Raw genomic sequence first — 72,089 nt, 5'->3', positions numbered from 1 at the left:
AAGAGGAAAGATTCTACATTTACATTATTGATTTGTTTGGTAGAACAACACGCATACATCCTCATGAGGCTGTAAATGACGGCCATGCTGTAAATGCCTTTGACCCTGCCCAACCCACACCAGCATCCTCAGTCATCAGACAGCAAAACTTTAGCCAGCTCACATATGCCCTGGACCAAAGGCAGAGTGAACTGCTGCCTTATGTGCTGGGTAAAGCCTCAGATATAGACAGAAGCCTACTAGACCCTGATGTGCAGCTCAGAGGAGTTGGAAGAGCAGTTAGTGCCCCCGGGGCAACTCTTTACAACTAATAAACACTCTGACTTCCCAGCCTTCCTGTGGGAAATTTCTGTGGGTGGACGATTCTGTATGCTTCTTGGGATGTCCAGCAGGACTGAGCCTCCAATTTCATGGCAGCAGCCTTCATGCAACATTCTTAAATTAGGTTTTCCTTCTCCTGTTCATTACTTTCTCCCATCCCTCATTTCTGCAACTTGTAATCACCTCCCAAATAAAATACCTGTATAAGTGCCCCTGTTTCAGGCTCTGCTTTCAGGAAAACTGAGTCTTTTCAGAGCTGCCTATACAGAAGGAGACACGCTTTGGACCAACCATGGCAAAACTACTACCTGGTCCACTTATACCAGGATAGAGCTGTCTGATGTCTGGGAGTAGTGACGAAGATTGGACAGGGACTGAAAGAGCTGACCTTCCCAAGACCTGCTTACATAGGCTCATTCTTCATAGCTTGTTGCTCCTGAGCAGTGTAGCTGCTTCTCATGGGAGAAACTAATCTGTTTCAACATTTATGAGGAGACCTAGTCTTTGACCCCCTTACCTGCCTTCCTTTTGGTCTGTCTAGGATATCCAGCAGCCAGGGGCTATGAAAAAAAGTCATAAAAATGATAACAGACAGTGACATCAGCAAAATAAATGGCAGACTAGGATGTTTCAAGCCCTTAATTTTTCATAGAGACAAAAAAAAAATTGAGCAAAATAGCCTTGGATGAGCTATGGAAAAATGGTCAAAAATCTACAGCAGCCACTCAAACGCTCATGAAGCAAATGCCATACTCAAAACCACAGGAAATGTGGAATTTTTGCCTGCCCTTTCCCACCCTCTCCCCATTGTGGCATGGTCTTGGTCTGGATGATGCAGCAGTTCATAGTTCCCTCCCTGGGACTAGAGGGAGCAGAGCAGACCTGATCTGCAATATTTTAATCTATCTGGAAGCTGCTTAGGATTGGTCTCTGTTTCACCTATTATAGATCTGAGTCAGAGAGAAACAGTGGGTGCTGCCCAGGAAGGCTGCGGTGAAACTACAGACCTGCAGATGTCTGGGGTAAGAGATTACAGGTGAAGATACACAATGTATATCTAAGTCCCAAAGAGAAATTGAGGTGAGACTCTTTGTGCAATTAAGATATTTATAAGCAGCTATGTATATGGGGTAATTGAAAAGCCACACAAAGACCCAGGCAAGACACACACTCTGAAAAGACCTGAGAAGACCTTAACTTTTCTCCTTGGGCCAATCCAAAGGCTCAGAACATGCCTAGCTAATGACTTAAGGACATTGCCAGCAGAGAGCCAGTCTGCAAAGAGTGGAAAAGGTGTTTGTTGTTTTCAGATGCTCAATTTTCAGCAAAACACAAAAGAAAGAAAACACAAGCATGCAAAGAAACAGTAAAACATAGCCCAATTAAAGGAAGTAAACAAAATGCAAAATCATCCTGAGGAAACACAATTATTAGATACAAGACAAAGACTTTAAAACAACTTTTTTTTTCTCTTGCTAAGTTGACCACGGAGAAAAATTACTGGTTACTACTTACCAGAGAGATATGTAAATGAGGTCTGTGTGTCTATGAGGAATTTCTTTGATCCTTAAATATTGCAAGCAGTATTGTTTATGTATAAAAAGAATATTAGTTGTCACTTTATTCATGTTTTCACCCATTTACTCATTCCTGCCAGTTGTTGACTTGGACACCTAGGTTACTAGATAAAGGACTGAGTAGGCAGGGTTTAACTTTCATGCCCCTGGGAGTATGTGTTAATTTTCTGCTGTCTCAGCAGAAAAATTTGTAAAGCATTGTCACCTGATTCATGAATTCCCTCCAGAACAAGGATGCTGACTTCAAGTTATTCCTTAAAGGAAGTGAATGGTTGGGGGAGAAAAATTCAGTTGCAATAGCCCATCCTTATTTGGGATAATTAAAGTGGAAGAAAGTTTCTATCGGTGAAAAGCCTGATTTACAATATAACTTTTAGAGAAATATATTTTTTTCATGTGTATGCAATATGTTAACCATTAAAAGAATATGGGTAGATACATATCCTACAATATCTGTGGATGAATTAAAACTATTTTATTAAGATAATTTTATCATTATAAAAATAATATATGTACTGTGTAGAAAGTACTGAAAATACAGAAAAGTTTAAAGAAACAAAGTATAGGATTCCATTACTCAGAGACATATGTGTATGTTGCAAAATGATGTCACAATAACTCTAGTTAACATCTGTCATGACACACAGTTATGTTTTTTCTTGTGATGAGAACTTTTAAGATCTACTCTTTTAGCAACTTTAAAATATACAATATAGTATTATTAACTAATGTCACCAGGCTGTACATTAAATTCCCAGGACTTATGTATTTTTGTAACTGGAGACTCATACTTTTGATCACCTTCACCCATTTCACCCATTTCTCACTTCCTGCCTCTGGTAACCACCAATCTAGTCTTTGTATCTTTGATAAAACAATTACTCAAATATTCTCAAAGAGCTAAAGGAAAACATGAACAAAGAACTAAGGGAAATCAAGAAAAAACAATATATGAACAAAATAAGAATATCAACAGAGAGAAATTATATAAACAGAATCATTGTAATAGTTTAAATCAAAACTATCCAAACAGAAATTCTGGAACTGAAAAATACAATAACTGAATTGAAAAAAAATTAAATAGAGGGGTTCAACAACAGACTTAACAAGAAGAAGAAAGAATTAATGAATCTGAAGATAGGATATTTGTGATCTGAGGAGCAGAAAGAAAAAAGAATAAAGAAAAATGAACAGTCTGAGGGACTTATGAAATACCCTTAAGCAGACCAATATAAACATTATTGAAATCCAAAAATTAGAAGAGAGAAAGGGCCAGAAAGCTTGTTTGAAAAATAATGGCTGAAAACTCAATTTTAAAAAAAGACCTGAATCTACAAATTCAAGAAACTCAGTGAATTCCAACTAGGATAGAGCCAAAAAGAATAACACTGAGACATGTAATAATCAAACTGTTGAAAGACAAAGAAAAAGACAAAGAGAGAACCTTGAAAACAGCAAGAGAAAAGTAACACATCATGTACAAGGGATCCTCAGTAAGATTATCAGCCAATTTCTCATCAGAAACTTTGGTGGTCAGAAGGCAATGGGATGATATATTTAAAGAGCTGAAAGAAAAAAATCAAGCAATAATTCTATATCCAGAAACACTATCCTTCAAAAATGAGGGAGGAATGAAGACACTCCCAGATAAGCAAAAACCAAGGGAATTCATTACCACTGGCTGTGCCCTATAAGAAATGATAAAGGAAGTTCTTCAGGTTGAAATGCAAGGTTGCTATAAAGTAACCCAAAGCCCAGTGAAGATACAGATCTCTGGTAAAGCTAAATGCATAGACAAATATAAAAGTCAGTATTATTGTAATTTTGTTTTGTAACTCCACTTTTTACTTTCAGCAGTATTTAAAAGACAAGGTACAAAAATAATTATAAAGGTATGTTAACAAGTATACAATATATAAGGATTTAATTTGTGACCTCAATAACATAAAGTTGAAGGGATGGAGTTGTAAAGGAGTATAGTTTTTGTATGTGACAGAAGTTTAGTGGGTATTAATTCAGAATAGATTGTTATAACTTCGGGGATGTTATATGCAACCCCCATAGCAACTACAGAGAAAATATCTATAGAATATGCATAAAAGGAAATGATAAGGGAACCATTACAAGTCTCTACAAAAGAATCAAGTGAACACAAAGGAAGACAGTGATAGAAGAAATGAGGGACAAAAAACTACAAGACATACAAAAACAAAAACAAAACAACCAAATGGCATAAATGGAAATGGTTTTAATTTCCCAATCAAAAGGCATAAATTGAAAAATGGGTAAAAAAAGTGTGACATACTTTATGCTACCTATAAGAGACTCACTTTAGATTTAAGGAAAAGGATGAAAAAAGATATTCCATGCAAATAGTAATCAAAAAAGGGCTGAGGTAGCTATACTCAGACCAAATATACTTTAAGTCAACAACTATTATAAGAGATAAAGAAAGACATCATAAATTGATAAAGGGACCAGTTCACCATGAAGATATAATAAGTATAAACACATATGTACCAAGAATCAAAGTACATAAAGCAAACATTGACAGAATTGAAGAGGAAAATAGACAGCTCTCAATAATAGTAGAAGACTTAATACCCTCACTCTCAATAGTTAATAATATAACCAGAGAGAAGATCAATAAGGAAACAGAGGACTTGAACAAACCTAGAAATCAACTGGACCTACCAGACGTACACAGAACACCTCATCACTTCACCCAACAACACCATACACATTTTTATCAACTGCACATGGAACAGTCTCCAGGATAGACCATACATTAAGTCACAAAACAAGTCTTAACAAACTTTAAGATTGAAATCATACAGAGCATCTTTTCCAAACACAATGGAATGAAATTGGAAATCAACAGCAGATGGAAAACTGGAAAATCCATAAATACATGAAAATTAAACAATATAACCCTAAACTACCAATGGGTCAAAGAATAAATCACAAGGGAAATTGGAAATAATGAGACAAATGAAAATAAAAACACAACAAACCAAAACTTATGGACTGCAGCCAAAACAGAGCTAAGAGGGAAACTCATAGCTATAAATGCTTATGTTTAAAAAGGAGAAAAATCTCAAATCAACAGCCTAACCTTATACCTTAAGTATCTAGAAAAAGAAAAATGACAATGGCTGACAGTTTATGTTCCTCAAAGAGACCACACTTTCCCTGGTGGTATAACACTGGCTTCAACAATCCCCTCAATGTTTCAATATCTGTAGCTCCAAACTTCCTCCAGCCTATACTTCCAACATTTTGCAGTACATTTTCACATAAGCATTATGTTCCACATGTCCAAAAATCAACTCTTCACCCTGTCCACAAAACTTGCTTTGCCTCTTACAGTTCAATCCTATCTTTTCTGGTTTCTCTCTCCCCCTCACGACCCCCACCCTAGATCAGACTGAGGACAGTGGCTCCACTGAATCACTCCCATCTGTCTCCTTTCTTACAAAGCCAAGTATAGTTAAACAGATTCATTCTGAATGCAAAAATGGGCAGCATGGTGTCCCTATCTCTGTCTTTATCCCCTTAATTTCAAACTACTGTTGAGTACCTCCTATACATAAGACTCTGTCCTGGGCTTTGGAAATATCAAGATAAATATCACTTGACTGCCTTCAAGGAGTTGTCTGTTTCATAAAGGGAAGTCAGGTTATATAAACAAGCAGCTCACAAGATGAGTCTGATAATAGATCCATGTACGAGATGTTGCAAGGACACAGAGGAAAAACCAATGTCCCTTTCTTTAGAGGGTCAAGGCTGCTGGGTAGAGAAGGTATTAGAATAAGTGATATTTGAACTGAGTTTTGAAGTATTAATTGGAGTGAAGTGGATCAGAGGGATGGAAGGGATGGTGCAATGCATGTGTTTGGCACTATTTAAAGCAACTTCCGTTAATTCTCTAACTCATTTTATAACAGCATCAAATACATCTTTAGGACAACAGCCCTGTGAGGTAAAGAGTATTATCATCCCCATTTTACAGATGAAGGATTTGAAGAAAAGAGATTGAGTAATTTCCCCAAGATCACACTGCCAGCACTCACTGAGTTTCCAACCTGGGAGGAGGGCTGTGGATATCTGCTCCCAATCCCATGCTCAGAGCAAAAAGAGAAATCTTTTGACACTTAAACCAAACAGCTCTGCTGAAACATTGCATTTCCTCTTGTGAACCAAAACAAAAGTCAGACCTGCAGTTATGTTTCTACCCCCACTGCCCCCTACCCCCGTGCCTCAACAAGACATGGTATCTTGTTTCTAAGGGCAAAAGAAACACTTATAAACAAGACTGCAAAGGCAACAAATTTAAGGCAAAGAATCACTCACAGAAAAGGGAACATTCTGATGAGTTAAGTGTAAATGAATCAGAAACATATGGACTCAATCTACTTTAAAAGGCCCAGTGGAGTTCTGAGTGAAGGGCAAAACCTTTGGAGAAGATTATATTTGGGGATATTTCCAAACGCAGGGCCATTACTCTGGTCCCAGAGCTAGGCTGGTATATGGATCTCAAAGTAAACCAGCAGGATGAGAAACCTCAGAAAGGTGTGAGGATCACTTTATCCCAACTCCTCAAGCCCAGACTTAGAAATTCTCAAAGCAGCATGCCTCCTAGAAACACCTTTCTGGAATATCTCATTCTGGCCAAATGCTGAACACCAAGTCCGGCCAACGATTTCTCCTTAGAAATGCAACTTCTATAACTCTGAAAGGGTATAGAGGAACCCCCTCATCTTTACCAAAGACTCTCCCATTGGATTGGACCCTTTGACTTGAATAATGTCCAGGCCATGGCCTTGGAAGATGAAATAACAACCCTAGTCCTCCTTGGCAGGATCAGATGGGAAATGAATATGCACAGAAATATTGAACACATTCAACTAAACAGGAAACAACATAAGAAAAGGAGAAAGATCCAGACTCATCAGTCTGGTTGGCTTTACATCAGCCATGAAAATAAACACGGGCCAGCAGGCCTAGAGCCCAAGAGATCAGGCTGGTTTGATGGAAACCAGGCAGTGAGCAGGTGTGTTTCCCTGGGTGTAATCACTGGTGCTCCCCTGTGCCCATGCTTTTTCCTGGGTCCCAGATGGGATGAAAGGTCAACCACCAGGGAATCTGGAGGGCTGAGAGCCTGCTCAGATTTTGCTCAGCGTTTCCCTTTCTTTGTCTACCTAGTGCCTGCCCTCTTCCAGCTGAAACTCCCTCCTGTTTGGTGTTGCCGATTTTTTGCTCTCACAGTGGTTTTGCTGTGGAAACAGGCCTTTCTCCTCCACAACTGATTGAATCAAGTTTGGGGATGGGGGAACTAAGAAAAATGAGCAAGTGGAACGTTATTCTCCCCAAATTCTGCCTTAAATTGAAATCATCTGTTCTCCCTACCCAGCTTCCCCATCGCCAGGCCACACCCGGGCAGCTGTGAAGGTGGGCGGGGCAGCCCTCCCTTGCCCACCGGGTGGAATGGCTGCAGTAAGGTGATACGCTGAGAAGAAACTCGCTTTGGGCTGCTTTTGTTCAGCTTTCCCTCCCCCACAGCCTTGTCGTGGTCTTCCACACCCGCAGGGAAACCTCTGAGTCACTTCCCCACAGTGCCATGAAGGTAACATGGGAAGCTCTGGGTGGGGCTAGTTGGGGAGCTGGGTCTCACAGGCATTTTCTATGCCCCTGGAAGTCCCTATTGTCACCCCTTCCCCAAGACAGGCCCTCTTATTCCTTGTTGATGCCTAAAATAAATCATTCTAGAGATTTATTTCTTTAGCTTAAGACTGTGACGCTTAAGACAAATAACCAAAGTGGAACCAAATAATAGGCATCTTAACATGAAGAAGGGATGGAGGAGGAGTGGGAATGTGGTGGTAGTGGGTTGGCAGGGCAGTGGGGTGACACTATGGAGTTAGGACAGGAGGGATGGTAGGAAGGAAACTGGGAACCTTAGAGATACACAGCATTGCTTCCCAAGTCCCCACCCCCCACCCCCCACCCCCAGGCCATTCTGGAACTGAAGGAGAAAGGGGTTTAGAGCCTAAGTACTTCCACTGCTCCTGCCCACAGTGCCAGCAGAGATGCGCCCTCTCAGTCCCTGGCAAGGTGTATTTGCTGAGAGGCTGCTGTGAGTCAGGCACGGCTGTAACCACGGTAGAAAAATCCAGGGCTGGGGGGTGACAGACACTCTGCAGAAGAATTCAGCAGCAGTATGCAGCACGGAAACCAGAAGAGGCCAAAGGTGCCCCTATTTTCCTCCCCCTGGCTCCCCAGCTGGCGTGCAGAGCCCAAAGGCCTCTCCCTCTCTAGAGCCTTCTTCAGCAGGTCCTGCCTTTGCAGGGAGGGCCCAAGCTGTTTGAGGAATTGCTTCAGATGCAGTGCTGAGCTCATTGAACTGCAGAGCCTGAGGGACTGCCTAGGCTGGTGGGCCAGGCTACTCGCAGCCTGCCTTAGCCCTGCCTCAGTTTCCACATCTGTTACCACAGTGCCAAAAGTCTGCTGCACAGACTAGGGAGGACAGCCCAGGAAAGCATGCTGTTTGGCAGTTGTTATTCTTTGCACAGATGGCCGGGACTTTGGCTGAATCTGGCCCAGCTTCCCAGGGGAGAGATGCTTTGGAATCCAGTTACCCCTTCCCCAGCAACCCAGAACCTCCAAATCTGCGTGATCAAATGGCTGCCTTTGGAACCAGTGCGTTGTTGTCTGATGTTCTCAGCTGGGCTGTGTGGGTGGGTAAAAACGGTGAGGGGGGAAGGAATAAAGGGAATGAAGAACAATGAGCAGAGAGTGCAGAGGAGGGGACAGGATTTGGAGGTGGGCTTCTTGCCCAGCTGAATTGTTTTCATCCTCAAAATGATTCCTAACAGCTGGCTAGTGATCATCCTGCTTGCGCTCCCCGGGCGGCTCAGGGCTAAGGGCAGGAAAGGGACTTGGCAGAGGAGCCATGCGGCCAGCACCTGTGCACTGTGAGCTCAGTGCAGGGGGAGCGGAAGGGAGCTGGGCGCCCTCTGCTCTGTTATGTTTTTGTTGGTGGGTGCGATGAGGAGGGAGGGTGAGGCAGCCCAGGCTGAGGACCACCCTCTGCCAGGACATCCTCCCCTCCACATGACGCACAGGGCAGTCACTCTCAGGCCTGCCCTGACACCTGACCTGTGATAGAGCCTAAGATGTCCTGTCATCTTTGGCCAGCTTTTACAGGTGGCAGGAGCACTGGGTCAGGGAGGCCAAGGACTGACTGACTATAAGTTCCCAAGGAGGGAAATGAGCTGCAGTCTGGGCTGTGGCCCCAGGTGGCTGCTCTGGCGATGCTAAACTGTCTGACCAATGCCCTTCCCTGGTTACAAGAGGAGCCAAGCAGAGTAACCCAGCACCCCCAGGGCACCTGCAGTCTGTCATCTGCAGGGAACTGCACATCTCAGCTCCAGTGTGGCACTCTAGAAAGAACATGACTGGTCCCAGATAACTGCCTCAAGGTGGAAGGGTTCTCAGTGCATGCAATAGTTCCTTCTGCACTGTCTTAGTTACATGATTTCAATAATTTAAAAGCTCCTCAACATGTAAAATAGTCAACAAATACCAGGGTAAAGTTAAGCACTAGAGATAAGCGTCCCAAAATTAAGAACTTAGCCATCCTACCTTACACTTCTATTTGACTTTCAGCCATTCATTTAACCAATTCCTATTGTGTGCCAAATAATAATAACAAATGTGCCAAACACTGTTGTAATTACTTATCTCACTTAATCCTCACAATATTATCATCTCCATTTAACAGATAAGCATACTGAGACACAGAGAGCAATCAACTTGCCCAAGTCACATGGCTAAATAGCAGAGCAGGGATTCCAACACAGGCAGCCTGATGCCAGGCTGCACCCTCTGGACCATCAAGCTAGTCTGTCTACTACAGCAAAGTCACATGCTAGGTTACATGAGGGAATTCAAATAAATATATGATGTGGTCACTGCCCTTGGGGGAATTTACTATGGCCAAGACTTAAGCACTCTTTCCAGACTGGCCTGGACAAATCTCCTGCCTGAGCTAAATTCTTCAACCTCTGCATGTATCTTAGTCTCTGAACTTGAACACTATAGTTAGACCATCATCTTTCCCTGTATATCAAACCCCCTCAGCTACTGAAATCCTATCTTATAAGCCTTAACCTATTCTTCCAGACAGAGAGCCTTCCTTCTCTGACCACTACTCTGAAATAACAGAAAGAATTAAGCTGTTCCTTGCCAAGCTTCATGACAAAGCTGTTGTGTGGAGGCCAGAGGACACAGCTGAGTCGGGCCTGCTGCCTGGGCTGCAGCCCCAGCCAAATGTGAACCAGGTCAAACATCAGAGTAACAGGACACGCCGCACCATCTGAGCCTGCTCGGCCCAGCCCCACCAGCAAGGTCAGCCCCGGCCACCCACTGCAGAAGGGCATTTGGCATTTTGGAGACTTCCTAACTATGCTCACCTGCGGGTTTGGGCCAGAACCCAGTCCACCTGGGACCCAGCAGCTATGGTCATGTGTTATAAGTTAGCAAAAGTCAACGGGAGGATTTCATTAAGAGTTTGAGTGTTCATCAAGGCTGAGCCAAACAGGGTTGGAAAAATCCTGATGCCAGGGTGTCAGATACACAGGGGCCAATGAAGCACAGGATTTCTTCAGGAGTGTAGGGCCTGCTAATACAGCCCTTTGAGGCCAGCACAGGATGTTGACCAAGAACCAGACCTCTTTCCTGGAGACCATTGAGAAACAGCAAGCTGGGGAAGGTATTCTGTCAGTCTCACTGTTCACTTCTCTGGAGTCACTGAGTCTTTCTACAGGACCAGTGTCTCCTCTTCCCCGGGGGCATGTCCCTCCCAGGGATCCCAGGGCACGGAGGGTGCGTATAAGGGCCCTTAGGAGTGGCTCCTAGCAGCTCCTTGGCTCTGGCCCCAGGAAATGCTGATGGAAAAAATGCAGTGGGTTTAGCGACCTAGGGCGTAAGGTGCATGAGAAAGAGGGGCGTGATGAATCCAAGGTGACAGTAAGGACACTCCCCCTTTCCTTTCCTGCAATGTGGCTTGGTTTTATAAAGCCCCAAGGGGCTTCAAGCCTATTCCAGGAAGGAAGCCAGCCTGCACCAAGGCAAGCCTGTGCTGTCATGAACCCCAAGGCCACCCCGAGCTAGAACGCCATCCAGCATTGGGCTCCAGAGTAAAAAGCACTAACATCCAGCTACTGCCCCCAGGCCTTCTTTGCAGAGCCCATTACTGCCCTCATAAGTAAAGGCCTAGGATCCTGGGAGCTGTTCAGGTTCTAGCAAGTTCCAGGAGGTGGCAGCTGTGAGTAGGATCTGGCCCATCCCCAGCACACAGGCCTGGGGACAAGCACCTCACCAAAGGCTGATCAGAAGAGTTGATTCATGGGCCACGGCAAACCCCAGAGAACATGCCCACGGTGCGTGCAGAGTGCCTTCTTCTGAGGGGTCGAGAGGCTGTGTTCTGGAGTGGCCACAAACCAACGCAGCTGACCTCCAGAAGAGCAGGCAGGAAGCAGGGGCTCCAGGGTCAGCCCACTGGCATTAGTGCTGCCATCTCAGGTCTGACCTGGCTTTGCTCCTAGAGACCCAAAAGGGCAGCCCCAAATTACAGAGCAATTTCAGCTTCCCTTCTGACCCAGGCATCTTTCCCAGAGGGAAGGTTATACCGTTTTTTTCTGTAATTCACCCACTGGCATTTAATCCCTGCCTCTTCAAACTGGGAAAGGGAAATACGAATTAAAGAAGACATCAGCGTACCTTCTTAAAATGAACAATAAACCGGGACAAGGAAAATATGTGCTTTCCAAGATCTCAGAAGCATGTACGATTTCCATATGTTTATAAACCACTGGGCCCTGTTTGCTCAGAGTTACTCGAGTGAAAAGTGCCCCGAGATGGTTTTTCAGAGGCAGCAAAGAAGGGAAAGGCCTTGGAAGCTTGTTTTTCCTCCCACTTCACACAAAATCATAAGAGAAAGAACCCCCAGATTAAAACTAAGTGGTTGTGGTTTTAAAAATAAAGTTGGTCAGCGTTTCGCAGAATCTTAAAGCCGTAAAGTTAGAAGGGACACAGGAAGTCACTACGTGCACTTTCAGCCCAGTAGAGCCTTCAGTTCTGCAGCATGACTAGCAAGGTGGTGCAGATGCTGCTTGCCCACCTCCAGGGACGGGAACTCATACCCTCACGGGGCAGCTCATGCATTTCTTGACAGCAATACATTTTAGATATTTTCTCACATTAAGCCAAAATTGATTTTCCTATTGCTCCCAGCCAGCATTGCAAACTGTGTTCTCTGGAGTCACTGTAAATACCTTCCCCCCTTTCCCCTATGACATCCTTCAGATCTTTGAAGGTAGCTCCAGTGCGCCATGCCCACCCATGCCTTCTCCAGACTAGATTCATTGGTTCGTCAAACAGTCTAACTTTATAACACTAGCTGCCTAGATCTTTTCCATTTACGGGCAGTTTTTGGCAGGATCATAGTTACTGTTGCTCTGCCTTCTCTGGCAGCATCCATGCCCGCCTTCCACTGTGCCCCATGGCAGTTGTGTATATGGACAAGAACCCTTTCCCACTAGGAACTTGGCTCAGACTCCATCAGACCACAGGGTGGAGTTAGATACCAGAAGCAGAAGGGCCCACCTCAGGCCGCCTTTTCTCAAAGAGGCAGAGAAGATCCCGAGCTCCATGAGAAGAATACACTGTGCTTCCAGTAAGCGGCACATGGCAGACGCTCAGGCTTTCTGCTGCACGAATGCAGGAAGGAATGAAGAAAAGCAACTGGGGATCAGATGTACAGACAAACACTTCCACAGAAGGAAACTCTTTACCACAAATGTCCTGAGTTTCCTGCTTGTACCCCCAACCCCTCCCGATCCAGCACACCAAGCTCTGAGGCTGAGTCCCTCCCGTGGCTGTGCACACCACCTCACTTTGATCCTCCATCACACCATGAAATTACCATCACCTCCTCCTCACACCCTACCAACCTCTCCCCATTTCCTCTTCCTCATCTCCCCACTGAACCCAAGGTCACAATCCACAAGCTTTATGTATAAAAGTCCAGGAAGTTCCTCTGAGATATAAATTCCAAACAAAGCCGAGCAAGATGAAGAAGAAATGGCAAAGACTTTGTCCTGCTTTGAGGGCACCTGTGGTATCCTTTGGCTCTGGACTGACTCAGGAAGGCTCCCAAATAAGTGTTCACTGACTCAGTTACACAGGCCCAAATCCCTGCCAGGGAGCTCCCTGGGCTGTGTTTAACCTCTCAGGATCTTCAGTCATGAGGCCTGGCTCAAAGGCGTCCTCAGGTACATGTTGTTGAACAGCTTAAGGTGCCATTGATCTGTAAGTGGGCAGTTTCATTTTTTATTTCTCCTCTCTGGAGTGAAAAGAAAAAGGAACTCCAGACACTGGTGATGTATCAACTCTGCAAGTCACAGGAGGGAGTCTATCTACACATGGAAAATCTCTCCCCAGGCCTCCTTTTTCCACCCCCACCTCCAGAGATAAACAGAATATTAACAACCGGCTCAACCCTCCTGACAGATAAGGGATGACTTTCTCTAAAAGACCTTTGTGCTCTGTTGCTGCCAAAGCCACTTAAACTGCTACGGTTAGTGCCTTCTCTGCCTGCAGCACAGGCCACAGTGGCTTCCTCTGGGAGAGGCTCCTCCAGCTGCAAGCTCCGGGCGGGGAACAGCTATCTGAAACTGGCGTGTAGGAGTGCGAGGGAGACCCTGCCCTCTCCCTGAGCCCAGTGGGAACGGAAGGGAACGAGGGGCTGGCTTTGGGCCTCCCGGGTGCCCTGCTGGGCTGCGTCTGACAGCACAGGGGGCTGGGAAGCAGATGGGATCTATGCTTCCCTTTCCCCCAAACAGCCTTAGGGGAGGTTGCTCACGTGCGCTCATTAGAGGAGGCAGAAGCCTGTTTGCAGAGAGGGAGGGAGCCGAACTGGGGCCTGGCATATTTTGAAGCCCTTGGGGAGAGGGGCTGGGAAAGGGAGGGAATGTTCAGGGACGGCTGAGTTCTTCTCTGTTCCCTTTCAAGTCTTTCAGATTGCAGGAAGCACTTGGGATGGTGAATCCTAAAAAGTGGGGAGCTTGTGGAAGGCTGTGTGAATAGGATGGGGAGAAACAAGGAGGGAGAGAGGACAAGGCAGAGAAAGAGGAGGAGGGAGAGAAAGGAGGGAGGGAGAGAGAAGAGACAGAGAATGGAGAAGAGGGGAGAAAGCCTGCACCCAGGAATGTGAAGGAGAAAGGCACTGATTTCTTTCTTTTTAAAGGCTGAATAATATTCCATTATATGTATACACCAAATTTTCTTTAGCCATTCATCTGTTGATGGACATTGGGTACCATCTGCAACAACATGGATGAGCCTACATTATGCTAAGTGAGATAAGCTCTTCCCAGGACAGATACAGCATGATCCCACTTGTATGAAGTACCTAAAAGAGTCATAGAAGAAGAGTAGTGGAACAGTAGTTTCCCAGGGCCCAGGGCAGGGGGAATGAGAGATGGTCCATTGATATAATGTTTCAGGTGTTCAAGGTAAATTAGTTCTAGAGATCTGTGGTGTAGCATAAGGCCTGTTGTCAATAATGCTGTATTATACACTGAAACATTCATTAAGAGTAGATCTCATGCTAAATGTTCTTACTACACACAAAACAATTTAAAAAACAAGGACAGTTTTTTGAGGTGATGAATAGGTCCATTACCCTTGGTATTGTGGTGATGGTGTCCTAGGTATACGCATATGTCCAAACTCATCAAACTGTCCACATCAAATATGTGCAGCTATTGTATAACAATTATACACAGTGAAGCTGTGTTTAAAAAGGAGAAAGTGGCTCTGGTTAGGGAAGGAAGACTGAGTCTTCTGAGAGAAAGTTTAAAACTTGGCAGCTCTTCCTGAACCTATGAAACTTAGACATATTCCTGGATTTAATTTTTCCAAATCAGATAACTTTCCCTTTCTTTTTTTGGTCTTAGTTGCCAGAGAGTTTAAAAGTCAAATTTATGGTCTAAGGTTTGTGATCTGTTCTCATCAGGTGGCTGAAACATCTACATCTGCTTCGTGGGGAGAGCCCTGTAAAGCTTACCCTCGGACACCTGGCCTGCCTGGCCTGTAAGCTCTCAGCCAGCACCAGTCTGCTGGGAAGTGGGTGGAGCCCACATCTTGACTAAAACACAAAACATACACAAAAGAACCAGGGAGGTAAGTTCTCTCAACCTATCTTGTCTCAGGAAGAAAATAACCCCTATCCTATGAGAGCAGGACATAGCTTGACAACACAGCACTCAGAAAAGAGAAGACCTAGGAAAGGCGAGGATCTCGATGGAGCAGGCTTCCAGACATTCAGTAACCAGAAAGGTCAGTCAACCAGTTATGGTTTTTGCAGCTGACTTATTACTTTGATTTATTTTTAATTACTTGGTGTATACTTAGCTGGTAATGTGAGAATATGGTACAAATTTCCAAAGATTCCAAAGGTGTACATTGGGAAGTAAGTCATCGTTCTCCAACTATAGTCCCCTTTGTCCCACTCCAGGCAAATTCTGACTCCAATTTCTTGTCTCTAAAGGGAGATGGTATGGTTCTCTAAGAGGCTTGACACAGGATGATCCATCCTAGAGATAAGGTTAGAAAGATTCCTCTGTGGAAGTGATAGTTGATTTGAGTGATGAATGACAAATAGGGGTTTGCTAGTGTAAGAAGGAATTGCATATGCAAAGGTCCTGTGGTTCATGTAGGCTCAGCACTTTGATGAAATGAAGCTGGTAGAATGGCCCAATTACACAGAGTGAAGTGACAGGAGGAGAGTGAACAGTCAGGGGCCATGGGCAGACCTGGGCAAAGGCTATAATATTAGGATTGAGATCTTTATCCACAGAAGTGTTTTAAGCCCTAATGGTTGGGAGTGTTATTGTGACAGATCCCTCTCACATTTTGAGAACACAATGGCCATAGCCCCTGTGTAGAGAAAGGAGCCAACATTGATGAGGATAATTCACCTTCCCTATCCTGCACCTGTTCAGCATCTCCTTTGAATTCAGCCATGGTTATAATGGCCACTCCTACATGGGCTTCACCTCCCCTCACCTGAAAGCCCCCACTTCAAGTACATGTTTCCCCAGGGCTTCTCCAAGGGCTCCAATGCCAGAGGAGACTGTGGGTGCATGTGCAGAAATGATCTGTGAGTTCACTGGGTTCAGGGGGTTCATGCTTCTGGAAGCTGCCCTCAGCCATTGGAGAACAGAAGTTCATGGTAAATGCTCATCCTGGGCAACCTGCAGGACTCATTCCCCAGATGGTTTGGGTGGGTCCTAGGTGCCCACAGCAGCACCCTCACTCTTACACTGTTACACTGGATTTCCTTCTTCCCTTCCTCTGCCTGTCCTTCACTTCTGATTCCAGGGTTACCTCCTAAGTAAACAACCAGCATAGAAGTCCTTGCAGGCTCTGCTTTCTGAGTGTATCCCAAGGTAAGACAGAGGCAACTGTACTTGTCTAGGAAAGAAATGATAGGAGCTTGGACCAGGGTGATAGCTGGAGGGATGAACAGATTTGAAGACATTTGGAAGGTTAAATCAAGCATTGGATGCAGCCATGTTCTCTCACTCCACTCTCTTTTATATTCCCTTTGACACTCAGGGCAGCCAGTCCAGGCTCACAGCTGTGCTGAATCCAGGATGGAGGCACTGTGGTGGTGTGCTGCAGCCCTGTTTTATGGCTATGCAAATGGCCACCATATATGGAGGCAGAACTCAGCCATCATTGCAAAACTAAGGTTACAGGAGCTGAAGACTGTAATTCCAGCCAGTCCTCAATTTAGCTGCATTCAGAATGAGGCCTTTGGCAGATATCCCTGCATAAGTGTCTCTTTTAGCCAAGACCCCCCTAGCCAGCACAATTTCAGTAGAAATACAAGTAGCAGTAATGGGAGCAATGAAGGCTGTTGTTCAGTGAGCCAGGCACACTACGCACACACCCATCCTGTGAGGTAGACGGCATTGCCCTTATATTGCAGATAAAGAAATGGAAACTCAGAGAGGTATAATAATTGTCCCAGAGTCACACAAGTAGTAAGTGATAGAACAAGGAATCACACCATGGTCCAGATGTCCCGAAAGGCTTTCAACAACTATCTCCTTTTAAATTTCCATCTTCTCCAAAGTTGGGAGAGAGGCAAGTCCCTGGAGCAGCCTCAGATTTTGGTGACTTTCCCACCCATGTGTAGGCCTCACAAGTAATTATTTTCTCTTCAGCCTTTGAATGGTTCTGTCCCTGCATCAAACGATGGGTGGTTCTCTTCCTTGCATCCCTGGCTAGAACATGGGTTGGAGCAGAACTGTGGAAAGAAGCAAGGCAACCAGGCATGGAAGTATGTCTTGGTCAGGCTGCAAAGTGAGGTTGGAAAAGGAGTGGGTATTCAGGAATGGAGTTGTACCTAAAATGAGTTATTGTTTCTCTACCTCTCCTAGGAGCTAGACATGCCGTAAAGGGAAAACTGAAGCCATCATGTTTTCAGACAAGTGGTGTGATCAGGTGATGTCTTGAAAACTTAAAGAATGTTAGTTCAAGGTGTGTTGATTTTTTCTTATTTTTATACTCTTTATTTATTATTTATTTAAAATATTTTATCGATTCTCATTCTAATTGTTAAATAAACCAGAAGCCATTCCATTTTGCATCATTTCTTTTGGAAACATTTACCAAGTACATCTCAACAGTGGCACAGGAAAATCCATTTCCCAGGAAACCAGAAGTCACACAATAGTCCCAGCCCTCCAGAGCCCCAGGGAGCAGAAAAATCCCCATTATAATTAAAATCTGGTTATTCTGCTTTTATGTCACCTCCCTTGCTGTAAATGAGGGCCAGCCCACCTGCTAGAGCACAGAATGACATAGATACAATGTGATGTGTCAACCACTCATGTTTCTCTTTTATGAGATCAGCTTTTATAACTTTGCAGTCAGCCCACTGACAGACTATAAACGTTGACTTATTGAAAACAGATACATCAACCAGGAGACATCACTTGTCATAGACTGATCTAGCCTCTTCTGGACATGAGTCCATTCTTAGAGAGTAAGCCATTGGGAATGGGAACCTGAGTCTTGACTAAAAACATATGGGCGTCTGTCCTGGGTCACCTTAGATATTGCTCCTTGTGAAAAACACCCATGTTGAATCCTCTCCTAATTTGCCTGATATTTATGGGTTAGGCACCACAGCCTGACTGCTTATGGATCTTATTCCAGTAGAATTCAGAATCCACTAATCCAGCCAACTATTACTCTCAAAAACATTTCTAGTCTATTTGTGGCAACAGAAATGTCTCCCCTTTGGGGAACCCAGAATGCTGGCTTCAGGGACCAGCTTCCCCTCAAAGGATTCAAAGCAGATGGCTCTTTGGACTTGAGCAGCAGTGGGAAGAGTCTCACGTGCCCAGTTTTCATGCATATTCAGCTCTCCCCCTACTCTTTCTTACCTTCACTGCATGCTCAGAAACCACTTCAGTCCCCAGATTGGTCTCCTTATACACACATGGGACTTGGAGATCCATAGGCAGAAAGGGCTTGGGGCCTCTCCCTGTTGCCTATGGCCTGTTCTCTTTGGGGGTGTGTCTTGGTTTTTGTGCCTGACCCTCTTGCCCCAAGATCCAGGCTTTCAGGGGCAGATGAGAAGCAACTCAGTGAAGTTTCCTGAGGCAGGCATCATTGGAAGACATGTTTCCATGACAACCCAGAGTTACTTCACCCAACAGCAGTCAGATGTTACTGACCACAGAAGCATTCTTTTTTTTTTTTAATGTAGAGGAAGCATCAGTTATGTCTGTGTGGCCAAGAGACTTTTTTGGTTTGTTTTTGATGTTATATCCCTCTGCTTTGAGTTGCTGGGATGACATCGTATGTTTGGGGAGCAGTTTATGTGTGGACATCTTTTTCCCCTATGCCTCTGCCCCAGCACATGAGACTTCTTTCCTACAAAACATAAGAGGGGTCCTTCTAGGGAGGCCAGTGTCATTATTCATCTCTGCTCCAGTAACCGCCTGTTGCCAAAGAAATGTTTTAATGTTTGGAATCCAGAATTTGTATTTTCTCACAGCCTCAGCAGGATGCAGCCCACTCAACACTGGATCGGGGTGGTTCATGGGAAACCCAGGTGCTTGGGGTAGGAGTGGGGGTGACTGCTGTCATGGTGACCTTCTCCCTTCCAGCCTGGAATCATTAACTCAGGCACCCACGTGGTTAGAACTTCCCACCCACTTTAGCCTGGTGGTGATTCAAATGATTGGGAATGACGTCCTCTGTCATTCTGCAGCTCCCCAGAGAGCTAACTGAATCGTTGAGAAACATTAGAGGAAAAAGATGTCATTCCGCCACATCAGAGGTTCTCAACATGGGGGCTGGGAGGGGCTTGGGCAATGTCTAGGAACCTTTTTGATGATGACTGGGAGAGAAGTGCTAGTGCTACCTCATGGATGGAGGCAAGGATGCTGCTAAACACCCTGTGATACATCGGTCAGCCACCCCTGCAGCCCTAAGCGATCCAGCTCAAAACGTCACTCACTAGTGCTGAGGCTGAGAAACTGCTCTACATCATCAAACTGGAAATCCAGCCAGGTGTGGATTCATAGCAGTTAAGATCTCTATTATTGTCAATGAGAGGGCAAGCAATGGGTTATTTGCTAGCTGTATGAATAAATGCCTCTAAGTGTGTTCACTGGAGAACTCTAGGACACAGAGGTACTTTCTTGGGACTGGGAGAGTTTTCAGTGTATGCTAATCCCTTCTGGAAAGACTTTTCTTCTGTGAATCATGATCTCAGTCCACATCGTCTCAAATGGCCTCTCTATTGTTAAAATTCCTTTCTGCACAATTCATATGAACATAAATCCTTTCTTTAAGGTTTAACCGATTACTCTTAAAGATTCTTCATTTAAAAGTAATGTACTTACTTCCCCTCACACACTATGTCTCTCTGGAAATCTTAGGACAGGTGGAAACAGGAAAATGCATGGAGTTACCTTCAGGAGTCCATCTCATGGCCACATTTATAATCTGTTCATGCTTACTTGGCATTTCTTTATCACTAGTCTCCTAGTCATACATCCTAGAATTATTACCTAAAATGTGATGCATATGCTGTATAGATACGGCCAAAATTTTTATGTTTTCCTCACTGATGGAAGTAGAAAGAAGCATGAGAAAAGGTTAGCTCCTGGGATCCACCAGCATAGAAGCCAGCAGCAGAGATCACACCAGACAAGTTCTCAGAGTAAATCACTCCAATTTGCATCACTGGCTTTTGCACCAGGACTACTTTTCTTCCAAAGCACGTGTGGCTAAGTCATATCAAGACAAATTCAGGTCAAGATTACAAATACGTAGGTCCTCTGCATGTCACACCCACTTGCTCACGGCCATGGGGAAGGATGATATAAGGTGAAGGAAAGAAACTTGCTTAGAGGGCTCTCACTCACGACGGAGTGGGCTGGGCCGAGCCTCTACTGGTTTACGGTTCCCCATTGCAAGATGGCAGCTCTTGAAAAGCACCACTGACTACAGGGTGTGTGATCTTGAGTGTACACAGAGCTTCTGCTCCAGTTCCTCAGAGCTGATGCATTTAAGAAAATGCTTAAGGTGTTGAAGCAAAGAGTGTTTTAGAAGCTGGTACATTAACAAATTAGGCACATATACAGAGGAAGGTGACCTCAACAAGCTATAGGAGCTGAATACCACCTCAAGGAAAATTTTTTTAAAAGATCGTATTAGTGGACTTTAAATTACAAGGATGTATCATGCTCAGATTACCTTTGAGGAAGGGGGTTATTGTGAAAATACAAAATAGGAAGCTTATGGTATACAATTCTAGGATTCAGCCTGCCACGCCTAGATGAGCCTTTATGGGGAGTTGGAAGCGAGGCACAGCTGACCAATAGATGTTTCAGACAAAGTCTGGACCTGACAGACCCACCCTGTCTGGGTGCACATTCTCATTTCCCAAGACAGAATTTGACGGGTTTATTTCATCACCTTGGCAGTTTGTTTCCTGACCCCACTGTGACCCCAGCAGTAGGGCCGGTCTCACTCAGCTCCCCTGCCCCATGGCCACTTCCAGAAGATGGAATCTCTTGACCCTTTGCAGGGAACCGAGAGTAGGGAAGACCCTTCACAGACTCCTCCCCAGGAGAGGGGCCAGCTCCCCTCTCCTAACCTGAACTGCTGTTACCCCATCGGCTACTCTTCAGCTGATGTCTAGAAGAACAGAGCCCATTTTTAATAGAGGGAGAACCTTCTTGCATTCCCAAGCAGAGCCTGCCAGCAACTTCACTGCACAAGGCCCTGGAGGAGCGGAGCTGGCCCTTCTCTTAGTAAAGCCAGCGAATCCATACACATGTTTTCCTGAGAGTTGTTCTGACCAGGGCTCAGAGATTTAGCCCTGCCTGGTATCACATAGCAGGGGGAGGAGCGGGGTTCCCCTTGGGGAACAGGAAGTATATTACATGAAATCAAAATGTAAGTGTGTTCTTTTTGGATTAGGCAATGTTTTCCCCTTCTATTTTTCTTTGCATAACCTTATCACTTAGCTCCTTTTTTCTCCTCCCCCTTTCTTGGCTCCCAAGCCCACTCTGGTTCTACAGGATAGACTGCTCACTGGGTGGCTCTAAATGGCAAGGTTTCTAGCCATTCTCCCCTCCAACGTCATCTGAGTCTCACCGGACCTTTCTGACCTCATTATCTTATCTGACGCAGAAATCCTACTCCATCTAGATTTCCAGATCTTAAGAGATCTCTGACTTGCAACCTAAGGGCAGAGAGAGTCAGGTGGGCAGCTCACCAGCGCCAGCTGGCAGGGTTTTCCTGCCTGACTCCCACTCCGGAGGCTGTGATGGTCAGAATCACCGGATGGACGGTAAGTCTCACCCTCTCCACAGCTCTAATTCCTCACTCGCTCCTGGGTGGTCTCCTGGGCTGGGCTGGGCTGGGCTGAGGTTGCTTGTCATGTGTGAGCACAGGCTCTGGGGGGCAGAGGCGGGCTCTCCCCCTTTCTGCCTCTCTGCCCATCCTTTGGTTTCAGACAAAGTGACTCCCCAGAAACTGAGCAATGAGCGTATGTCCCAGAAGACAAGGGTTTTGCTTTTTCATTCACAAAGAAATAATGAAAGGATCAGATGTAGACAGAAAACAAAGCAAAGAAGGGGCAAGCCCAGGATGGAGGAAATAAAAGGCAGAGTGGGAAACGGCTGAGACTCCGCACAGGTGCACTATTCTGAAGAGACTGAAAAATGACTCTGTATCTCCGTGCCGTTCCCAGGGCTGTGCATCAACTCCTGAATGCCTCCTGCTCTGTGTCACAGGGGCCAACACTGCAGGCTGTGCGTCTGAAAGTCCTGTGGCAGCTGCTTCTGCTGGGTTCAGCCATGCTGGCAGGGGACAGTGGGGCAGGAGGAGAGGAGAAGCTGGTGTGTCTGTCCTCCCTTCTGCCTTATTCGATTTGCATGTTGGAATTTTTTGATGTTGGCACCAAAAAAATAGACTCCACAGGGAACTCAGAGACTTTTAGGACTGGAATCTTAGGGGAGGGATAGAGAGACATCTGGAGAGAGAGAATGATTGCTTTGCTCTCATTCTCTTGAAACACAACTGGAAAGGAGGCTCTGCCCAGTTGTCTCTTACTTGCCTCCTTTTCAGGGGCCAGTGGGTCAGCACCCTCCTCGTATGGGCAGGTGAGGGAGGGCCCCAGAACTGGACCTGGCGAGATCAACCCTCAACCTTGCCTCAAACAAGTCACACAAGTGTGCCACTAGAGTCCCAAGGCAAACTCCAGGAGCGCCACCTCTTGCTTTAGAGGATTTAACATTCTGATCCCTTTGCTTCTGAGGCCACTTCTAGACCTTGTGTATGTAACCTAGACCCAGGTTCCGGGCCACACCGTCCTGCTTTTCCATTTGTATTCGCTGGATTGTACTCGTCAACCCACTCATAACAAAGGGGTCATTTTATTACTCCATAAAGAGTCATGATTTCCAAGTCTGCTGCACTGTTAAATGCTATTCAGAAACTCAGCAACTGAGTGGCTCTCATTATGTGGTTAGTTAGTTCCCAGGGGCCTGGACACCAGCTTGGATGTTGTAAGAAATGTGGTAAGGAATTTGGGAAACGAATCTCAATTCTGAACTTCCCCACCCTAAACTCTCAATCCAATCTTTTATTTCAATTGTATTTTATTTTCAAATATTGAAGCAATACTCTAAAGAACTGACTCACTGCATGCTATGTTAAGGAAAATTTTTCAGAGCAGGGGTTCTGGGGTGGAAAGAAGAGGAAGTATGAGAAAGCAGAGCATCATCCCATCCTCTCCTCCACCTTGTATGTCTTTCTCGCATCTCTGGTCACATTTTTGTTGGTAATTGTCCAAGGGCCAGATTGCAATTTAAGGCATCAGATTTGGGGAAATTCACAATGTCACTCCAACCTTCCAGTTGCCTCTTCCAGGGTTAACTTTTTTCTGAAAATTAGGGGGTGGTCGGTGAGATAAAAAGAAAAGGAGAAGAGTGGGTTGGCTCAAGGATCTTTCAAGGAGGGCCATTTCTTAAAAAATGAAACTATTCTTGGAAGAGCTTTTCTTTCTAGTGACCTCTGTCCCTCCCATTCCCACCAAGTTCCCTGACAGAGCAGTCAGCCCTCGCTTGCCCAGCCCTCCCCAGCCCTCACTTTTGGACTCCCACCCACCTACCAGGGGTGCTCTGTCAAAGGCTCCCGCTTTCCGGAAGTTACATTTGAAAGACATGTCAGTTTTCATCTTCCAGTGCAAGTGCAGGATTTCATGATGTCAGTGTTGTAGGTCTGTCCTGCCTCTCTGCACTTTGTCACTCTCTTCATCCAGTTGGGGGCCAAACACTGTCAGTCCTTGACAAATGTCTCTCCTCCTTCCTTATTCCTTTGGCTCTATGGAGAACAAGGCATTAGGAAATTTGAGCTGAATTGCTGCATTTGCCTTTCACTGTTTCCCATTTAGAGTTTTGTTTCTGTTTGCACCACCTGAGACACCTGTGCCATATGAGAATTCATAAGTTATAACTGTGATAATGACACTGCCCTGCTCAAAAATGTTCAGTTAACTCTTGTGCTCGGAGAGTACAATTAAAACATTCAGAATGTTTTGGGTTCAGGCACACAGGTGCTTCTCAACTCAGCTTTGCAGCCATGTTCCTTCATATACCTAATTCCTGGCTTACTCACCACATCCTAACAAGGTCCTGACCATTCTCATGTCCCACACTCAGCCATGCTCTTCCTGCTACCTTCTCTACCTTAAAGTGCTACTGAAAATCCAGCCCCCTACAGAAAGCCAAGTCTGAATCCCTTCAACTGAATGAGATCACTTCCTTTTTAAAAATCCATAGAAAATTTTCCCCTTAAAATGTTCCATTATATGTCTAAATCCTCAATGTAAAATGAAAATTTTTAAAAAGAAGGAATATCTTACCCCATCCCAGCCCCCTTCTCATGCATTGTGTACCTATATGTGAATCTTGCCACTTATGCAAAAATGTGGAATTGCTCCTACATGGTATCTACTTCACCTTTAAATACTGCTGCAGAGATATGACCATGGCATATGTGAGGAGAATTCACATCCTTTTAACTTGAGCCTGTCCCTTTGGGATACTATCTATCTCTCCATGGGTCTGCTGGAATGTCCTTCAGTGAACTTGCCTGGCTGACCTGTAGCCAGTCACCAGATGTTGGCCTCAGGACCTGCTCCTGCTGGCTGCCCCCTTTGCTGCTGGCACCATCTTTATTTAGAGACCTCTCAAGAATGTTAAGGGCTCTTGCTTCTCATTTTAATTTGCTCCTATCTACAAACTGTCTTTTAGGGATTCCTAATAATTTCTAGTTAACTGAATTCATCTCTTTAATTTGCAGTTCTGTTAGGAATTTTTATAGCTGGTAATATTACATCCTTTCTGTCAATTCTAGGACAGGAGAGAAAAGTAGCCACATGGACTCAGTTTACCATCTTGACACAGTCTTCCCACCCTTGTTTTAGGCCTCCTTTTGTGACACATTTTGTCTCAAAATATTTGCCTTGCACCATCTCCTCCACCTAGAGGACTTCTGGGGTTCCTATGATACCTAGCAAAAATATCCAGCAGGAGCTCAATAAATATACACTGTTTCATTAAATTGATAGAAACATTTTTCTCTTACCCACGTGATTTATTACTAAAAGCATAAGGCTAGGAAGCTCTGTTTGCTGTCAAGGACTCATTTAAACAAAAAATGTATTTTTAAAAGGTCCCTGACTTTCTAGAATTTACTGAAAATATTTTGCCCCAGTTAAAGATAGGGAAATTTTGGCTGGGGGAGGAGGATTACATTATAAAATGAAAATAATCATTTTAGGAATTACAATTTTCTGAACATGATTCACAGTAAAAATTAAAATCCATCATAAAACAGAAATGTAAAGTACATGAGGTTTTACACTTGAAACTAATCTGGAAGTCTAAAGGAAAAATCAATACATACCTGTACAAAACAGGATGGAAAGCACTGTTTTTTTACCAAAACCACATAATTGTACAGCAACCTAAGTTGAGGCCCTGATTGCAAACCTTATTTTTTTTAATTGTAGGGAAGCCAATAAGTCACTGCCTTTTAAATATCAGTATATTGCTTGACAGTGACTCAATATGGCAAATAAAGAGTTATGGTAGAAGCAATGGCAGAATATAAACACAAATGGAAAATTAGGAAGAGGATTTATTGTAAAACAGAGGAAATTAATATAAAATACTATATAACTTTTGAAGATTGTACTTTGCTGGGTTTTATTTGCACTATCTCATTGAATTCTCTCAAAAATTCTATAAAGTAGGCATTATTATTTTCTCTGTTTTGCCCATGAGAAAAACTGACTTAGAACAGAATTAGGCTAAAACTGTCCGCATTGATAAAAAATCATAACAAACCACAAAATAAGAAAAACAAACATGGAAAAATGTATTTGTAGCTTAACAACACAAGGAAGCCCCCCTCTTGCACACACCCTGCTCCTTTGATGCCACACCATTGGCAATCCCACCTTCCACTTGGTGCTCTCATCCACAGAAGCCTTGGTCCCTGCCCCTCAGTCTTTAAACCTAGCTCACTGTCTCTCCCGCTTTCCTCCTGCACTCATTCTGTGATCCAAACATCCCTCTGGGCTATAGATCCAACACTCTGATATCCAGGTCTCAGTGATTCTTCCTGGTCTTCTATCTACTGTTCTTCCATTTCACTTTGACCGCACACAGCAGTCACAATGCAGACCTTGCTGTGACCAGAACTACCACTTTCAAAACCATTAATACAAATATCCTGCTCTGGGAAACCATCTTCCATGTTTAACTCTCTTGATCACATACCCTCAGTGGTAAATATCCTTTGACCTCAATGAAACCTCTAATCAATTGACCTTCTACTCTCTGGTCTTCCCTTTCCAACTCCTGTCTGCATTTCTCCCCCATCCAATTTAGATGCACCCTAAGGGCAATCATTCTGATTTGCTGTTTTCAGTATGGTCCTAGAGTTGCAGAACATCCATGCTGTCAATACCAACCTCCTCTTAGCATTTCTCCCCATGTAATTAACCTGTATTTACACATTCCATCTATCTTGAGATACTTTACATTAGATTTTTATGACACTTCAGTATTTCCTCTCCAATTTATTATCACTTCTTCTATGGATTCCTTTTGGGATTCTCTCTTCCTCTACCCAAGATTTAAATCTGACAGTCCTCAGGTCTCAGACCTAGGCTTTCTTCTCTTCTCTACACTCTTTTCCTAGGTGATTCCACCCATCTTCAAAGCTTCAAATATCTTCTGTATGTTTGTGATGTGAAAGTTTATATCTACAACCCAGAGTTTCCTGTGCTCCTATGCATGCAACTCTCCCCTCGACATTGCCATTACTTCTCAGTTATTGCAAACATAACATATCTGAAACTGAACTCTAGATTCCATATCCCCCATTACTCTCAGACTTATGCATCTTAATGCAAGACACTGACCTCCATCCAGTTGCTCAAGCCAGAAATCTGAGAGTTATCTTTGTCCTTTCCTTCTCTCTCATGTACAACCCCCACATTAAAGCCATCATTAATTCTTAACGATTCTACTTCCAAACATCTTAGATTTGTTGACTTCTCTCTATTTCCATGCCAATTCTCTAGTTGAAGCCATAATTATTACTCATCTGGACTATTTCAAAAGCCTCCTAATTGTTCTCCTTATATGCACTCTTGCCTCCTTATAATCCATTCTCTTTCCAGAAGTCTGGATTATAAAGATTACTGTGAAATAATAAGATATATATATATATGTAATTTATATAAAATGTGTATAAATTATATGTAGATATTAATATATTGGTCTCTGCCCCTAGTTCCTGACCCAGAGCTCCTAAAACCCTTATAATCTTCTGAGTGATGAGGGTGTTAGAAGTATTTTTATTCTAATACTTGTTCTTTGACACAAGTTCCTGACATAGAGTGTCTAAAACCCTTGTAGTTTCCTAGGTGATATGAGCAACTTTTTTTCTAATGTGGCAAATTTTGGTGAGTTCCTGGTTGGGGGCTGATCACCAGAAAGTCCAAACCTGAGTGGACGCTTGGAAATTTCAGTCTCACACATCCTCTGGGTAGGAGAGAAGGGCTAGAGATTGAGTTAATAATTGATTATGACTACATGAGGAAGCCTCCATGAAAATCCCAAAAACACAGGTTCAGAGAGCTTCTGGATTAATGAATACAAGGAGGTGTTGGGAGGGGAGCATGCCCAGAGAGGGCATGGAAACCCCTTGCCTCTTCCCCATGCCTCACCCTAGATATCTCCTTATCTGCATCTTTTATCATATTCTTTATAATAAACAGTAACCATGAGTGCTTCCCTGAGTTCTGTGGGTCCCTACTGTGTATTATCAAGGAAAGGGTTGTTGGAACATCCAGTTTTGTAGCCAGATCAGACATAAGTATGTGGACGCCGAGGATTCATTCCTCTTGATTGGCATCTAAAGTGGAGGTAGTCTTATGGGACTGTGCCCTTAACTTCTGGGGTCTGTGCTAACTCCAGGTAGTGTCTGAGTTAAATTTTAAGACACCTAGTTAGTGTCTGGAAAGTTGGAGAATCAGTTGGTGTGGTAACTCCCCACACACACCACTGCATCTGGTGTCGGTAGTGTGTGAGTAAAGTGGAAAAGAAAAATAGAATCAGATATGTCACTCATCTGCTTAAAATCTTACCATAGCCCCTAAGGTCCTGAAGGATTAAGCTCCAACTCATGTTTCATTTTGTCCCAGGCCAGGCTCTCTGTTAATTACTGTGTTCGACTATGCTGGCTTTTCTCCTGTTCCTTAAATGTTCTGTGCTCCTTTCTGGCACAGGGCCTTTGCACATGCTGCTCCCTCCTCTTTATTGCCTCATCCCTCATTTCTCAAATGCAGCTTTATCAGAGAAGCCTTCTTGGATTCTCCAAACTGGATCTGCCTAGTTGTAAATAATCTCATATCAGCATGCAGAATTAATGGCAATTGTATGATAAACCACTTAATGGGAAGAACTCTGTTTCTTATTCTCCCTTGTGTTACCACTTAGCACTCAATAATTTATTGAACAAGTCACTTCATAATTAGATATGTACTTGTTTACTTATTTAATGTCTGTCTTATCTCATGAGACCATGAGTATTTTATTTACTGCTGTGTGCCGTGGAAATTACCACAATATCTGGACCCTAACAGAATCTCCATATTTATTAAATGAGTGAGTGGGTGAATATCCACAATCATAAAAGAACTCTTAAAAAATATATGAGAAGGACAGAAACCCAATAGAAATATAAGCAAAGTACTGGAAATTCATAGAAAAAAGTACAAATAAATAAATACTACAACATATGAAAAGATATTTTCATAATAATAAAAGAAATAGGAATTTAAAAATATTCCACTTTTTGTGTGTCATAGTAACAAAATTACGAGGTTGAAAACAGTCCACACTGCCAATAAGTGAGGAAACAGGAATTCAGTGAGAATGTGAACTGGCACAACATTTGTGTAGAATATTTTGTGTATACATTAAAATTTAAAGGTACATACTTGTTAACCCAACAATGCCATTTTCTCCATGGAATAGCTAATGTGCAATGAGGAAGTGAAAATATATTTAGTGCAAAATTGTGGGTAATATAAATATTCAATAGGAATGAATTAGATATAGAATTATGGTATTAGCACAATAGAATACTGTGCAACTATTAATTAAATAAGGTAGACCTATTGGCTTTGATATGAAGATGCCTAAAATATATCATTCAGTTTTAAAAATCCATGTTGCAGAACAGACTGAATTATAAATATAAATATAAATATAAATATAAATATAAATATAAATATAAATATAAATATAAATATAAATATATGCCCAACTGCAGGTGATTTCTAGCAGTAGGATTATAAGAATATGATTTTGGAGAAACTTCAACCTTTAAATTATCTATTTTTGTATTGGTTATGTATACGAGCATATATCACCTTTACAGTCAGAAAAATATAAATAACTTTTAAAAGACAATGTAAGACCTCCTCCACTAAAATACAAATCAAGGGAAACTTTAAATAAATGCCCTAATACTAAGGGTTCAGGTAGAAGCTAATACATGAGTTCCATTATTTACAAACTCTCTAGTGATGAATTATCCTTCATAACAAGACAAATGTATTGGTACACACTGCCTTTGGTTAACCTTCAACTCAGAGTGCTTTTTTTTCCATGGGATTCAAAATACAACTTGCTCCCCAGGAAAAATCCCTGGGGAGGATCCAGTCACTTAATACCAACTGCAATGATAATGATCACAAAGGTGTGACTGTTGCTGAGGAAACATGATGTAATGAATCCTGATAACAATTAGTTTCAAAGGACCAGTAGCTTCCTCTGGACAAAAGGGAGCCCAAAAGTATCCATGTGTTCCTATGTGGCATGAACCAGTACTCTGTCTGCTGAGAGGATGTCTGCTGAGAGTTGTTGATGTTCCAACATCTTTCCATTCCATTCTAGCTCTGCCTGGCCCCTAATCCTTAGCTTTGTCTCCCAAGCCCCTCCCCCAACACACACACACACGCACACAGCACACACTTTGATTTTTAACTCTATTCCCATGCTTTTGTTTTCTCAACTAATCTTGGTTCCCCCAGTGTGACCCTTGGAACTTGGTAAGAACTATTGACTCAGATTCATCATTTGGCTCTTTCTGTTCTTGATCACTTGAGAAAAATCCTCATTTCTATTTCAGTGGGCTTGAATCCTGCCACTTCCTAGCTTGTGAGACATCCCCAGGTGCCTACCCTGTTTCCCTGTGGGGGTTCAGAGAGAAAAAATAGACATTCCTTTAAGAATACCTGCCAGATAATTAGAGGAACAACTATGAGGCCCAGTGAGCTTGCAGTACAAATCATTTCTGCTATTCTGTATGTGTATTATACAGTGTCTAGCTTTTATATGGAACTATATAAAATAACCAATATGTGGGCTGAACATGATTTAACATAAAATTAATATTAGTTATAATGAAGCTACCCTTGTGGGGTAGGCACCAGAGTTCCCTTTGGCTGGAGAACTGTCTTTATTTCAGGAGGAAAAAAGGCTGATTGGGTTAAGTGCTAACACACCAGAGTAAGGAGAAAGATGCTCTGTATGAAAAAAGGAGAGGATTTTGTAGTTTTGTTCCTGAAAGGAAAGGAAGGAAAGAAGCCAAGAAGACAGCAAAGGTTTGTACTAGGTTGAAAGGCAAGTGAGATTTCCTGGGGATAGTGTGTGTGGTTGAGGCTCACTTTCAGAATGATGAGATCATGTCTTCCTCTTGGGGTTGTTTTCTCCATTGTACATCCCAGTTCAGTAGTCCTTCTCCCCACTCCTCCAGATCTTCAGAAATGTCTTCCCTGCTTACCTTTACTTTTTGAAAGTGGGGTGTTTTCTGGTCTGTGATCACAAAAGAGATAGAGTTTCATAGGAGTAATACAAACAAACTTACAAGCAGGAACGGGATTGCCCAGGAAGCAGAAGAGGCCTTGAGAACACTAAGTCCACTCTGCTCCTCCCAAGAAATTCAGAGAAATAACAGGGGAAAACTTTGGACATCCAGAGGCAATAGGGTTGGGAAGTTCCTGCTAATTTTGCCCAATGTTAAGAGAGGCAGAGAGGTCTCAGCTGACATCTAGCAAACCTAGAAAACAAAAAGCAGAATGCAAAATTATAAATACACATGATTTATCCATCCTTTCTGAAACACCGATACATCACTGCTTTCATACACATAGGTATAGATATAGATATAGACATATACGTATCTCAAAAGAGGGATGGAATGTCACGAAGGATAAATGCCTGTGGTTGGGTGAGTATGCCTGAACAAGTCCATGTTTCAGCCTTCTCCTTCCAGTGCCCCCTAAAACATATGCTCTTCAAATTTAGAACAGAACTGGGAAAAGAGAGGAAGAACTAACGTAAAGAAATAAAGGAATTTTGGGGACTCTCTTGTCCCCTCCTGGTGTGAGCCTAAAAAAAACTAATAAATTTGCAAGAAAAAAAAGAAATAAAGGCATTTTTAAATAGCAGCTAAATACAGAGTAGAAAGGATCTAAAACTAAATCCAATCAATAGGAGACAGATACATCAATTTTAAGAGAATACATTTGAAACAATATAAGTGGTAAAGTATCCTAACTAAATTTTAAAAAAGACATTACTTTAACTAGCATATTTAATGGCTCTTTTAAAGGTAAAGTTACAGGATTTATGTGTTGTTATGCAAAGTTGTAACAGCTCATGGATTGACTCATCTGTCTCTCCTGGGGGCTGAGTACCTTTTCTGAGAAGTCCAGAAGGATAGATCTGACCAGTCATCTCCATGCTTTGCCGATTAGTAAGTCTTCTCTTTGTCAGCTCATCTTAATTCTGATATAAAACAGGCATCAATGATTCTGATAGGCCGAAATAAATATCCATTACAGACAAGATTTCTAGAACAGAGAGAAGGCACCATGGCTTCCATTTATTTTTAAAGCATCACCTATTTTAGAAGTCTTCACCACCTTCTTCCCAATTCTCCTTCCAGAAGGATCCTGCAATGTGTTTTGAGCATGTATTATTCACCTAATGAGCACCTCTCTAACTAGGCCTCAGGGTGGTACCTGAGTAGCTGCCTAGCCAATACGAAGGCAGAAGGCTCTCGTGGGACCAAAGCTCCTCTATGACTTGTCCAGCAACCTCAAGCAGCTTTTAGTGACAGGCATGTACCAGAAGCCGCTGAGAAAACTCACTTCCCTCAGCATTTTCTAGAGTTTGAGTTGCTGAGCCAAAATGTGTTGATTAAATTTCCAGGTGTTGAAAGCATGTAAAGGACAAAGAATTCTATTGGGCATCCATCTAAAGGACTTGGGTCTATTCAGTGGCAGCTTTCTGACCACAGATAAGACAGTTCCTCCAGGCCTCAGGTCCTTCACCTTGAAAATGACAAAACTGAATTCAGTGAATAACAGCAGTATAGATAAAGCTGTGGCTGAGTGTCTCACATTCATTAGAACATATCATTTGCACCACTATCCTGTATGGTATATATATTATCTCCATTTTGCAGATGATTTCTAAAATCCCTACTCATACTGATATTTTTAGACTCCAGATAACTAAGTTTCATATCCATTTGAATTCTTATTTTTCTGCAATTTATTTTTAAAAGGGTTTACTATAGGCATTTCAAAAATGAAGAGAAGTAATTACCCAGTGGAATCAGGAAATGAGATTGCTAATTTGGATGATAAAATGGCTTTTGATTACACTGATGAACTGTTTTTCCTAAATTCACCAGTAATTTGTTTCTCTCTGTTTTTTCTCTAGTTCTAGAGATTTGAATTGTCTGCACCCTCCACAGAGACTAAGTTTCAGATGTATCATTTTGCTGACTTCTGGAATTACATCCCAGGGTCATTTTAGACAGAGTGGGGTGGTGATGAGGTCCAAGCTGGAAGCTACAGGACTGTGGTTCTTCCTATCCCTGGAGTCCCAGTCACACAGGTGTTTATTTTGTTTTCTCCCAGAACCGTGGAAGGCTGCCTCACATCTGAGTCAAGTGCCACTGACAGGGGTCTTTAATTGGAAGTGGATCATGGCTGAAATGCTCTGATCTGCTGAAATTTCCAGCAGGTGCAAAATGAGGAATAAACAGGCAAGTCTGAATTAAAGGTGAAAAGGCCCAGAGATGAGACCAATTTGCTTAAGTTTCAAAAGTAATTTGTTTTGGAGCACCTGTGATTTGGAATAATTAGAAGCATTTCAGTTTCAGATTCCCATCCAGCCCAAGTACAGTAGGAATTTGTGGGATCCTGAGGCCACTTGAGAGGTGGTAAGATTCTGAAAAACTTACTCTTGGAAAATTCATAGTAAAAAAACCTTCCAGCCATTTCTAGCTGTGATTCCTCTGATAATCCTGGGGAGGTACATGACCATCTGGCTTCCCAGATGAAGAAATCACAACTGCATCACTGGGGCAGCTAGTAAAACACGAGAACTACAGTCAGTCAACTCACCAGTTTTATTATGTGATGCCAACCCATGCTTCATTTATCCAGAAGTAGCCTTTGTTTGGGGAATTGAGAATTGACTTCCTGCCCCAGTTCTGCCACTTACCAACTGTGAAATCTGGGGAACATCAGTCCCTCTCCTCTCTGGCTTCAGGTTCCATACCTATAAACTAGTGTTGGATGGGTTGAAATTCTTTCAGCTGTAGCAAAACTGATTCTATAAAATATACCATTTGTTTTGTTGTCATGGAGATAGACCAAGGCTTAATTAACCTTACCAAGTCCCCAAAGGTCCTACCCTAAGGCTAGGTTCCCCTTTCTCAGAAGTTCAAGGGAGCGAATGTGTGTGGGGAGTGACCAGGCAGCCTGGGAGCCTCAGGGCACTGTGGCCCCAGGACATCCTTCCTGCTCTTCTAAAAGTAGAAGTGATTTCAGGAAACTTGGAAGAGAGATGAATCACGGCACTCCAAACACTGAATGAACCGAGTGCTCTGTGGCTAAGTTTGCAAACATCCGTTGTTTTTAAATACGTATTCTTCAAACAGGAATATATGAAAATGTTTCCAGCAGCCATTCAGACACTGACAGTTTTAAGGAAATTCATTTTCAGGTTTTCAACTTTAATTTGTATTCTTTCTGCCAAAGAATATTATATCTGCCTCCTGTACTCCACACTTGTCAACTCTTTTTCTGTCTTCCAGCCACCCTTCTTCCACTTTCTAAAAAGACTGTGTGCCTCTCTCCCATCCTGAAGCTTAGCGGGGTGTCCTGATCACTAGGTATGAAAACCTCCTGGGCTCCACACAGAGACAGTTCTAGAACACCCCTCTCCTGAAAGAGAGCCCCTCACAGGGACATCAGGGAAATGTCCTTAGGAAATACTGGAGGTAGGAGGCATCTTATTTCATCCAGGTGATAAAGTCAGACAAGGTGATTCATGCCTTGAATCAGGATTCAGAACAGTGGGTAACTACCATGCTCTTTCAGGAAAAAGCTCCTAACAAGTTTTAAGCCTATTTCCTCTGAGGCTTTCTGGGCCTAAGATAAGGAGAATCAGCAGGAATCTGAAAAGGAGGCTGAAAACTCTACGTCATTTTCATTTTATTAATTTTCCCTCCATGCCAATTGCTCCTAGCTTAAACAACTTCAGCCAATTCACCTAGCTAATCCCGCAACTACATCTTAGAACAAAGGTCTCCTCCTGTGTAATTAGCAAGTGCCAGAGCCCCTGGAAATGTGACCACATCAGAGAGAGGCACCCCCAAGGACTAGTAAATTCTGAGAAAGGTGAAATGCTGCTTGTCTTGCCAATGGGTTTCAGCCCCGGGCAAGTTTACTACGGATTCGGTGTGACCAAAGAAATGACAGTAGGAAGTTCTTGGGGCAAAAGGGTTTATTACCTGGCTTGTTTTCCCAGCGGTAGATGAAGCACTAGCATCTCTGCCTCCACCCAGAGCGCTAGGCCGAGCTCTCTATATAGTGCAATAATCACTTATTGCCTGTGGGTGTGGAAGCAGTAGCCTAGCAACAGGCCAGTTACATTATCAAGTGGTTTAAGTTCCGTGAGGATCCTGGCCATAAGAACCCCACTTCCCCACACTCCCCCCCTCCAGGATTCTCTACTTACAATCTACATGCTCTCAATCTTCCTCAATGGTCCCTGTGTGAGAAAGCTGGAGCACTGTAACCAGATTCCACAACAGCAACAGAGGATAACAACAACTTGGCAATAACAACAAAAATTAAGATACAAGATTTTGAACAAAAATTATAATAATCCTCAAGCCAGAGGAGGTTCCCAATCCACAAAGACCTTAGGGGCAATAAGACATGTTTTAATGACACCAACATGGGCAAATCTCATCCATCAGGTAGAATCCATGCAATAGAGTGGTCCTGTGATAGGACTGCAGCAGGAAGGGGGTCCCTTCCAGGTCTAGTATCCTGTACTTTTACTCCTTTCCCCATGGGGGTTACTGAAGGGTCTATATATAGTGCTACTGGAGGTGCATGCACTGGCCATATGATAAAACAAAACTCCCCAGTAAGATGCTCCTACCTTATGGCCATTCAGGATATACTACTGTGATATTTGGGGGCCACTCTGCTGTTATTCCAGGAATACACAGGAGTCCAGCTTCCAGGCCTTGTCCCCAAGGTGCCAGGAAAGTCAGCCATCATTGGTCCATGTGTCAAAAGGTCCAAGGCCAAGTCCACTCAGTGGAGTCTCCAGGGTTCACTGGCAGTTGGTGCTGGCAGCAAATTATTATTCTGGTGGCTGAATCTTGGCTTCCATGATTCTTCCTTGGTTTGTATTTGTAGTTGTATAGGGGAGGCAGCCATATGTGTTAACATGTCTATGGGGCTCAGGGCTCCCTTTCTGGGTTTCTCATTCAAACATTGTAACACTGTCCATAAGTGGACTGACCATCCCCACAGACTATTGGTATCTGACTTTAGTCCAGATTTTAACAAGCCATTGTGCCTCTCTATCATGCCTGCTGCGGTAGGATTGTATGGCACCTGAAACTTCCATTTGAGTCCAAACTGTCATACCCATTCTTGCAGTACATGTCCAGTAAAATGGGTGCCCTGATCACTCTCAGTTACCTGTGGTCAGCCATTGGAGGCAAAGAGACACTCCTGGCCTCTTTTGGTTGTCTGCTGGTCAACACAAAGTGTAGGAAAAGCAACCAGAAGTCCAGTAGCTGTGTCTACACAAGTCATGGCATACCAATATCCTTCTGACACAGGTAGGTGCCCAATATAGTCTATCTGCCACCTGACGAGGGTTATCAACCCCTTAGCTATTGTCCCATGTTGCTGCGGAACCGTGTAAGTCCCTTTTAGAGCATACGACACACTCCTGCTGGACTCTACTAACTTCTTCAAAGGTCAAAGGCAAGCCCCACCGATGGGCTATAGCACACATTGTCTTTTGTCCCACATGCAACAAATGCTGATGTAACCATTGGGCTACATCAGAGGCAGGCTTTCCTTCTAACCAAGGTATCTGGGCCAATTTATCTGCTCCATAATTTCCTGGGTATGCCAGTGGCAAACCACCTGTTACATGATATACTGTAATTGTTTTAGTCTGACCACAGGCCCATAATTCTTGCCATAATTCTTGCCCCCAAAGAAGTTGGTGACCAACCAGGCAGTTGGCATGGTACCAGGTTGGTAGCCACAGGGTCAAGACCCGATAGACAGCCCAGCTGTCAGTGCAGACAACTATAGGGGAGGGCTCCCGGCTGATCACAAGCACATGGCCTGCAACTTTGCCCACTGACTGCTCTTACCGTCACCATCTTCCATATTGATTCAGTCTTAGGATGGAAAGCTATGGCCCTCCATTTTGGGGGCTGCCCATGGCTGCAGCCATCTGTGTACCATGCATCTTCAGGTATAGGGGCTCTTCCCTCCCAATAGGGACTCTCTGCTACTAATGGTTCTAAAGTAAATTCTTCCTGTTTTTCACTAGTATATGTCACCGGCCCCAGTAAGCATTGGAGTTCTTTACTCAAGGGGCTACTAGAGGGCACTACACTGCTGTAGGTAAGTACCCCACTTGGCCAGTGTGGGCATTTGTGCCACACCACTCCGTGGCTTTTGGGTCCAGTCTCATACCCACCCCAAGATGGGACAGGTGGTTATCACCTTTATCAGGGCCATTCCAGTGATGGTTTCTGTAGCCGGCAAGGCATGATACATGGCAGCCAGTTGTTTTTCTATTAAAGTGCATTGTACCTCTGCCCCTTTCCAGTTGTGACCAGAATCCAATAGGTTGGCAAGTTCATTCAAGCCGCTGTGAGAGACCCCAGCCATAACCATCTTCAGTCACATGAACATCCAGCTCACGGGGCCTTGATGGGTCTATCACCCTCAAGGACTTCACAGCCTTGACTGTCTGTTTTGCTGTAGTAAAGGCAGATGCACATGTCTCATCCGAGTCCTACCTAATGCCCTTTCATACCAACCGGTATAAGGGCTTCAGAATTTGTGCCAAGTATGGGATAAACACTCTCCAGTAGCCTAGAAGACCCTAAAACTCCTGTAACAATGCTACAGTTGTAGGGGTAGGAAAGGCCTGGACTTTTTGTATGACTGCTTCTGATATAACTTTAGTCTTACCTGACCAGATGAACCCCAAGAATCTGACAGACAAACCAGGTCCTTGAACCTTGGTACAGTTCACAGCCCATCCTTTCTCCTGTAAAAGTTGCAGCAGTCTAGGTGCTGCACCTTCTAGATCTGAAAGAGAACCGGACATGAGCATGAACATCATCAATATAGTGGTACAGCTGCACTGTTGGCAGTTTCTCCCATGTAGCCAAGTCCTGGGCTACAAGTCCGTGATAGATGATGGGGTTGTGGAAGGACAGTGAAAGTCCATTGCCCTCCTTCCCACGTGAAGGTAAACTGTTCCTGACTTTCCTGCCCCATGCCAATGGGAAAGAAGGCATTGCAAGATCTACCACATAATGGTATGTTCCTAGTTCATGGCTGAGGGTATGCATTAGGTCTGTAATAGAGGGAACAGCAGCATGCCTAGGGGATATGACTTTATTTGGTTGTCTGTAATCCACGGTCATACACCAGGAGCCATCTGGCTTTTTTCTGGCCACACTGGTGAATTGAAAGGACTATGGGTGGGCTTTATAATACCCACCTTTTCCAGTTCCTGGAGGGTTTCTCCAATTTCTTTATGCCCTCCAGGCAGTTTGTATTGTTTGGTATTAGTCACCCACCAAGGCACAGGCAGAGCTATGGGCAGGTGCCTAGTATGTGCCCTCAGAACTGCCTTCACCACACGTACTCTCGGTCTGAACTCACCTGCAGTGGTCTGCAACCATTGACCCTGCAGGATATCAACCCCAAAAATACACTCAGGGATGAGAGATATATACACAGTAAACTCCTTTGAGGGTAGATGCCCTATTCCCAAAGGGATTTGGGCTTGTTTCTCTCTGATAACCTTACTTCCATATCCATCTATGATAGTGGGCATCCTGGGGAACCACTCAGGGTTACCCTGAGTCAGTGAACATTCAGCCCCTGTGTCCACCAGAGCCAGGACACGTTGTATGTTCACTGAGGACCAATGGATAGCTATTTCAACAGGTGGGCTCTGGTCCCCCCCCAGTCCCTCAGGGCAGGTACCTTGACCCTCCCCTCAGTCAAACTGTGCTCCCCAATCATCTTCCTATGTGGACTCGAATGAGGTTGGCTCGCTCTCCAGCAGTAAGTATTGCAAACACACAGGCTGAACTTGTGGATCTATCTCTGACCTCTGCCTCTTTGGTCTTAATGGCTAGAACTGCTGCTCTGGTTTCAGTTGTTGCCATAGCTCCAGTAAGATCCTGTTTGACTTCCCATCTAATTTCCTTCCATTTACTCCTGCTCATATTAAGTCAACCCACATCTGGGTCCTTGTAACCTTCACAGGTCCTTTAAATTCTTCTTGTAAGTAGCAGACCTTATTTCTTTCCATGTTCTCATTGCTTCAGCCTCCCCTAAGCCTGCTACTGTATATGTAACCTCACTTATGGGCTCCCCTGAGGGGCAAGAATGGCCACTAGAGACCCAAAGAAGGATGTGGGAGCCATTTTAAGCACAGGATTTCTCATCCCTGTGGTGAAAGACTCCTCATCTGGGCCATGATTCTCTGGGCTATAGATGGCATTTCTTATACTAGTTCCCATAACACCTGTTGGAGCCCAGCATATGTCTGCCATCTAGCAGGAAAGGATGGTAAATCACCCTAACTGGGCCACACAGCATGGCATGCAGCCATAAACCAATAGAGGAGGGAGTGATTTCCTAGGGTCTGATGTATACTTTATAACTGCTGCCTCAAGGTGGGCTGAACCATCAGGGAAGCCAGCTTTCCCATCCTGATCCAGACAGGACAATTCCATCCACTCCTAAGTCCCACAGATGCAGGAGCCAAGCTGATATTGACTCCGAGGGCTTCTGCCTAAACTGGGACCCCAAATCCACCAGCTCAGCCTGAGTATAGGGGTGGAGCATAGAGTGCTCCATGACCTGGGGAGGGGGCTGCATCTCTCCTTGGGGAACTCTCAGCTGTTGGGTCTTTATTTTCTTTACAATCACTGGGCGTGCTCTCAATAGAAGAGGGGTCAGTGCCCCTGGCATCACCCCTTCATCCTTCCCAGCTCCTCCATTTCTGGGACTGATGGCACCCTTCTCTCCCCTCCCCCGAGTGCCTCCTCTGCTACAACCTTTACCTTTTCTACTGGGCCTCGCAGCAATGCTGGCTCAGTCTTCAGCAGCTCTCTTACCTTCACCTCAATACTTCGCAGCTGGCATTCTTGTGCCACCTACACCTGTGCTTCTCTTGGCTGTTCTCCTTTTCCTTGCTGGCCTTTTCCTCCTTCAAAGCACCTGGCAGCACTGCTGTCTCATTCTTTAAGGACTCTGTTACCTCTTCAATGGCACCTCGCTGCTGGTGTTCTGGTGCCGCCATTTCTTGCATCTTTTTCAGGAGCATGTCCCTCTCTTCTGGAGACTTTTTTAATACTGTGAGAAGCAGCCAACTCAGTCCCCTCTACCTCAGGAGCACTCTGTCTCTCAAAAGAGCTACTTACTATACCAGGGGCCACCCCTACAGCCTCAGGTGTCACCTCCACTTGCCTCCAGTCCTGGGGTGGGGCACAGCCTCTAGGAGGCAAGCCACTTCAAACCACATACCCATTGGGGGACAATCCACTCTCTCCCCATTCATAGGGGCAGCCCGATGAAGCACCCCTCCCATAAGGGCAGCCTGTATTTTTCCTTAGTCAACAATGAATCCTGCCAACTATGCCAATTGTCTTGCCAATGGATTTCAGCCCCAGGCAAGTTCACTATGGATTCAATGTGACCAAAGAAATGACAGTAGGACATTCTTGGGGCAAAAGGGTTTATTACCCGGCTTGTTCTCCCAGCGGTAGATCGAGCACTAGCATCTCTGTCTCTGCCCAGAGCACTGGGCTGAGCTTTCTATATAGTGCAATGTTGCTTATTGCCTATGGGTATGGAAGCAGTAGCCTAGCAACAGGCCAGTTACACCATCAAGTGCTTTAAGTTCAGTGAGGATCCTGGCCATAGGAACTCCAACTTCCCCACACTGCTGCCTTTGCCTGCTGCAGGACCCTTGCACGTGCTAATTCCTCTGTCTTGTCGCCGTAGTCCATATCCTATTCTGGCTAATTCTCTCATCTTAGAGAATTCAAATGAAGCTCTTTCTGGTCCCGAAGACCAAGTCAGGCCTCCATTACTTTCTCTCAGAACAGAGTTAGCTTCTCTCTGGCACCTATCAAAGCTGTAATTAAATAGTTAATTGGCTATTTATTCTTTAGGACCTGCCTCCCTCTTTGGAATGTAAATTCCAGAAAGTCATAGACTATAAACTATGCTGGCTGACACTGTATCTCAAAAATATTACCCATCCTGCACACAGTAGTTGGTCAATAAATAAGGCATAAATGCAGCTTACTTCCCTTTCACCTCACCTTTTAAAATATTTTCAAAATCTTTTTGTCCCTTTCAGGTCAAAGTTAAATGTCTTCTCCTCAGTGAAGATGATGTCATCTCCTTTCTGACATTTAAATCTACCCAGCATTTAAAACTATCAAACATTTAAATCAATTCCTCATTCCTCTCTGTTCCTGTAGCATGAAGACACAATAGCATCTATTTGAGCCATATGGAATTGCTGTTCTCTAACAGGCCAAAGTGGTTGAATATCTGTAACCTCCTTTGATTAAATCTAATAGTTTATGCTTTTATCTCTCTTTCTAATATGTGAATTCCTTGAAAACAAAAAACATAGTTGCTCATCTCCAATATCTAAAACAGCTAACATAGGGCCAGTACACAGCAGATGCTTAATAAATGTTGGTTATAAGAATGCCTGAGCAACTGACTAATCACCCCTCTGGCTCTGTGCTAAAATCCAAAGTGACCTTTATCCACTGGACTTCTCCAAATTTGGGGCACTCCCTGATGACAAAATGCCTTTACGGACTAAATTTTTTTTCTGTTTCCAACTGGACACCTTCACTCAGAGTCAAGGAATTCATTCCCAGCTTACAGAAACCACAAGCTCATGGAAAACTGAGGTTATTGCTTGTTGAGAGAAATAACATCAAGATGGGTGAGATCAGTCTAAATGCTTGTGCCTGCCAAGGGGACTGTGAAATTCCATGAGACTCCCCCACCTTCCTTCACCCACCTAGACAGCCAGACCCCTCCAGTATCCATCTAGCCCTTCCATGAACAGCTGCTCAAAGGGGAGCTGCAATAATTACACACTAATGATTTTGATTGGCCTTGCCTACCTACCTGTGATGACAGTTGAGGTCTCAACACCTGTTGCTGGCACCAGCTCACCACAAGCAGCTCTAAATCACAGGAGTGATGACAGGGGTTGCTGAACCAGTCCTAGTGATTTTGTTCTTCAAGAACTTAAAACTAATTGGCAGCTAAACTTGCCGTAAGGTACTTAACATATTAACCACTCATTATTGCTCCAAAGCCTCAAGAACCTATTCCAATCAACCTCAACTTTGAGAAAATTCATTCTTAAAGTTAAGAAATTGCATAAAACTTGCAGGCTGATTTGGTTCCTGGAGAGTACTTGTTTCCTGGCTTGCAGATGGTGGCCTTCTCATTGTCCTCACATGGTAGAGAGAAGGAGAAACCTCTCTCTTATAGCTATATGGGCACCAGACCCACCAAGAAGTCCCCACCCTGCTGCCTAATTACCTCCCAAAGGCTCCACTTCCAAATAGCATCACACTGGGAGTTAAGGTTTGGACACGTGAATTGGAAGGACATAATAGTCAGTGCATAACATCCTGCCTCAAGTCTACACCTCAGACTGCCTTTCCTGGCTTCTTCAGAAAAAAAGCAAACTCATGCTTTGGAAAGTACCAATTACCTTTTGGGGGGCCACCCTATTACATTTCCAGTAAGTTAAAGACATGTGTCATTGAAAATTGTCCAAAAGTGCTAGAACTGAGGCATTCATTCTGTATTGTCCCAATGTGAGTAATTTCATCCTAGGTTTTTGGAATTACCAACATTGAACACCCATAATCTGGGGGTAATTATGTTGTGATCTCAGAGTCCACAAACTTTTCTTCCTAAGGTATCATTCAGCATTTCCAGGGAAATTCCAAGGAACATCAACTTGTCCCCAAGGTTCCCTCCTCCCACACTATCCATCATATCACCATATTAGAGGCCATTTCTCATTCCGTGTATAATTAGAATGAATTTCCCCAACTGTTCCTCAGACATAGATACCAAAAAGGACAAACCACCAAGTAAAAGTACGTAAGGATGAAACCCACAGAAAACTCCTCCCAATGAGCCTCATCCATCAAGGCCTTGGCCTTGGGACTGTTCTATCTGTGCCTACTCCTTCCCAGTCCTACCAGGATTATGCTTTTTTATACTTATCATTTAGAATCCTTGAGGATACAGCCTGGCTTGCTCCTGTCCTTCCTTTCTCCTTCCATCCTCCTCCCTTTTATCCTTTTCCTATCCTCATTCTTTCAGCTTTCCTTTCATTTGAATCCATTTTTGCTGATTCTCCTCGGATCTGGCTGATGGACAGCAGCCCTCGACAAATCCATGGACTTGCAAAATGAGTCTGGCCTCTGAACTTGGCATGCATGGCTCTGCTGCCGTTCCCAGGCCCCTGAAGTGTGGTCTGTGTCTACTTTGTTGTCACTGTTGTTTGGGGAACTTTGTTGAGGTATAACTGGCAGGCAGTAAACTGTGCATATTTAAAATGTACGATTTGATGATTTTTGAGATATTTAAAACCATTGCCACAATCAAGATAATGATATGGGAATATAAATTGGTGTAGCCGCTATGGAAAACAGTTTGGAGTTTCCTCAAAAAAATTAAAAATAGAACTACCATATGATCTAGAAATTCCACTTCTGGTTATTTACCTGAAGAAAACAAAACAACTAATTCAAAAAGATATATGCAACCTATGTTTATTGCTGCATTATTTACAACAGGTGAGATATGGAAGCGAGCTAAGTGTCAGATGAAGGGATAAAGAAGATGTGGTATATATACACAATGGAATATTACTCAGCCTTAAAAAGAATGAAAGTTTACCATTTGTAACAACATGGATGGATCTAGAAGGTATCATGCTAAGATAGAAAGACAAATGCCGTATGACTTCACTTCTATGTGGTACCTAAAAAACAAGCAAACAAACAAAAACCTCAGAAACAGACTCATAAATAGAGAATGAACTGGTGGTTGCCAAAGGAGAGGGAATGGTGAGGGTGGGGGGGAATTGGGTGAACTAAGTGAAGGGAAGTAAGAGGTACAAACTTCCAGTTATAAAATAAATGAGTCACAGGGATGAAAGTACAGCATAGATAATATAGTCAACAATATTGAAATAACTTTCTATGGTGACAGATGGTCACTACATTTTTTGTGGTGAACATTTTGAAATGTATATAAATGTTGAATCACTATGTTATACCTTGAAACTATTATAATATTATGTAAGCCAGACTTTAATAAAATGTTTTTTTTAGGATAATGAACATATCAATCACTTCCAAATGTTTCCTTATGCTCCTTTGGAAAGTCTATCCCCACTCTCATTTCTTGACAACCACTGAACTTCTTTCTGACCTTATAAATAAGTTTGCATTTTCCAGAATTTTATATTAAAAAATCAGTCAATAAATACTCTTTTTACTGGCTTCTTTCACTTAGCATAATTTTTTAAGATTCCTCATGTTATGTGTGTCAGTAGTTCTTTCTTCTTCTTGCTGAGTATGACTCCATTAGATGAATATACCACAATTTATCAATTCACCCATTAATGAACATTTTGGGGATGTCTACATTTTGGAGCTATTAGAAATAAAGATGCTATAAGCATCTATATGGACGTATTTTTCAGTTCTCTTAGGTAAATGGAATGGCTAAATCATGTGAAAGGTGAATGTTTAACTTTTTAGGAAACCACCAAACTGTTTTCCAAAGTGACTGTATTAGTCAGAGTTCTCCAGAGAAACAGAGCCAATAGGATTTGTATATATAGAGAGAGATTTATTTTAAGGAGTTGGCTAATGTGATTATGGAGGCTGGCAAGTCCAAAATCTTCAGGGTGGGCTGGCAAGCTGGAACCTGGGCAAGAACTGCTGTGTTTCAAGTCCGGAGGCCATCTGCTGTCAGAATTCCTTCTTGCTTAGGGGAGGTCAGTTTTTTGTCCCAGCCAGGTATCTCAGTCAGCTCAGGCTGCTAAATATAGACTGGGTGGCTTAAAAAACAAATATTTATTTCTCACAGTCCCACACACTAGGAAGTCTGAGTTCAGGATATTATCATGGTAGTGTTTTAGTGAGGGCCCTCTTCCTTGCAGATAACCATTTTCTTGCCATATTCCCACTTGTGGGAGAGAGAAAGCTATAGTGTCTCTTTCTTCTTAAAAGGGCACTAATCTCAGCATGGAATTATCTAAATTTAATTAACTCCCAAAGGCCCCACCTCTTAATACCATCACACTTGGGGCTAGGACCTCAACATATGTATTTTGTGGGGGACACAAACATTTAGTCCTTAACATCAGGTTTTCAACTGATTTGATGAAGCCTACTCACATTATGGAGGGCAATATGTTTTACTCAAAATACACCAATTTAAATGTTAATTTCATCTAAAACACACTCATGGAAACATCTGGCATAATGTTTGACCAAATATTTGGACACTGTGGCTCAGCCAAGTTATTATATAATATTAACCATCACAAATTCCAACCTTGTCAACCTGACGTTCATACACCTTTCTTTAAACCATAATTGATCCCCAAATGAAGACAATAACAAGGTCATACCTCCATCAAGCATGATACGGCTGTCCTGCATACAAAGGAAAATGCATGAACCCTTTCCCCAGGAGAGGATGCAAGTCCCCTTTCCTTGGGTGACTTTCACTCTTTCCATGATAGCCCATAACTTAAACACTGTGATGTAACAACACTTACATACTATGATATGAAGTTAGCAAATCTTATGTTATATGATAAGGGGACACACACACACACACACACACATACACACACATTAAAATAAGGAAGAAATACTCATGACAACTCAGTGCCTGCAGTTCCCACTGTGAGGTCTGGCCTACCAAGAAGAGCTATCACAGAGCCCTTTAAAGATGCCAGGGCTCTCCTCACAAGTGTATTTCTCACAGTCATGGTGAAAGGTATGTTTTCTGGACCTTCCCAGTGTGGATGAGCATATTTTAAATGACAATTCCACTCTAACATTACTGTCCCCCCTCAGCCATTGAATGTCTTCCTCTCCGGTAAACTAAGGCAAGCCTATCCTCTCCAGCTCATTCACTTTGGGTCACCTTTGGATCCATGTTTCAGTCAGCTGGTCAAGCAAACTGTTGAGCTCTTCCTGACTTCCTAAGCTGAAACATCAAATGTAGAATCTCAGCTTTGTGAGCCTGATCCAATGGGAATAATTGGATCCAACTTCCACCATTATCCCAAATCCTTAATATCCATTCCCACACATGTTCCCTGGGCTTCTGTCTGTGTAAATTAGGAAACTCAAGTCATTTTTTTTGGATTATGTAAGTATTTTTTTGGACCTACCGCTTTATGGGTCACACATTATACCTCATCTTCAGCGTCCTACTGGGATTTAGGTCTAGAAACAAAGAAGGTTTTGGTGAGGGCAGGTTCTGAAGAGAATCAGCAGTTCCTCAGGAGAGGACATTATAGTTTCCTCAGGCAATGTGGAATTATTCCCCTCAGATGGGGGTGGGAAGGCTGATACCACTGGAGGTGGGAGGGCTACTTCCACTGAAGTTGGGGAGACCTCTTCCACCAGCAAAGAAGACTCATCAGAATGTAGGGGCTCAGTGTCCTCAGCTTCGCTGGGGTCTTCCCAAACATCCACATTCCAACTTACAGGATCCCGTTCTATCCCAATCAATTCCCTCACTTTAATAGTAGATACCCTGAGAGACTGGGCATCCAAATTATACTGAGAGAGAGAAATAGTTTTTTTTTTTAATAAAGTATCACGTCACATGATTTGTAGGCAGAGAAGTCCCCTGATTGCAGTCTGAAAACCCAAGAACTAGGAAAGCCAATGGTAAAAATTCCAAACTGGGTCTAAAGACAGGAGATGACTGATATCCAAGCTCAAGACTACCAGGCAAAGAGAGTGAATTCTCTCTTACTCAGCCTTTTGTCCTATAAAGGCCTTCAATAGATTGCATAAAATCCACCCACACTGGGGAGGGCAATCTGCTTTACTTAGTCTACCAATTCAAATGTGAATCTCATCCAGAAACACCCTCACAGATACACCCAGAATGTTTAACCAAATTCTTGGGTACCCCATGATCCAGTCAAGTTAACATAAAATTAACCATCACACCAGAGCTGATGTTGCAGTTCGAGTCTGAAGTCTATCAGACCGAAGACCAGGGAAGACACAACGTTGCAGTTCAAATTGGAAAGTCATCAGGTTGAAGACCCTGGGCAGACCTGATGTTGTTGTTCAAGTTCAACAGTCATGTCCTGGAAGAATTCCTTTTTGCTCTGGGGAGGTCAGTCTTTTGTTCCAGTCAGGCCAAAATCAAGGAGGAGGCTCAAGGGGAGACCCTATTTCCATGCTCATTCAGGTTGTTGGAATAGTTTAGTTTCATGTAGTTGTAGAACTGGGTTCTCTATTTTCTTGCTGGCTTTGGAGGCTATCCTTGGCTTCTACAGACTACCTTAATGTTCTGGGTTATGGCTGTCTTGAAGTTAACAACAATGGGTCAACTCCTTACACTCTGAATCTCCCTAACCTCCCATTACTGCCTTCTTCATCCACCACACCTTTCTGATTCCAACCAGAGAAATTTCTCTGCAATTAGAGCTCAGTGATTAGAGTTGGCCCATGTGTATAATCCTAGGTAATGTCCATATTTTAAGTTTTATAACCTTAATTACATCTGCAAGGTCCCTTTAGCAGCAGTACCTATGTTTTTGTTTGAATGATCAGAATATAGAATATGAGAGAGAAATCTTTAGAATTTTGCCTACCACAGATGACCATTTGTTCCAGCACCACTTGTTGAAAAAAATTAGTCTATCATCATTGAATTTACTCTGGCCCCTTTGTCAAATATCAATTGAAAATATATGTATGGGACCTTTATTTCCATTCCATTGATTTAATTTTCTCTTTATGGAAATTCTACCCTATCTTGATTACTGTGGCTTTATGAGTCTTGATTCCATGCAGTATAAGCTCTAAACTTTAATTTTTCTTTTTCAAAGATATTGTAGTTATTCTAGGTCTTTGTCATTTCCATAAATTTTAGAGTCAGCTTGTCAATTTCCAAACAAAGCTGCTAGAATTTTCAATGGGATTACATTGAATCTATAGATCAAAGTAGGAAGAATTCACATCTTAAAAAGATTGAGTTTTGACCCATAAACATAGCATACCTCCTCAATTTTTAAGTTCTTTAATTTCCCATAGCAGTGATTGGTGGTTTTAATGTACAATTCTTGAACATTTCATTATTTTGAAGTATTTCATATTTTTATGCTATTGTAAATGCTATTTTTTAATACTAATGTCTGATTGTAGCTAGCATATGGCTATATAATTGATTTTTGCATATTAACCTTGTGTTCAAGCTTGCTTAACTCACTTATTGGCTCTAGTAGTATTTTGTAAATTCTTCAGGATTTTCTAGGGATATGATCATATTATCTATGATTCAAGACAAGTGGACATCTTCCTTTTCAATCTGAATGAATTTAGATTCTTTTTCTTGTGTTATTGCATTGGCTAGAACCTCCAAAACAATGTTGAATGGTGAGATCAGACATCCCTTCCTTACAGCTGATCTTGGGGGAAAGCATAGAGTGTTTCAACAATAAGAATTATGTTGGCTGTAGGCTTTTCGTAAATATGTTTTTCAGATTGAGGAAGTTCCCTTCAATTCCAAGCTTATTATTTCTATTTCTAGTGGGGAGCAATTTTTTATTAGGAATGGATGTTGGATTTGTCATATAATTTTCTGTGTATTATTTACAGATGATCATCTGGTGATTTTTTTCCTATTTGTTAATATGATGAATTACATCATCATTCTCAGAAATAAGAAGGAATAAACTATACTGATACATAGGACAACTCAAATGATCATCAAAGACATGCTGAGTGAAAGAACCCTATCTCAAAAGGTCACATATGTATGATTCCATTTATATGACATCTAAATGCTTTTAATGCCTCTGGTAGGACATTCTTCTTTGATATCACTAACAGTACAAAATGAAAGGATTTTATGAAAGGATTTGTCCCTGATTCTGGGCATTGGGATTATGGGGTGGGGGATGGGGTGCAGGGGAGTTGGGTTTTGTTTGTGGTTTTTCCTTTATTTTTTATTTTTTGTTATTTCTATTTGTTTTTGCTTCATATTTTCCCCATCTCTGTGTATATTTGGTGGTTGATTCTTTATCATTTTCAAAATAGTCCCACTGCAAAAGCTCCATCACTCCCCCAATACCCTGGATTCTGGCCCCAGTTCTGCTTTGGTAATAGTGGGTGCCTGTCCCACATGTTACCAACAGCTGTGAGCAGAGCATCAACAGGAGAAAACTTGGCATCAGGAGATGGAAGGCTGGGCATTACCTCTCTGTGCCACCTAGAAAGCTTTACTCATAAGTAAGGAATGTGGCAGCCTGCCCACTGAGGAAATGTACCGCCCAAACATTTTCATGCAGATCATTCAATATATTAGATGGGATTTGCTGAGTATGTCTAAGAAAAACATCTACATTTTCCTGGAAGACATTAAAATTCTCACATTTGAAATGTAATCATTTGAGACTCTTGAGGGACGCTGATGATGTGTTATAAGACAGGTTACAGCATCCAGGGCACAAATGGCGGTAAAGAGCCTAACCTGGACTCTGGGAACGTTTTTATGTGAGGATTTTGGTATTGCTGAAACATTATGAAGAGAGCTACACTGAATTTTAAAGAGATTTAGGCAGTAATGTCAGAAGCAGCAATATAGTTTCTTCAATGATAGACTTTCATGAATATTGTTTGTAGCCAGCCAATAAGTATTGCTTATAGTTTACAAAACTATAAACAGTTTTGATTCTTAAGCTTGTTTGATTCTTAAAACTAAAAGAAACAAAAAACTCTCACTGAGTCTTATCAGTAACCTGCCTTCAGGTTCCCATTTCTGCTTCCTGCTGACACATGTTTGAGTTGGGCTGCTAGTCAGCCAGGCAGCTTTGAGAATGGGAAACATACAGCCCCAGGGCCACCAGGCAGCTGAAGTGTAGCCTAGAGTGATTTTGGAAGAATTTATCCTCTGTCCCTGGATCCAAAAACTGGTGTCTCCCTCTCATGTGGAAAAGTCGAAAGTGAGAGGCGGACTGGTGCCTCCTTGATGGAAAGACAGAGGGATGAAATTGCTGAGGGAGTGAGTTGCATTTCCACAGTGGTAAGGCCACAAGATGTTTTCCCCTAGGGTGAGGGTAAGCATGGAGGTGTCAGGGCTCAAGTTAAAGGAGGGCTGCCTGCCAGGATGAGGTGACCCCAGTGGAAAGGGTATGTTGAGTACAATGCCACCCCAGGAAAGAATCAGCATTGGGACGTCTGTCATGCAGAAGGCAGTACCAGCCCAGGACACCGTCATCACTATCTCCCCTCCTTCCCATTTATGCGCGCTCAGAAGGCACCATCTGCAGCAGGAGGCAGGGGCAGGTGAAGGAACCAGGAGAGAAAAACTGCCTGGCCCCTCCTGCCACACATTTGTGAGCCAGCCGTAGGGGAAGGAAGAAGCTTTGAAATGGATGAGTTTGCCTTTCGAGTTAAATTAGGTGGAAAATGAGACTATGTCTGAAGGTACCTGGGAAAGCAACGGAATCTGCCAAGGAGATTGGATAGAGAAGGTTTGGAGGGTAGCGGTGTGAATACAAGATCAAGTTATTCCCACAAGAAGCCCCAAGCAGTGCCTCGCCACTCCGGGACCTGAGCAAGGTATCTTTAGGACGTGCTGAGATAGTAATTCCCTTAGCTCTCCAGGTAACTGTGTGGGGCCTGGAGAAGGCAGAGTCCCCAGGGGCTAACATATCTGGATGTTTCTGGCCACAATACAATTATGACTTTCTGCATATGCCATGACCTGAACAATATTGGAAGCCTTGCCTATTGCTCTTCAGCAAAACAGTCACAACTAGCAGCAAGTAATTGATTGTGATTACCTAAGGCAGTGACATTTCCTATCCATCGCCTCAGCAACCACAAGAGAAGTAAATAAATCACCTCTCCTGTTTAACTAAGTGTTTGACCAAGCTACAAGGAATGAGCCTCATATTTTTTAGGTGAAAATTATATCTTTTTCCAACTAGTATATATGGAAAATATAATATGTGCATATGTTTGATTCTGTAAACTGATGTCAGAATTCCAGAAGATTCTTAAAGCCTCAGGAGGAATGACTCAACAAAGGGAATTTGAGGAAGGGGGTAGTGCTAAAATGCTGAAGCAGAAGAGATTTGATCAGTCATTGAGTAAAGGAGCTGTCAATCATTTCTGCTCAGCAAATCGGGTCACAGCGTATTAGCTCACAACAAATTAGATCACAGGAAAGGAGAACCCAGTGGGTGGTCCTAAAGGGAACTCAAGGTTTGAAAGGAGGTGATGTAAGGCAGGCTGACCTTGAGAAAGACGTGGCTGTCATAGAAGCCAGACTCAACTGCCATATTAGGATGATGGATGAAGACTAGAAGCTTTAGAGAAGGGTAGAGCCAGCATTAGTTTCTGGCTGGTGTGCATGCTTCAGTCAAACAAAAACTACACAGAAGTGTGAGGCAGAGAAGAAAGGATCAGAAAGCAAAGGTAGAATCTGGAACCACGGGAAACTCCAGGAGACAGGTAGAGGGAGAAGCTGGCTCGAAGCCCACAGACAGACACAAAATGTCCCACTCACCGAAGGGATCAGAACAGGGTGGGCCTGAGAAGCAGGGTCCAGAGGAGGTGCACACCAGCCCTCAGCTGGAAAAGGGCATCAGAGAAGGTTCCGGGAGAGATTGAATTCCTACCCAGCTCGGTAGATGGGCCAACCCAAACCTGCCATGGGTTAGAAGTCGTTGACTGTCATTTTTCCAGTTCATATCAAGGACAAGGTAAGGACGGGGTACTTTTTAAGCTCTAGCAACCAATAATTGGTGACCATAAGAAAGCTGAACTACTTTTGCTCAATTATTTCAATATCTGTGGGGAGAGAAGTGTTCTTTTTGAAAATGTTCATGGAAGTCTTGGCTTAACTTATATTTAAGAAGTTTCAAGAGATACTACACATTGATGCTGATGAGAGGAGAAATCTGGATGCTTGTAGCACATAGCCCACAGAGCAAATATTTCCAACATATTTCCCCCGCCCTTTTCCATGCACACAAGATTGAAAATAGAGTTTGAGGGAAAGCAACTGATTAAAAGCTTGTAAACTTTCCCCTAACAATTTGAAATCTAGAGCTGCGCCGATGTTCTTAAAGATAAGGGTGGATCGGGCTGTTGGGCAGAAATTTAATATCTCGATTTTTCTCTACACTTTTTTAATTCAATGATCACTGCAAAAATGATTTGCTCTGTGCCCTGTGCACTTCTAAAAACTTTTAAATGAATTGCTTCACTAAATCTTCATTTACCCTTCATCATCCTTGAGGTAAGGCACTCTTTCGAACCTTGTTTTGCAGATGAGGGAACTGAGGCCTAAAAAGGGTATGTGTATTTTGCTCCTAGTTGAGAGCCATCTGATTTCAGAGGATACATCCCTCACTATATACATGGAAGACCGAGATGGGTCTTCATGTGATAATCAGAGCAGGTTGGTTCAGTCTCTGAAGGGCAGAGGTGTAGTCAGCTTGGGTGAGGGGAGGCATTTGAGGTATACAACAAGCAACCAACAACCGGCATAATTTTGTACTTTTCAGCCAGTGGTTTTGTCAGTACCAAGTCCTCTGTGAGGCGAGGAGAGGAGGGTAATGGGAGGGAGTGTGCTTAGAGGGGAAGGGAGGGAGTGACTTGGAACTGGTGTAGCCAGGAGACATTTCACCTCCATATGGAATTCATATGGAATTATGTGGCTTAATTTTTTTTTAATTAAAAAAAATGGCAAGGATGAGTTGAAGAGCCTTGGCCAATTTTGATGTGGACCGATGAAGTTAACAAATTGGGACAGATTGCCAAAGTAGGGTATGTTTTTCATTTTCTTTTTGAAAGAACAAAATAATAACAGACTAGTTCATGTATTTCCAGTTCAAGAGGGGACTAGGTATGATGATATAATGAACAGAACACTTACTCGGAAGGCAGAAGAATGGGTCTAGGCCCACCTTGAATAAATCATTTAAAATTCTCAGCCTCAGTTTCCCTTCTATAAAATAAGCTCTTTCTGGATGATCTTTAAAGTCCATTCAGTGGTGGAATTTTAAGGCTGATGAATTTATTGCAAAGAACAAATAAAGTAGGTACTTTAAAAATAGTAAAGGCTATAGAATATGACTTTTTTGAGTTCATCTTTCCCTTGCCTCTGGACTGAGGCTCCACATCTCACCAGTTGCCCCTGCTGCCCATGAAAGCCTGAAGCAGGAACCCAAGTTCTTGATTAAATGACAAATGGGACAGCCCCCCATGGATGGAGGCTATTGGTAGCTACAGGTGTCGGTGAAAGACTGTCTACTCAGAAGGGGTTCCCTCCCAGCATGAACACTGGGGAAGTGAGGATTTGATAAGAAACTGGCATTTGGAGGAGTATTTATTGGAAAGCAGCTCTGCCCCTGTACAAGGAGTCTTTACCCAGAATGTTCATGAAGCCCTGTGTTCTTGCAAATGGGGAATGCAGCCTGTATTCTTCTGCCTCTCGTATTAGTTTCAATAGGCCAGTTACCAGACCTAAAAGCCTCAAGATGCTGCCCCATTCCAGGCCTGCCTATCATTTCTACACCCCATTACTCACTTTTATGAGCCTGAGTTCAGTTTGACCCTGGTTATACACTAAGTCCTGAAGTTTATAATATGTTGCTTAGCTTCTTGTGCAAAATGAGGCCCTTTATTTTTTTCACACGCCAGTTGCTTTGCAGGGCTCCCAGGATTGAATGTTTTGCATCTGCCTCTTCTCTGCAGCTTCTCTATTCCCTGCTGTTATCTTTGGCTCTGTTGCTATGGGCGGTAATATTTTTTTGTCCTTGCTTAATAACTGCCTGGCTGCGAGAGGACCTCATTTCTCATTGTATTGGTGGAGGATTAGCCGAGATGTTTGGGAGATATTTCCTGTATTAAGCAGCAGGGGAGAGCTTTCTGGGCCTGTGCCTTCCTTTGACATCACGTCATACATTTTTTTTTTTTCACTTTCTCCCTTGGAATGTGCTGAGGCCAGTTATTTGCATCCAGAGCTGCAACTCCTCCCTGACACTTTGCAGATTCCCATCCTTTCCAGGTGCCCTTGTATAAACACTTCCTGGGGAGGCTGCAGTGAATCTCAGGCAATCATTTGTTGATTTTTCTGATATTTGAGGCTCAGGAATACCGCGTGCACTACTGGGCTGTACTGCTTCGGATGGGCTGCATCACCAACCTGCTCTCCAGACTTAATCACCTTTAAGCCTTGCATACTTGAGATTCTCTGACAATCAACTCATCGGCTTTCCATTGGAGCCAATACCTCACTGACCACTAACTCAAAGTAGATATTCTGTGTTGCCTAGAAGTAATAGGATATCAAGTTTACAGCTCTGTCTGAAACTCTCAACTAACTGCCTGTAGATTTTTGATATTTTTATGTCTGCTTATGACAATCCTCAGAAAATGGAGAAAAGCTATCTGGAAAAGTTACCAAAGGAGGGCAAAAGTCTGAGAATTTTTGGTTCTTGATTAGATTGCGTTAAGAAGAATAAATGCTCAAAATCTGGAAGTTGCTACTAAAAGTTTGGTGGCATCGCAGTGGAAATGACACAGGCTGGGCTCAGAGCAGGAGTCTCTGGATTTTAAGTCGGAGGTCACTCCTTCAAAGCTCTGGAATTTGGGAGACACTTCATCTCTCTTTTTATCTCTCACAATTTTCTCATCTGTAATATGGGAGTGATTCTGACTCATAAAATTGTTGCTGAGAATAGTGTGAGAACACCTTGTAAACCACAAATACAAGATTATTAGAATTATGTGAGAATATGTGTGAAAACATTTGCAAACTGCAAAGGACTTTACAAGTGCTAATAGCTGTAGGGACTACAAGTGAAATCCTGCTAAAGATTTAAACACACTTCAGAGAGTTGGGAGCACCATTTTTCCTTGCAGTGGCTATTTATCCTTCTTTTTAAATGCGATCTGAATCCCCTGCCTGAGTTGGAGGAATCCCCCATCATACCAGGCCCAGCCTACGTGCCACCAGAGAAGTACAGTTGCCAGATGCTTGCTTCCCAGTCTTGGGCAGGAGACTAGGTCCTGGTGGCTTGGCCAGATCAGATGCTCCTGCCCTGGACTTTGCTCTAGAATCCAGTAATATAAAGGAGATCCATTCTGGCTATAGGAGGACACAGGTGACCCCCACATCTATGCTGGACAAGCAATGGTAGGGGACCAAATGAGGCAGCCACTGTTCACCTGGCTGCTGGGAGCCAGAGCAGCTGGTAGTTCCTTCAGTTGTTGGGCAGCTTGCATGTCACTCCTGGTGGCCTCACCTCCCAGCCAGGTTTTGCAGATGACTCAAGAGATTGCCTAAGCTACCCTAGATCATTTTATTGAAAAGTTTATTATGGACAACTTCAAACATACAGAAAACTAGAGGGAATAGCATAATGACGCCCTGGATACCTGTTATCCAGTTCAACAATTATCAATATTTTAACAGGTATTTCACCTGTTTCTTCTCCTTCCCTGACCTCTTCTTGTTTTTGGTTGAAGTATGTTAAGGTAACTACAAAATATCATATTATTTCACCCATAAATATCTCTGTGCATTTCTAACTGAAAACATATTTTTTGGCATGACCATGTCATTTTTCCACCCAATGGCATTAATGGTAATGCTCCAGTTGCCCAATACAACCCAATATCCATTTCTGCTCAGATAAGCAAGAAACCCTTTGCCTTACTTGTAAGACAAATAGCACTCTCTCCGTTGGTTTATCATCTTGGCCCACGAAGTAGAAATTCACCCCTCTCGAGGTACTGAGGAGAGTAACTTCCACCCCTCTCTCCTCTTTCACTCTGTAGAGGAGTGACTTACCTGGTGAATGAATTGGGAGTAAAGACCTGCAGTGTGTGGCTCGTGCTCTTCCCAGCACCTCTCTGGAGATCTGCTTGCCCACAGGGCCCGCCCACAGGGCCCACCTCCAGCTCCCACAGACTGAGCACATGTGGTCAGGGCTCAGGGCCACATCATAGGGTAGATCTGGAGCTTTGTATCTTCCCTGAGGAGTGTCAGGAATGATTCTGGGTACATAGATCTTCTCTCTACATCCTAACTGCCCCTATATGACACAGTCTGAGATGTGACTTGGAGCAAATAATATGCTTTGACGGTGCATCCGCACTGCACTCTATCGGCAATAAAGCTGATGTTTTCATCTCTTTAGTTTGATGTCAGCATTATTCTCCAACATCCCAAATTTAGTGGAAAAAAAGAAAAGGCAATCTTTTTATAAGCCATCACTGTAACATACTCAAATGTATCAACAACCATTCCTCACACCAAATCCTGCACTAAGACCAGTGATGCAAAGATGAAGAGAACAACATCTCTGTCCTACTGAGCCCACCGCCCACAGGGGTGATCACAGCAAGCAGAGGCAACTCTGTGGGATTCTGTGGGCACAGATTCTGAGAAGCACTCACAGACTCTGTCATGTGGGGGTATACATTTGGATGAACAAGATTTCCTCAGAGAGAGCAGGGGGGCAGGCATCCTGACAGACGACCTATGTGCAAAGCTCTGTCCCAAGCACAAAGCACAGAGAAGAGGACAGGATGAGGTTGGTGGGTGTCAGAGAGCCTGGAGCTGATGGAGGTGGGAAGCCAGGGTCAGGTGGTGAAGAGGGACAAGTGTCCACCTAAGACACTCGGACCCTCTTGGAAAAGCAAGGAAGTGACATTGGAGGTTTATAAACAGAGGAAATTTTTGAAAGATCTTTTATCAGAAGTGTGGAGAATGAATATACAGAAATGAGACGTGACTCTGAGAGAGCACTTAGGATCCTATTGACAACAGCCCACAGGAGACCCAGGAAGACTTGAGCAAAGTGGGCAGGGGGCAAATTCAAGAGATATTCTGGAGATTTTATTTCAACTCCACTTGTTCCAAAAAACAATGTTTCTGTAAATATACATAGACTATAGCAAGATTTAAAAAAATAGAAGTAGACAGCACCTGGGTGGAGATGCCCAGACAGCACCTGTGTCATAAGCTCCAGAAAGGACCGGCTGGAGATAATGATTTAGGACCTAATACCAGTCAGGTGGTAATTGACATGGGGATTCATGATTTCCCAAGGAAATGGTTGCAGATTACAGTTTGTGCAATATTGTGCCTTTAGGAATTGTTGGGAGCTCACACAAAATTGCTTTGTTCTGGTAAGAAGGTAGTTTAGTAGTGTGGCAAGGAATCCAATCTGACATCGTGTTAGCCTACCTTGTACCCCAGTACAAGTAGACATGCATTTCAACATTTCCCCATTGCTTCTGAACTGTACAAATCCTTAAGTTCGAGGTCAACCATAATATGAGTTTACCTTATCTTATAATCCTCTCTCCTAATTCTTCCTGGGATATACTCTATATCAAATAATAGGACTTCTGTCCAATCCCCAGAAACCCTGTGTCCGTGCCTTCACTTGGATATTTCTTCCTTCTGGAATACTTTCCACCCAAGACCTTGTCTTTCTGAAATCCTGTTCATTTAAAGAGGCCGTACTCAGATGTCATTTCCTCTATGAACATTTCCCTGATCATTAAACCTCTGCCAACATTTGTTAAGAGCATAATACATGCAAAGCACTATACTAAGCATGAGAGAGATGCCCATATCAATGAGACACAGTTCCCAGCCACTAAAAGGTCAAATCCAGCAATCTGTGTGACCCACCAACTCTATTACGAAGTGATTTGCATTTCTCAAAGTCTAGCCCACCCACCCACTAACTACACAGTGTTAAAATTCAGATTCCAAGGCCACACCCCAAATCCACTGGATGAGAATGTCCAGTGTGAATCTTAGAAACACATTTTTAGACAAGTCCCTTAGGGACCTTTGTGCCCTAGGTAGAATATTTGACTTCCTGCCCAACAGGGTCATTGTTAAGGTAAAGTTGAGACACGCATGGGTGTGACAATGCTTTGAAAATGGCAAGGCATCATTTCAAGGGACTGTGGTAGGGTTTTTCTTCTTTTTTTTTTAATTAAGGTATTATTGATATACACTCTTAAAAAGTTTTCACATGAAAAGCAATGTGGTTACTACATTTACCCATATTATCAAGTCCCCACCCATACCCCATTACCCCATTGCAGTCACTGCCCATCAGTGTATAAGATGCCATAGATTCACTATTTGCCTTCTCTGTGCTACACTGTCTTCCCCCAGACCCCCCACACCATGTCTACTAAACATAATACCCCTCAATCCCCTTCTCCCTCCCTCCCCACCTGACCTCCCACACCCCTCCCCTTTGGTAACTGCTAGTGTGGTAGGTATTTTTTAACCAAAGTGCATTTTTCATTTCTGTTCCAAAATCCTATACCTTTTGGCCTTGACCTTAAGTTCATCTCTGTCCCACCCTAGGGGTGGCACAGGTGACTTTTTTGGGGATTCATACTGTCTATTGGATGGAGAGGCACATGTGTCAGATATTACTCATATCTTTACTGTAAACTCCACCCAGAATCTGAAAACATGGTTGAACTCCAGCTCCTTACATCACCACCAACTTTGATTAGGAGCCATAAAAAATAGGAAGCATCTGGAGGTCAAAAACAGAGTTGGCCCTGGACGAGATGGTGAAGTTAGCAGCTTTATCCGTAGGGCCTCCTGCCTGGCCTTTCTTTGCCTTCCCTACTACTCATCCCCACCTTGGAGGCCTTTCTAGCCAAGACACCTTCCCTAGTTTGGAGAAGAGCTGATGACCTAATTCTTACTAAGGTATTAGTGACTTAAGAGTTAACCCTCTCAGGTTTAGAATGGGATGGACTATGAGGCAGTGCTTCACTCAGAATAAGTAAATAGTGGTAGAATTGTAGTCAAATGACAAGCAAGTCAGGGATATTTTTACTTGGAGGAATATTCTATAGCCACCCCACCCCCACCTCACCAAGGTGACCTCCCACTACGGCAGGTTATCCTAGGACCAGCCCCGGCGGCTAGGAGCATTGGTCATATTCTCTGGGCACCAGACAGATAACACATAATGGGCAAACTGCCAGAAGTCATTAAAATCCAGGAAAGAGTAACACCATAATACAGTTACGATGAGCACATCTCAGGCCGCGGCTAATCTGGGCTTGGGAAACTTTCTGGGCTGGCTTAGCTCCAAGGCCACAGAGCGCTGCAGTTAATCCTCCAGGACTCGGATGGTGTCCAGAATCCTCTCCGGTATGGGCTGATCGCCTGTTTCTAGGCGCAGCCGGCCTCCACCCATATCCTGATGGGACACAGTAGGAGAAAGACCACATGGAAAAGAGAGAGTTTAGTGAAATAGAAAGAATGTTTAGCTGATACTCAGGGAAACCTGGAGTCCAGACCCACCAGTGCCACTAGGGTCACCATATGCAGGTGACTTCCCCAGTGACAGACTCCATTTCCTCATTGGAAAGGGAGGGCCTTAGGTTAGGTGCCTTAGAATCAAAAGCCATGCCTGTCCTGAGAAGCAACTATCCTGAGTTCCAAAATAAACAGAACCTTATGCATCCTCCATTACAAAGGGGTAGAGGTTCTTATGTGACCAGACATCCAACAGTCATGCAGCATGTGGTGCTTTTGCTTCTCAAAGTGTGCTCCCTGGAACCTACAGCCTTGGCCCCCTTGAAGCTGGGGCAGAATCCCAGCCCCACCTACTCAACCAGCCTGTGTGTACACAAGACGCCCTGGTGGTCCAGTTGCACACTGGAGTTTAAGAAGGCCCTGTTTATGTGTGTGGCACTTGTCTGGGCATAGACTTTTCTTGGTTCCTCATCACTGCAAAGTAAGCCCAAACTCCTTAACAAGGCTCAAGGGCCACCGCAAGCTGGTTTCTGCCTCCCTGCCCAGCTTTGCCTCCCAGGTCCCCCCTTTACTCTCTCCAGGGCATCCATGAGGACCTCCCTTGCTATGCTGAACAGGCCATGTGACAATCAGGTGCAAAATTCCCTCTGCTCCACAGAATTTTCTCTACAGAACCATCTACCTTTGTTACCTCCTGTGTTATTCCTTCAACCAATAATCAGGGAGAATTTCCTACATCAGGCGCCCTTCGTGGGACTGTCCTCACGAAGCATATATTGCAAGTCCTCTAAGTTTCAGCTTCAAACCACATTCCCCAGGATGGTTTCCCTGACTCCCTGAGAAGGTTAAATCCCTGTGCCCTACACTCATAGTGGCCTGCACACCCCTTTGTAACACATTACATTTTACTCTAGTTGGTGATTCGAGTCTTCTTTCCCTGTTGGACTGCAACTCCATGAAGGCAGGGCCTGTGTCTTGCTTGCTGCTTGCAACCTCTAATGCCTAATCCACCAGCTGGCACAGAGGGGGGCTCCATGAATATCCACTCAGTAGAGGGGACAGGCAGGGAGGGACATGGCTGAGATTCAAGGATTAGAGGTGTGAAAACGGGATTCTGCTGGCTCTCATCACAGACATGAGGGAACAACTTTTATCTTGGACTCTTATTTCTTTGATCTAAACTTCCAAAGAGATTATCTGTGCCCATAATGTGTACCCTTTGGAGAAAGGAAATCTGAGTTGGCATCCAGAGTGGAATTCCCATTTGCCCAGATCTGACCAGGATCCAGGCCTTACTCTCCCTTCCACTGAGAAAACTGTGGGCATGAATTCTGGGTGTGTCTGCAGTGGAGTCTGGACTATGCGCTGCTTTCTTCCAGCCCTGGTGACAGACTGCAGCTTGCTTCCCAGGTGGAAGGAGATAGTAGATGGGCCCAAATGATGCGGGAGACAGGCTATTCCCTGCGGGAGGGACAGAGGCTGAGATGAGAGCAGACATGCAAAGATGGAGGTTCGGGGATTGTTAAAAAATCAAACTTTACTTACAGATAGTGGAACATGAAGGTTTATTCTAGATTGATAAATTGGGACAGTTGATCAAAAAAGGAATGGTTCTTTTCTCTCTCCCTTTGTAGGTGGCTACAGTGCAAGGAGCCATGGAAATCTAAGGAAATCCAGACTGGTCATCAGAGACCACGGGGACTGACTTCAGGCCCTCCTGTCTTCACTGCTTAGTATCAACAGGTAATCAGCAAATAATAGGGTCAGTGCTTTCTTCAATGTTTTTACACCCTTACCTCACCTTTTTTCATGAGTTTCTCAGGCACGTAAGGTGGGTGGTGCTGATCCTGTGTTAGCCAGGGAACAATTTTTGCTCTGAGAGCTTAACTGACCTGCCCCAGCGCACACAAACCCTCCTGACTTCCAGCTTGCTGGGGTTTCCATCAGCCACCATGGCATAAAAACCACAGTGATGTCAGGCAGATAGCTCTGTGACCTTGAGCTCTGAGCAAAATTCCTTACAACTACAGCCGACACGCATGGCCTTGATACAGCCCAGCAGGGAAGGCAAGAAAAGGGTCACCCCGAGTTGGGACAGGGTGACTCTGTGCCTCTACTGTGTGAGGAAACCTTTGGGTAAATTCCCTTTTCCATAACAACTCCCCTTAAATAAACTAACCAAAAGATAGCAGACCCAAGTTCCTGCATATTTGAATTGTTTTGTATTATTTTAGCTGGTCGTAGAGTACTTGTGAGTCAGAAGCAGTTTCAGGAAACAGCCCAAATCACCAGCTACAATCTAGGTTCCTGTTTTCTAAGAGCCCTCAGATGTGTGTACATGTGTCTGTGCATGCACACACACACTCACACACTCACTCCAGCTCTCACACATGCCTACACTAATTTTCACAAACTGGCACATTCACAAACACTCACACATAAAACTTATATGACTTCCCACATATGTTTTCACATGCACCAGCTCACATCACACCCACAGACTCTCATTCACCCCCACACACACACGCATTCACATGCACCCTCACATGCATATACTCACAGAAATATACACTCTCATGCACACACCACACACACACACACACACACACACACACACACACACACCTGTCATTTGCCAAGTTTTCCTGATACAAAATATAAGCATGGCATACTCTGCACAAAATGCACTTGTTACATGAGATTAAAACCAGATAATGTGCACTTCCAAATATCCATGCATTTTCCTTTGCAGACATCAGAATGTTTGGCTGAGGCAAGCTTTTGCTCTGCAGCTCCCTTTTCTTGGGATGTGTGAATCAGTTATTCCTAATCAGCCCTTCCCATCACGGCAGAGCAGCAGGGAAAATGAGGACAATGAACTCTGTTTCATCGCAAAAGATACACACTAGAAAGCCAATTTGGAGCAGCTGGGCACTGAAGGAACTTTGCAAAGTGACAACTCCTGCCCCCACCTCAGAAAGAGCCATCTTCCCAGATAGAGGGGACACCAGTATCCTTCCTACTGCCACTCTACTTTCTGCCCTCTTTCTCATAACTTCTCAGCAAAACCCTAGAAGCCCTTCACACCTCTGGACCTTCCCAAAATGGTGCCTTGCGGTCACACCAGCCTTCCTCAGGAGATTTCCCTGCAGAACCCAGGGAGGTTGGGACACAGCGATGGCTCTCTGTCTGTGGGACCCAGGTTCTCTTCTGTAAAATGTAAGAGTACATGATACCCCTAGCTTCTATACAAAGCTAAATATTTACCTTTATCTTTTTGTGTCATTTAGTCGTGTCTGTTTCCTTGTGGCATCTATCTGCCTCAGATTTGTGTTGTATTTCCCACAGATTGTAAACACACAGCAAAGGGAGCCTTCTCTGAGCAATGATAAGTATAAGATTCCTGGAAATTAAGCCCTCAATTATTGCTTTTTGGTGATGGTGGCAACAATGAGCTCTCACAGTTTATATGCACATTGAAGTGATTTGATTTCAGAAGGAGGAGGATCACTGGTTTGCTTTTGTGAATTTTGCTTCTCAATGCTAATCCCAGCACAGGTAACAAGGTATCGTGTCAGTGTGGACAGCGAGGGAGCTCTTTCTTATGATACTTTATCCCAAATTTAGCACTAAGAAGGCTCACTGGCTGTTGGGAGGAAAATGAAACCCAGTTCTCCTTCTTCCAAGCAGATGTTGAGGACTAGAGGCAAATGAAGAGCTTTCTCTACTTAATGACAGGAGGTAACCCCACAGCAGGGTGAGGCCATGCAAGCAAATTACTGAGAAGTGGTTCAATTTGATACTCACCATTTAGTAAACATTCTGGCACATATTAGGCTACCAATAAATGTGTGAAATGAATGAATAAAAGGGTCCATCTTTTCCTTCCCTTCACTTGTGGGTTCCTTTTTTAGATGTGTCCATACAGCTCACTTGTACATGGCAACCATGTCTCCCCAGTAATAAGTTCCATAAATAGTACTAGACCCTCACGTTGGCTAGGACTTCCTGGTAACACTGTCTTTGAGAGCATGCAATGGAAATCCATTCAGAAAATAAGGACTTTCCCTTTCTTAACCTCCAGCTTTCTATTATGGTGAATTCCAGAGCTGTCCTCATCCCCCACACAGTGTAACCAGACTCTTTATATGCACTCTAGAGTCTAGACGGTGAGCTCCTTCAGACAGAGAGTGAGTCTTATGTATCTCAACTCTAGCATTCAGCACACTAAGGGCACTCGATAAACAACAAGTGATTATGAACATACTGTTGAGGAAATCAGTAAGATGGAAAAGGATTGCACCTATGTTTAGTCAGTTTAATGACATCCATTACAAAACCCCAGGAGTTCTGAAGAATAGGCTGCCTTTCCCAGAAATAGGCAAGACAGAAAGATTGCCACAAGCCGTGGACTCAGCAGTTATGTGGAAGATGGCTATGGGTTGCTCAGTAGAGATGATGCAGGGTGGTGGCTAAGAGGAAAGCTACTTGAGTTTGCTTCCTGGCTCTACTCATTCATTCTGTGACTGAGAGAGGCCGTGTAGTCTCAGCATGTCTCTATTTTCTTATCTGGAAAGTGGGGTAATAATCATTGAGAAGAACAAATGAGTTCATACAGGTAAAGGGCCTGACAAACACTCAGTTTTCAAGACAGTAGCATTCACTGGGATTGAAGGAAGTGGCACCAGCTACCATGGAAAGGAGCTGAATGAGAAAAAAAAAAAAGAATATTTCCCATTAAACCTACTGACCTTAATTCCATTTCTCATTCTTTTCACTTCCAGCAGGGCTCCCTTCCTCCAGCCCTGCTCTCCCCAGCACGTGCTCCCGTGTTTCCAGGGCCATCCCTCTAAATGCAGATCTGACCGTGTCACTGTCTTCTTCAAGGCCTCTCATGGCTCCTTCTGCACAAGAAAGCACATCGCTCAGCACCTTGCCAGTCTGATCACCATCCAGCTTCACCTGCACCACCTGTCGGTGCCCAACTCCCCCTCATAACAGGATCCAGGGACATTTGGCTTTTTGAGCTTCTTGCACACATGGTGCTCTCAAGCCTCAGATCCAAGCTGCTCCTGCTGTCTGGAATGGCTCTTCCCCACCCAACCTCATCCTGCCTGTGTCACCAGCAAGCTCCTGTAACTCCTTCAGAGTCCAGGTGAGGTGTCACCTTGCTGGGGAAGCTGTCTTCAATACTGTTAGGGACTGAACTGTGTTCCCCAAAATGCATATGTTGAAATCCTAACCACCAGCCCCTAAGAATGTGACTTTGTTTAGAGATAGGGCCTTTTGAAAGATGATTAAGTTAAAATGGGGTCATTAAGGTGGGCCCTAATCTAATCTGATTGGTGTCCTTATAAGAAGAAGACATTGGGACCCACAGAGAGAGACACCTGGAATGTGCACGTGCAGAGGAAGGACCACGTGAGATGACAGTGAGAAGGCAGCCACCAGCAAGCCAAGGAGAGAGTCCTCAGGAGAAGCCCGCCCTGCTGACACAGTGATCTTAGACTTCCAGGCTCCAGAACTGTGAGAAATAAATTTCTGTTGTTTAAGCCATTCATTTATTGGTATTTTATTATGTAGCCCAGGCAAACCAATACAGATACCCATAGAGCAGCCTTGATTTAGGCTTTCAACATAACATATATGCCATCTTTTTGGCATCTCCTATCAGGCAGGGCTAAGAAACACTCTTTATGCTTTACCCTAAACCCTATGTGGCTACTGTAAACATGTGTTAATAAATGTCATCAAGAGCTGGTCAGTGTTCACCAAAGGACCTGTTGGAGGCACATGAGCATGTGTTTATCATTGGAGTCTAGGGACACATTCTCCTCCAAGTCTGTATTATTTTTTTTAATGTATGTAAATGTTACATTCTACTCTCTATAATGTCTATCTATAAAAATGCTTTATAATTTAAATTACTGGTTTAAATTACTTCCACTGGTTAAAATCCCCTAACTTGGAGTGAGGTGACTTTTGATGGACATGTACCACCATGTCTGATGGCTTTTAGTGTCTCCTGTTTGCAGTCCTGCTCTTGAGTGTGAGAGTCATTGGACAGGCATCCCAGTGGGCAGGAACTATGGAGGGAGAATTTGCCAGGAACTGTTTCTAGAAAACATGAAGTAGGTGGAGTCTGAGGACACCCAGATACCAAGGCTGTTACCACATAATCATACTGAAAAGTTAGGAAACCTGTGGTTGGGAGGCGCTGTGCTTGAGGATGTTTGCCAGGAAACCATTTGTTCAAGAGTCAGGGAAGGTGTCATGATACCCACAGTTTTGGAGGTATGCATCAGCCATCTGTGACCAGACAAAACCAGATGTTGATTATTTGAAGAAAATGTGTGATATTGTTTAACTGTAAAATGCGTAAAATAATACTTATCTCATGGGATTATTTTAGAGTTAATTGAAAATTCATGTAAAAGAGCTTAGCACATACTAATTACTAAATAAGTAGAAATCATTATAATCCTAATCATTACTACCTCATGAATACCCCCACAAATACCCAGAAGGGAATTGCCCTAGTAGAAGTTACTGTGTTCCTGTGTAAATAACATTACTGTCTTTGGAAAAAATAACTCAGGAAACTGAGCCCTAATAACATGAAAGACAAATTTCCATCTTGAACAGACATGATTTAGGGATGAGTGAAAGGGAAAGAAAATGTACACATTGCCACTGTTAAATAACTCAAAAATTTCCAACACCTAGTTTCATAAGTAGACAAAATAATCCATGTAATAACCATTCTTTGATGGGCACTTACTATTTTTCAGGTACTTTATAAACATTTTTTCATTCAGTCTCAAAATCCTGTAGCCACTACTATCAGAGGACTGATCAGACTCGGTCAGAATTACTGCCATAATCAACCTGGGGGTAAAATTGCAGTATTTCCAGAATCTCTCACCTAGCCTTAGTCCCTCTCCATATCAATAGTTTACGTGGATGGAGATAAGTAGTTCATTCCCATATGAATAGGTGCTTAAAAGGGGCGCAGTGTGTCCTGGCTTTGGTGGTCCCAGGAGCTGGATGGATGCTCCTTGGTTTATTGTGACCCTGAGTGGTATCCTGGGGCCCCAACTCCTATACAGGGGTAGGGCTGTCAAAGTAGAATAAGCCTGAACCCCCCTGGGAATAGCAAACTAATGTTGTGTATGATGTTATGCTCACCTCTGATTCTCTTACAGATAACTGGCATTATTGCAATAGGTTTTGGGTCTCGTAGGCTACTGAAGTGTGTTTATCCCACACTTGGCACAAGTGCTGATGCCCTTGTGCCCCTTGGCATGCAAGGTGGGGCTGGGATAAAACATGTGCAGTTACCTCCACTGTTGCAAAACAGATGCACTGGATGTCCGGGTGACTAGAGCCTCTAGTAGAAACTTGTTGGCCATTTGCCTTGGCATCCCCAGGAAATGGTGGAGCAGACAGCTCGGTCCAGGGCAGAAGACAATGTGGGCTACAGTCCACCAGTGAGGCCTGCCTCTGCCTGGCAGGAATGCATTATTGTGACCAAGTCCCACTACATGGCCCTGGACATTTCCACACACGGACCAGCGATGGCTGGCCCTTCTGGCACCTTGGGGACAAGGCCTGGAAGATGGCCTCCTGTGTGCTCCTGGAGTAACAGCAGAGTGGCCCCTAAAGGTCATGGTAGGGTACCCAAATGGCTGGAAGGTCAAACCACTTTGTGGGGAAGTGGTGTCTTACTATTGTGGCCAGTGCCTGTGTTTCCAGTAGGGCTACATCTTCCCTGTTCCTGCCACTGTCCTATCACGGACCACTCTCTGCATGCATCCTACCTGATGGGCAGGATTTGCCTGTGCTGGAGTTCATCTACAGCCCCTGTGGCCTGGATCTGCACCCCCAGCTGCTCGTTTGCTTCTGCACAGAGCTCCCTACTGGTTCCACTGCTGGCCTCCTGTGGAGTGGGTGAGCTATGGACTTAATCTGCATAGGACTTTGAATCTAGCTAGATCCTCTGGCTTGAGGATTATCATGATTTCATTGCTGTTGTTATTGTGCTATTAGTCTGGTTACAGTGCTCCAGTTTTCTCACACAGGGGCCATTGTGGAATATTGGGAGCAAATAGATTGTGAGGCAAGATTTCTGGAGGGGTGGGTGGTGGGTAAAATTGCAGTATTTCCAGAATTTCTCACCTGGCCATAGTCCATCTCCATGTCAATAGGTGTTTACAAGGGGTGGAGAGAACTAGTCCATTTCCATGAGAATAGGTGCTTACAAGGGGCACGGAAAGAGGTACGTGCACAGGGCGCCTGAAAGGTGTTTTTGGTTTCTTCCAAGCCAGGGCAGGGAGAGACACGGGCGAGCAGAGCCAGGATTTTTGTAAGCAATAAAAGGCCTTCTCCCCATCTGGTTTTTCCCTCCACTGATATCGGCTTCAAAGGTTTATTTGCCCCATGATGGGAACATATTCACCCCCTCGCCCTCCCGGAATTACACAGATACAGTAGTTCACTCAGCCTTCACATTAACCGATGGAGCTGGGACCCAAACCCAATAATGGGGTGCCTGATTCCATGGCATTTTTCCACCCCAATTCAGAGCAAAGAATCTTGAAGGGCCCACTTCCACATCCTTTCGGTTACAGTCCAGCACAGCAGAGGGCGTCAGTGACTGGGCTCTAGTCAGACTCGGCCTGGAGTCAAGCGGCAGCTCCGCTCCTCTGTAGCACCATGGCCTTGGACAGGCTGCTCCTCCTCTCTGAGCCTCGGTTTCCTCACAGCTAAGTAAGGATGTTAATAAAAGTACCCTCCACACAAGGTTTACTTTTATGTAATGAAACCAGGCTACATGGTTGGCACATACTATGTGCATTAAAATTTTTTTAAGGATAATTGTTATTAAAATCTGTGTGTATCCAGCACCACGTCTTCAGCATCAAGCCTCACAAAGAGCTCACAGATCCAATAAATCAGTGTTGCAAAAGATCTTGACTGTGTGACTGCCCCCAAAATGTGAGTCAGAACTCATTTCCAGGGGCTCCAGCTAACACCTACTTTAATTGCCTTCAGAGTCAATACCTCCCAGGTTAAAAGAGTTGCCTGAGGTCTTACACAAAGTCCAGGGCCAGATATTGTTACAAAAGCCAGGTGGTCGATTACACAATTATTTTAAAATCTTACTCACACTCTCCTCGCCCACGGCAATGTTGAGAGAAGCTAGAAGAGGCAGGAGATCAGAAACGTTTTAACAAGAAGGCGTGAGCATCATGGTGGCATTTCCTGTTTGTTCCTAAATCAGGGATTTCAGAGTTGTGCATATGTCATCGGCTTTCAGAAATGGGGAAAATCCCCTCGAGCTGCCTGGCCTTGTGGTGCAGCTCACTGCCCCTTGTTCCCCCATTTACCATGTTACTTCGGGGCAAGTTTCTGTGCTTGTTTCCCCAGGTTCCGTCTAGATAGTCAGCACACACGCATGGTCTTCCAAGGAAAGCAGGGCAAACAAAGGGAGAGGGGATGGGTCCAGGGAACCAAAGTGGCCCATGCGAAAAGGAAGCCAAGCAGAGGCATATGGAGTTCATCACAGGAGAAGCAGAACTCCCCAAGCCATTGAAATGTGTGTGTGCTGAGGGCACATCCGAAGCAACTATTTTTCTCTGTGGCTTGCAAATTATTTTGTGGTTTCTCCGGAGTTCCTTTTGGGTGATGGCTTTTAAGCACCACCTAAGCCCATCCCAGCTTAGCTCTTGGAAAGTGACATGTAGAAACATTTCGGCACACTGGAAGAGTATCACTTTTTACAAGTTTCATCCAAAGAATGAATGCAGGGACTATTCTCCTACACAGATGAATCCCTGCACCTTTGGACTGAATCTTCACTACATGGATCAGCTGAAATTTCAGGAAAGGAAAATGAGTTAAATAATTAACATTATGCAGACAAAAGCGTTAATGGAGTTAATGTTCCTCTTTTTAACATCATGTAAACACAGATTTAGTCAAAAGGTTTTTACTGAGTTACTTCAAGACACATAATAGTGTGCACTCTGCAGTATCTGCCCAACGGGAAGAGGCTATAATAAAGGAGCCGCAGGTCAAGCACACACTCACCACACAGACAGCGAGTGATTACACTATAATCACAAGCGTGTGTTTGGGGTGATGTGGGGGAGTGACCAGGGGCACCTTCCGACTTGTTCCACATACAAGAATCCATCAAAAGTAACAAGAGAGGGAACACTGGCCAGCAAATGCGCCAACGCCCCACATTTTTCCTTTGAAGCCTGCACTCCTTTGACCTCAGGAGTCATTGATTTGCTGTCAAACCCCAAGGTGTCATAGAAGGGTCAGCAGAGAAGGCTCCAGGGGGAATGTTTTCTTACTCAGTAAATGTATCAAGACTGGGAAACTGAAACAACCCTCGAACTCCACGTGGTTTTGTGTGTTCCCCTTTCACCTGGTTCCCCTTTGAAAGTAAATCTATAGCAGACATTAAATAGGTTAGCGGGCTGGGGGAGGGGAAAGATGGTTTAGCCTGTGTTTCATCCCTTGGAACAGATTTTAAGGACTTCATAGCAAACACAAAGGCTAAACTCAGAACCATTTTCAAGTATAGGTATAAGGGGGCAGAATGTTCTATAAGGGTTTAGAAGCTGATGTACATACAGGTCCAGGCTGGGGCTACAGGTAAATATAATACAGCAAAACTTAGCCAGCAGAAAAAAAATACAGAAATTAAGGTGAAAGTGTCACATGATTGGTTATCAAAAGAATAACAGGAAAGGCAATAATACTGAGACATGTGCAGGCAAGAACTGTGACCACAAGAAAATGTGTGAAGAGTAGAATAGGAAATCTTTGTAAATGAGCCCAGAACTAAAGTGCCCGAAGGAACTCTGCAGAAGGTCTGGGGCTCTGACTGCTTTCAAACCTCATAAATTTTGTGCATAGGAAACCCAAGGCATGAAAAATAATTCAAGAATGACCCAGACTAAGAACTACATACTCACTCTGTTCCCAGACCATACGTAAAACTAAGCCCAATGGATTTCACTCAGTAAATCTAGAATTTAGTGCCCCGCCTATGCACAAACCTGTGTTACCATGGAGAACAATGGACAAGAAGGTCTGACTCTCAGATGTTTAAAATCATATCTCATCCAGACTTCCTAAGTGGCCATTCCAGAAGAACAGATCCTCATGGAAAACTGTGTAACAGGATTAACCCTGTAGCCTTGGAGCATGATTAAATTATATTGGCAGCCCTGAAGTTTTTACCATCAATGTGAGAAGTTAATTTTTGGAGGCAATAGTTCTCCCCTCCCCATCCTTCTTAAGGATATAACATCAAATTTATAGTATGCAGGCAAGGCCTGCAAACCCGTTCCTGATCCAGCATGGACCCCTCATCCATGAACCTGAAGGAATATTGACTTCCCAGCTGGAAGAGAAGATATTGTAAATTGGAGGCGGCAAGCAACACCTTCTAATAAAGCAGCTTTCCCCAAAATATGCCCCATAGATATTTCATAAAATTACCATTCTATCATCAAATGAATTTTGGAAAATCAGGGTGAAATTTGGTTAAACATTTTCCTAAGTCTGTATTCTGAGTTGCAAATGAATACTGTGAATCTCCAAGCAGAGAATATAACATTTTCCAACCTTATTTGACCATGGTAGCCTTTCCTCATAAAAATGATTTTCAAGGACAAGTGCTCCATTTTGGGGAATAGTGAGTTTAGGGGCTCATATCCCAGAATATGCTCTCCTGCAGACTCCATGAATCCATACAGAGAGTGGGCTTGGAAGTGATCCCAGATGAGCCGGGTCCCTGGCAGTCCTGTGCTGCCATGAGAACTTTCCCTTATTATGCAAATGGCCATGACTAACATCCATTATGTTTTCTCCAAATACTTTTTCTTGTGGTCACAAGCTTTGCTTTTTCCCCAGATCCCTTGTTTGGGTGTGATGAGGGAGCAGAATTTGGTCTCTTGGGTTCCATCCCCAGCTCCATGTTGCATGGACCTCATGTCATGTTTTACTGAGCAGCCTGCTGGGAGCAACTCATTCTTTTCCTCTGAGGAAGGTACCGGGGTCTGAGATGCAGATTCAGTCCTGAGAGGGGCCACCTTATACTTTACAGAGAAAAACGCGGTCCCATGTCCCCAACTGATGAACCCCAGTTCTAAAGAGGAGCCTGTACTCTAAGTGACACCAGTACAGAGACCTGCACAACTCCAAGGGCTCATCCTGACCTGGCTCAGCATGTTGGAGCAGGAGACAGCATGAGACTTTGCCTCCATCCACTGTCCTCTCCAGAGGTGACAATGGCAATGAGAAGGATGCACGCTTCTGGCAACTGGCTGTGGCTCCTTCCCAGGTGGCAGCCTCGGAACTTCCATCTTCAGTAAGGGCTTTGCCAATATAAGAAATGCAGAATCAGGTCCCGAAGAATCGGAGGGGTTGGCTCCTGTTTTCTATCATGTTCTTGGAGACGTGAGGTCTGAAAACCACAATCCATCTGCTTTTAAGTTTTCTTGCTTAAAATACCCTTTCCAAACATAAAGTAGAGAGAAAGACAGCAGCATGACTATTCTGTAAGCCAGCTATCTGAGAGCATCCTCAACATGAGCACAGATGTCCACCGGGAGGCCAGAAAAGGGGAACCAGTCAAAAAGAACAGGTAAAAGAGGCTTTTCCCACTGCGGCCACAGCAGCTGCACAAACACCCTGAGCCC

General features: G+C 43.7%; 1 long non-coding RNA gene across 1 annotated transcript; it reads left to right on the top strand.

Moving 5' to 3' along the window:
• The first annotated feature begins 34,257 nt into the window (after positions 1-34,257).
• LOC118934667 (uncharacterized) lies at positions 34,258-65,290 on the top strand. Its single transcript, XR_008993289.1, has 6 exons — positions 34,258-34,346; positions 37,052-37,125; positions 48,690-48,847; positions 61,012-61,110; positions 64,155-65,127; positions 65,185-65,290. It is a non-coding gene; the product is annotated as an uncharacterized LOC118934667 (long non-coding RNA).
• Positions 65,291-72,089: the final 6,799 nt, after the last annotated feature.

This window comes from Manis pentadactyla, chromosome 13 (genome assembly GCF_030020395.1).
Source record: "Manis pentadactyla isolate mManPen7 chromosome 13, mManPen7.hap1, whole genome shotgun sequence".
Taxonomy (NCBI): domain Eukaryota; kingdom Metazoa; phylum Chordata; class Mammalia; order Pholidota; family Manidae; genus Manis; species Manis pentadactyla.
This window is presented reverse-complemented; position numbering and strand designations above follow the sequence as displayed.